Source organism: Oncorhynchus mykiss, chromosome 30, assembly GCF_057628025.1.
Source record: "Oncorhynchus mykiss isolate SJ-2025 chromosome 30, ASM5762802v1, whole genome shotgun sequence".
Lineage (NCBI taxonomy): Eukaryota > Metazoa > Chordata > Actinopteri > Salmoniformes > Salmonidae > Oncorhynchus > Oncorhynchus mykiss.
The window spans coordinates 37,326,432-37,398,520 of NC_143051.1; the positions used below are offsets into that span (position 1 = coordinate 37,326,432).

Genomic DNA, 72,089 nt, shown 5'->3' on the forward strand with positions numbered 1-72,089 from the left:
TTTCTAGTCCCGTTATTACAGCGCCAGCATTTCTGTTTATCTTTTTGCACCGTCTCAAGAGCGTCTAAGGCCTATATCATGTGTATTTTCTTTTTTTCCCATGTAGATAATGCAAGAGCCGAACCGCAACATGAAACATTAAAACACATCTCTATACTCCACGTCCCATTGATTGCTTATAGATATTACACAAACTGGTTGAGTGCACATGTATCCCCAGATAGACACAGAGAGCAGAGGAGGCTGGTGGGGGGAGCTATAGGAGGACGGGCTCATTCCAATGGCTGGGATGGAATCAATTCTACGGTATCAAACACACATATGGAAACCGTTACCGTTATTCCGTTCTAGTCATTACACTGAGCCCGTCCTCCTATGGCTCCTCCCACCAGCCTCCTCTGACACAGAGACAGAGAGAAGAGAGGGAGGTGGTGGGACTAGGCCAGACTGTGTCTGCAAGATCACAGATGGTCATTTAGCCTCCCAAATAGTGACCCAGCGTCTGTGCGATCGTTTAACTTGGACTGTCGCTACATGCATCTCTGTACCGCTACACCTCTCTGCCTCCCCTGAGCGTTGTGTCTCTCCCTGTGTGTGTTTGTGTCATCATGCCAAGTACCGGATACTTATGAGCCAATCACCTCAGCAGTTGTGTCAAGGCTGATTAATAACCATGGATTAATGAATGAAACTGTGTGCCACATGCACCTCCTGTGTAGCCGTGCATCCGGCCAAGAACAATGATTCACGTTGACCCCCTGAGCTTCATACTTAATCTCTGCATCATTGAATCTGTCCTCTCCTGCCCTCCTCGCTCTCTTTTTTTTTTTATCTCTCCGCAAAATCCCTTCATAATTTGCCCTGTTTATCTAAATGCACTCCCAAAATATATTGTAGCATGTACCTTATCAAAATAAAGGAATATACTTGTTTACTAAAGGACACAACTCATAAAGATGATATATTTAATGCAATTTTTTTGACACAGAAGTGGGTTTCAAATCGCGATTGTTACATGATCAGTGCAAATATTATCCTGTCCTACAATAACATATTATTTCAAGTGTAATGAATAAGCTTCTCTGTGTCCCTGTCTTATAATCGTAGAACCTTGGTTTTGATATACTGACACAGACAAAGGGAGGCAGTGGTGCAGTGATTCCTCCTGGAGCGTAGGGGGCGGCGTGTGGAGTTTGGCAGCTTTTCAGACACTAACAGCTTGACAAACACCGCACCGTAGGTCAATAAAAGTTGGAGTGCTTTGGCCTGCAAAAAGAGATATGTTTGGATAGCATGAACAACAAAAGAGCCTTGATAATACTGCTATATGAACACACTCTAGTCTGTAGGTAGGCTATATCTTAGACAGTGGTGGCTGGAGCCCATCCTCCAGACTTCTCCCTCCACCAGCCTCCACTGATCTGGAATACCATTTGTTCAACATATTGCACGATAGAAAAATAATTTAGTGAGCAGTCCAAATTATAACATAAGAATACAAGTATTATTGAAAGCAGTTTCTCTAACTAACCTGAGCTGGTAATATTTGGTCCGGTACCAAACTGTAGTTAGCGGTGAGTTTGGTGTCCTCCCTCTGGCTGGTTGAGGTACTGTGTCCAGTCTCCTCATCGTTCATCAAGAGGGGCCTTTCCTCATCAGAACTTTCATTGACAGTTGACCCCTCCGCCACAGGATCAAAGGTCATGACCTCTGTCACCAGGACAAGGTGGGACATTCTCTTATTAAGTATTTTCTAGGGAGGGAGTGAAAAGTGAGGATAACCCATTAGATTGCATTGCCTGCTACTGCTACACAGAACCACTGAATGGTGGTCATTATTACACATCACAAGATTGCCTTACTAGACAATTGAAGGGCTATATACACCATCTAAAACCCTCCAATAGGCCTAAATCACAATCTATAATACTCAATTCTCCTGTTGTCAATTTCCAGTTTAATTTCAATTTACCTTATACAATTCCTTTTAACAGTACACAGAGATTTGTCAATATCAATCTACTGTAAAACTTCAAGTAAATGCAGTCTCAAATAGCCGACTGTCCCTTTTAATAGCCGGGAGACAGCAAACATTTCAGCAAATAAACGCCTGTTTCAAATAAACGCTGGGTGTAAATGTTTATTAGGTTACCATTAATTGTTTACGAGGTTTAATGTTCAATTAATTACATTAAATAATTCCGTAATGACTCGAAAAACAATGTCAATTGTAAGAAACTGCTAGCCATTGACTGCTAACAGCTGAGTACTGCTAGCTAACTGGTAAGCACAAAAACAGTCAACAATTTTGGGAGTACAGGGCCCGGTTGCATAAAATATCTTAAGCATTTTCCTTAAGGGTTTACATTAAGGAATCATTTTCCCTTACATAATGGAATTGTTTAAGGGCATTGCTTAGATCTCACCAAATATTTCCTTAGGTATGGGCATACTTAAGGGGTTTTACAGTAGTTTGAAGGCACATATGGCAGAAAGAGTATCTGATTACCATGGAGATTACCTGATTCACTGACTAAGCTTCTCATGAAAGAAATCGCTTTCATTTTGTGAGATAGAAAAATAGAACTTCAAGACAGAATACCCTAATTGTTTCAAAAGATAATAAACCAAGTTTCTCGGAGTTACTGTTTTCTTAACTTGTTTATACTACTTTCTAGTAGGTCAAGCTAGCTTACAGAGTAGCTATAGCTAACTAGCCAGCTAGCTTTGTAGAGATGGATTGTGCATTGTGCATCTTCCATTGTTTAGTTAAGTAGCTAACATTGGCTGGTTGATGTTTTCCATTTGTAACCACAGCAGACGAAAGCAACAAATCAAATCAAATGATCAGCTGATATCTCAAAGTGCTGTACAGAAACCCAGCCTAAAACCCCAAACAGCAAGCAATGCAGGTGGAGAAACATTCACCTCCACAAATGCTGTTTACATTGACATCCATACTGAATGAAGAAGTTAATAAGGGACCTCATGTGTACTCTTAACTTTTTCACTTAAAATGTTTTGTGCAACTGACTTAAAGTTAAGGAAACTTTAAGGAAAACTTAAGTTGTCTTATGCAACCGGGCCCAGACCCTTAGAAATCGTCAGAGCGCCCTCTAGTGATGAAATAACTGACGAAAATGCACAGTCAGGAGAGAAATCTGTCAAGGAAGCATTTTTTTTGAGGGGAGGGGATAGAGGCATACTAAGACAAAATAAACTTGACACAGTGTGCAAATGCTAACACATTCGTGCAGGTAATGAAGAAATTGATTACAATGCTGGAATTAAACAATTATCTATGCAAATGAGCAAAAGCTGTGTGCTTCGAATAGAATCTTGTCTCTAATAAGCGCTTGTTGTGTTCAGTCATTTAAGCAAATAAACGGAAGGGTTATTAATCAAAGTTTTACGCTATGCATATTATATCCCATTGCCTTCCCGAAACAGCATGGACAGAAAAGCCTTGCCAAAGAGAACGCAGACACAAATCAATAGAGTCATAGACCGAACATGGTGACATCATGATGTACCTACCTGGGCCTCGTCTCTGACAAAGCACATCTCCTCTAGAGTTTCAGTCAGTGCCCTCAAGCAGTGGGCCGTATCCCAGTACACAATGAACAGCTGAGAGGGTAAGAGAGAGAGAGACAGACAGATAAAGAATGACAGAGAGAGACAAAAAGATACACAAAGACAGTAAGATGGACAGACAGAGAATGTAATGGGGACATTTTAAATGACTGAAGTTGGGATCAACACAATGTTTAGCATATTTGGAGTTATTGTAATACATAATTTCCAGGGTTCCATATGTGACACTCAAGGTGCAGGTTGATGGTCACTAGACTTGTTATGGATTATTCTCATATCTGTTGATAGTGATTGATGCCAGACCTCCCGTACAAGGACCGAGGACACTGATTATTCACTATTGTATTGGTGGCATTCTGTGGCCACTGTGATTCTGTAGCAGCTAGCAAAGTCGCTGCCTTTATCGTTTTGACTTTGTATGTGTCAGAACATTTGGTGCTGTCTGATTAGGATATAAAGGGCCTGTCCCAGAGGCCAGTTAGACATTTTCTCTGCTTCTGTGCTGGGTGGTGTCTCCCTGTTGCAACTTACAATGAACCAGATAGATTTTTGACCGACTTTGTCTGTGGCTGCTCTTTTGTTCCCCTGGAAATTCCTAATACAATGAAACCACACAATCGTATCAATACATCGACATATAACTTCATTAATTGATCGTTCGAGGGATCCGGTTACAGATTCATACCACAACAAACAGGCATTTAGAAGTAACCTCAATTGCCAGAAAGGGAGAGTGATAAAAAGGCTTGACACAAAATGCCCTCTCGGATTGAGCTGCCTTTCTGTGCAGGTTCACGCTGCCTACCTGTAGACTCCCAGTACAGTTCTGCACCCAGTCAGCCACGCCTACAAGCAGCTTATGCCGGCTCAGCCTCTCATTCACCTGGATGAGTCGCACGTCAATGTTCATGTTTATCTGTAGGACGACCATTAAACATTACAGGTACATCTAAAAATCGTTTCAGGGTCTTACAACTGGTTGCAGGCTATAGCCCAATATTTCCATATAATTCAGACATGGAAATCATGGTGTTTAATAACGAACCATATTGGTTTCAAAGTGTCTGTGAATGTTTTGCTTCAATCCTCTTGAGTGTGACATAGCTACATAGTCTATTTATTTGCTTCCACAAGCACAGATGCATTCCTATTAATATCTATGCATCATTTATGTTGCTACCGCAGCTCCCTAATAGCACTGCGATTAAAGATTGGATTGCATTTATAAGTGAGCAAACCATTAAGGTTCCTAAGCTCTCTCAGACTGAAAAACAGATGGAACACCCACCTCCTTGTTACTATAGTGGAGGATGACAATGATGGCTGTGGTGAGGAAGATGGAGGCCAGACTGACAGACAGGCAGAGGACCCAGTAGTCAGTGACTGAGAGATAGAGGTGAAGAGTGGAGAACACAGCACACCATATCACCACATATAGAATCTGGAGGGGAGATAAAAAAAAAAATGATACACAGTATAAACTAAACATACAAAGAACAAGCACTAACTCTGAATAGATACCGGACACATTAGTAAAAGATCTCCTGATAGCGTATGAGATTAACTGATACTGGACACTATAGTGTGAATAATGTAAAAGATGCAAATATAACAGATACAATGGACCCTTGAGTTATGAACCAATACTATGAGGGACCCTACCGGTGCCATGATGAAGTGGAAGAGAGAAGAGTTAAAGAACAGGTATCTCCTGACTGAGGGCACATCCAGTGCTATTTCCAGAGGTGTCTCAAAGTCTGCTACAGGAATCTACATTGGAGAAATCAACACATGGCAATAATGTATTCTAAATGTAATTTTCCATGCAATGGCTTTCATACTATACCAAAACACATTCCACATAAACAAGATAAGGGGAAAAAGATAAGATGGGGGGGGTGGGGGAAAGAGTGCTTTGATCTGGGTGGTCAAAAGGTTGTAAAAGTGTGTGTGTCTGTGAGTTTGTGTCACGCTGGTATAAAGGATTTGGAGACAGGTGGCAGGAATACACAATAGAGGTTTTTAATACACCCAAAACAAACACGTATACAAAAACACTGGGCTGTACCCAAACAAAAAAGCGGGGGTAAACCTCGTTGAACGACATGGGACGATACCCGTAATACACAATATATAAAGCACGCAGTATAACCGCTGCATCACACGGCCAACGGACATGGGAACAATAACAGACAGAGGGAACAGAGGGCACATATATAACATAGTAATCAGGTGAAATGGGAACCAGGTGTGTGTAGTCAGACAAGACAGTCCGGGGTTGATGATAATGAATCCCGTCAGTAGACTTCCTGAACTGGTGAATAGAATGAGCAGCAGTACTGGGGGGGGGGATCCGTGACAGTGGGTGGATGTGGAAGTGTATGCATGTGTGAGTATGATCTCTAACATAAAAACCACTCACTGTGTCTGTGTAAATAAGCTGTGCTCCAAAGGCAGCAGCACTACATACCCATTGTGTGTGGGTATTGCCACGTAACAATGTGTTTCTATCGTGATTCCTGTGTCAAATTTTGTGTGCCACAGAGCTTCTTGACAGAATTAAAAGACAGCTGATGTAAGCACACAAACCTTTTGTAGTTATATGTACAATCCATAAACAATGATTTAAGCATTGTTGTAAGGTGTTAAGGTGTTCATTTAATATTGGGGGGGAAAGGTTTCTTCTCTCCTAGGACAGCCAGGGACAGCACCTCCATCTTGACGGACGACTGACTAGCAGAGACGCTCAGCGCAGACAAAGGCATAACCCTCGCTGCATTCATTATCAATCCACAGCATTTGATAGTTTGTATTTACACAGTTTTGAGCCTTTCCACCATCAGGGTCTGATTTAAACCAGTCGGTAAAGTCCACCTTGGACCCGTCAGTCCACATCCACCTCCCCTCCTTAACAACGTCAGACAACCCGATCCAGGTGTAGAACTCTAAAGGGTCGAACGTCTTGATTAGGGTTTTGATTAACTGGTGTTCAGCCTCACTGTGCACAGAGGCCAAGTTCGCTCCCTGAGTCCCACAGTAGGACACAGCGTCTGCCCAGTCCAGTCCTGTGGCAACATACTTATAGCAGCGTCCATAAAGTCACTCCTGGTCAGGAGTGTCGTGTTCAGCATCCAAAGCAAGACTGAGGAGAGAGACAACACAGAAGAACACAAACATGGTTCTAGTTGGGCTGGTAGGCAGGTAGGTATGCTGGGCTGAAGTGGGTCCTGTCCTTTTATCGGATTTACATAGGGAAGGTGTGGCTGGTAGGCATCATGTCAAAGGTGGATCATGTACAGACGTGGCACATTCACCATCTCAGAGTAAATATTAGCCATATAAAAATAAACCTCAACCTTTACTGAAGCTGTTTAATCGGTAGAACAAAAAACTAACTCTAAATAAAAGAAGAAACGAAATAAGGAAATCAAAGAGTTTAAGAATGTTATTTCTCACTTCCCTCATTAAGGTCTGTGTGAATGAGCTGTCCAAAAGCTCTGATGCTACACGACCGAAGGTAATCGCCTTGTTCCGCCCCAGTCCCACCCCTGCTGACACCTTCCCTTCTCCATTCATCATTGAGCGTTGGTTGTTTAGCTATCGGGAAGAGGTGTCCAGAGAATTTGGCAACATAGCCACTCCACTCCAAATGCATCACTACAGCCATTCTAGATAAGGGGGTATTGCCACATAACCCAGTGGTCATATCAACTCTGCAGCTGTGTTCTTCTCAGAATTTCTGTTCCAAGTTTTGGTACAGGGCTTTTTGACACAAACATAACACACCCTGGATGTGATGTTTTAGACATCAACTTAGACTTTTAAGGTAACATTTTCAACATTAACTGCTGTTCAGTTGTAATTCCAATGAATGAAATATACTGATTTTTAAAGAACACGACTTAGAAATACCTCATGAGCTTAGTACACTGGTCTTACCCTATCATAACCCAAAATACAGTGCCTTGAAAAGTATTCATCCCTCTTTGCATTTTTCCTATTGTGTTGCATTACAACCTGTAATTTAAATGGCAGGTTTCAAAAAATTATTTAAAAAAAAACGGAAAAGTGGTGCGTGCATATCTATTCACCCCCTTTGCTATGATGCCCCTAAATAAGATCTGGTGCAACCAATTAACTTCAGAAGTCACATCATTTGTTAAATAAAGTCCACCTGTGTGCAATCTAAGTGTCCCCTGTTCTGAAAGGCCCCAGAGTCTGCAACACCACTAAGCAAGGGGCACCACCAAGCAAGCGGCACCATGAAGACCAAGGAGCTCTTCAAACAGGTCAGGGACAAAGTTGTGGAGAAGTACAGATCAGGGTTGGATTATAAAAAAATATCTGAAACTTTGAACATCCCACATCCCACCATTAAATCCATTATTTAAAAAATGAAAGAATATGGCACCACAACAAACCTGCCAAGTGAGGGCCGCCCACCAAAACTCACGGACCAGGCAAAGAGGGCATTAATCAGGGAGGCAACAAAGAGACCAAAGATAACCCTGAAGGAGCTGCAAAGCTCCACAGCAGAGATTGGAGTATCTGTCCATAGGACCACTTTAAGCCGTACACTCCACATAGCTGGGTTTTATGGAAGAGTGGCCAGAAAAAGCCATTGCTTAAAGAAAAAATAAGCATACACGTTTGCTGCTTGCCAAAAGGCATATGGGAGACTCCCCAAACATATGGAAGAAGGTACTCTGGTCAGATGAGACAAAAATTTAGCTTTTTGGCCATTACGGAAAACGCTATGTCTGGCACAAACCTAACACCTCTCATCACCCCGAGAACACCATCCTCACAGTGAAGCATGGTGGTGGCAGCATCATGCTGTGGGGATGTTTTTCATCATCAGGGACTGGGAAACTGGTCAGAATAGAAGGAATGATGGATGGCTCTAAATATATGGAAATTCTTGAGGGAAACCTGTTTCAGACTTCCAGAGATATGAGACTGGGATGGAGGTTCACCTTCCAGCAGGACAATTACCCTAAGCATACTGCTAAAGAAACACTTGAGTGGTTTAAGGGGAAACATTTAAATGTCTTGGAATGATCTAGTCAAAGCCCAGATCTCAATCCAACTGTGGTATGGCTTAAAGATTGCTGTACACCAGCGAAACCCATTCAACTTGAAGGAGCTGGAGTAGTTTTGCCTTGAAGAATGGGCAAAAATCCCAGTGGCTAGATGTGCCAAGCTTATAGAGACATACCCCAAGAGACTTGCATCTGTAATTGCTGCAAAAGGAGGCTCTACAAAGTATTGACTTTAGGGGGTGAATAGTTTTGCACGCTCAAGTTTTCTGTTTTTTTTTGTCGTATTTCTTGTTTGTTTCACAATAAAAAATATTTTGTATCTTCAAAGTGGTTGGCATGTGTAAATCAAATGATACAAACCCCCAAAACATCTATTTTAATTCCAGGTTGTAAGGCAACTGTCACGACTTCCGCCGAAGCTGGTGCCTCTAATTGTTCGGGCGGCGTTCGGCGGTCATCATCACCGGCTTTCTAGCTGCCACCGATCCACATTTATTTTTCCATTTGTTATGTCTTGATTGTACACACCTGGTTCCCATTACATTATTATTATTTTCCTATTTACCCCTCTGGTTCTCATTATGTTTTGTGCTTGATTGTTCCTGTTTGTGTTAGTCTTGTGTGTTAGGGATTGTTATCCCCACATGGATTTATTGTACTGTTTATTTTTCCCGAGTAAAGTACGTTATTTTTACTCAGTTCTGTTTCCTGCGCTTGACTCCGTCCTCACCTATACACCACTGACGCTGTTAGCAACAAAATAGGAAAAATACCAAAGGGGGGTGAATACTTTCGCAAGCCACTGTGTAAGGATAGGCCGGGATGTGAATACGGAAACATTGCCTTTGCCAGTGCCAGCAGTATACCACCCTGCATCCCACTGCTAGCTTGGCTCTGAAGCTAAGCAGGGTTGGTCCTAGATGGAAGACCAGATGCTGCTGGAAATTGTGTTGGAAGTGCAGTAGGAGGCACTCTTTCCTCTAGTCTGAATAATATACCCCAGGGCAGTGATTGGGGACATTGTCCTGTGTAAGGTGCAGTCATTTGGATGGAATGCTAAACGGGTGTCCTAACACTCTATGGCACATATGTCAGAGTCAAGGCCCGCGGGCCACATCCGGCCCGCAAGAAGGTTTTTTACGGCCCCTGGGATGATCTTGATTTATTATTAGAACCGGCCCGCAGCAAGCCGGCAGCCCGCAGATCTTTTACACGCACCAATACTACATTTCCCACAATGCAAAGGTGACGCACCGAGCAGTAGGCTGCTTCATTTCAATATTTATTGGCACAGCAGTCGTCAGCATCACAGTAAAATTAACTTTCAGATACCCATCAAAAATGGCAAAACGGAAGGTGGATACTGAGAACCGGGGGTTTCAAACAAGGTGGGAGTCGGAGTATATGTTCACGAAGGTAGCTGGAAAACCTGTGTGTCTTCTGTGTGGAGAAAGTGTGGCGGTACTGAAAGAGTATAATCTGAGACGACATTATGAAACGAAACACGCGGACAAAAACAAGAATATGGACATGGAACAAAGGCTACAAAAGGCAGAGGAATTAAAACGAGGCCTCAAATCTCGACAGGCTCTGTTCAAAAAAGGCAAATCACAAGGCCAGGCTGCTGTCAAGGCCAGTTTTATTTTGGCAGAAGAGATCGCTAAATCAGCCCGGCCATTTACGGAGGGGGATTTCATCAAAAACTGCATGATTAAAGTTTGTGACGAAGTTTGCCCAGAAAAAAGGCAACTCTTTTTAAATGTGAGTCTGAGCAGAAACACCATTGCCGAGAGAGTAGACCAGTTGTCCATCAATCTAAAAGAGCAGCTTGTGAAAAAGGGAAAAGATTTTATTGCATATTCCTTGGCTGTGGATGAGAGCACCGACATTTCTGACATTGCCCAGTTGTCAATTTTCATCCGCGGAGTGGACTCCAACCTAAGCGTGACAGAGGAGTTTTTGGCTTTACGTCCTATGCATGGCACAACTACGGGGCATGATTTGTATGAAGAGGTGTCAAGATGTGTAAATGAGATGGAGCTGCCTTGGGAAAAACTCGTGGGTTTGACAACCGACGGAGCACCTGCGATGTGTGGACACAGGAGCGGACTGGTGGCGAAGATACGGGAAAAGATGCAAGAGGAAAACGCGACAGGTGAGCTGACAGCTTATCATTGTATCATACACCAGGAAGCGTTGTGCGGTAAAGCCTTGAAAATGGAGCATGTAATGAGCATCATCACGCGCACAGTTAACTTTATCAGAGCCAAAGGTTTGAATCACCGCCAGTTCAAGGCATTTCTGACGGAGTTAGAAACGGAGCATGGTGATTTGCCTTATCACACAGAGGTGCGATGGCTAAGCCAGGGAAAGGTGCTTCAAAGATGTTTCGAGCTTCGTGAGGAGATTTGTCTGTTCTTGGACAGCAAAGGGAAAGACACAACACAACTCCGAGACGAAATGTTTCTGTGTGAAATGGCTTTTCTGTGTGACATTACGAGTCATCTGAATGCAATAAACTTGCAGCTGCAGGGTCGGGATCGTGTCATCTCTGATATGTACAGTACAGTGAAGGCATTTAAAACCAAACTGACTCTGTGGGAGACGCAGATGCGGAAAGAAAATTTGAGCCACTTTCCCAGCTGCCAGACCATGAAAGAGAAGCTCTCTACCAGTGCGTTCCCGAGCACACAGTTGGCTGATAAAATAGGTATGCTTGCCGCTGACTTTCGACGCCGATTTGCTGACTTTGAAGCACAAAAAAGCAGGTTGGAACTGCTCGGTAACCCATTTGCTGTTGACGTGGAAAGCTCACCACCAAACCTCCAAATGGAGTTGATTGACCTCCAATGCAATGATGCACTGAGGGCAAAATATGCAGCAGTGGGTGCTGCGGAGTTCGCCCGTTTCCTCCCCGGCACAATGCCCCAGCTGCGCATCCAGGCTGCTCAAACGTTGTCTATGTTTGGCAGCACATACCTGTGTGAACAACTGTTTTCTTTGATGAACCTGAACAAAACATCACACAGAAGTCGACTTACTGCTGAACACCTCCACTCAATTCTGAGGATTTCTTCAGCTCAGAGCCTTACCCCGAACATTGATGAACTTGTGGAAAAGATGGGACACCACCAAGTATCACCCTCAACCTCAAACAAGTGAACATTACTGTGCAATCACATATTTAGAGTTTTTACTCAGTTCAAGTTTAAAAGTTAAAATGTAATATTTGTTTTCACTGCATGTTACTTCTCCTTAAACAAAGTGTTGTTTTTGATTAATAGATTTTTGCACTTTATTTTTTTGTATTTCAATCCAATTATATTTTAAAAATATTTCAGTTGAGTGGATGATAGAAAATTGCTATTATTGTTTTTTCTTTGAAGTAAATTTAGCCCACTTTTGCTAAAATAGAAAATATAGTCTACTGATGGTGCCTTGAATACCGGTTTCTTTCATTTAATGTTCATGTTATGGGGATATTTATATAAAGGAAATTTGTCTTTTGTGTCTGTTGAAAATTAAAGATTACTGACAGAGCCATAAGAAAATATTGCTTTATTTATCTGATCATATTGTAATATATTTGTTAGGTTTTCAGTAGGTTCAATTAGGTTCACTAGACTATATGCGTCATTTAAAAATTTTTCAATGAACATTCGAACAGTCCGGCCCTCGTCTTGTAGCTGATTTTTTTATTTGGCCCTCCGTCCATTTGACTTTGACACCCCTGCTCTATGGTCATCAAAAATCCCACCTAATGGCCACCTAATCATCCCCAGCTTTAAATTGGCTCATTCATCCCCTTTAGCTCTTCCCCAGGTCATTGCTGGAAATGAGAATGTGTTTTCAGTCAAATTACCTGGTAAAATAAATCAAATAAAAGGTGCATAGCTGAAAAGGAACGATCGGGTTGAATCCCGTCCTCACTCATGGTTTATGTTTTGCTGTCATTTAAGACCTATAGCTTCAAAATATCTTTAACTATCATGTTGATCTCATGGAATGGCAGTCGTTGCATGCAAAGCTTTATCTATGAATATGAGCCCTTGCATTTCTCCAGGCCTATTCCTCAGCTTAGCAAAATATAAGTGTTTGGGGTACAATTTGCTGTCTCATAATTTCAGGATTGTGGCATTAGCACGGGTCATGTTTTTCTTCATGAAAGCTTTTTAAATTGATGACATAACAGTAGGCCTATATTTTGATGAGACATAAGACAGTCTGAGAGAGGAAGTGAGATAGCGAGCTATTCTAGTTTAACCTCCCCCACACAAATGGACAGGCTGCTTGACATAGCGAGGCTCAACGGATGAGAATAAAGAGTGCCAGTGGGCGCCCAGAGAGAGAGATGGAGAGAGAAAGCAAGAGTTTGTGTGTGTGTGTGTGTGTGTGTGTGTGTGTGTGTGTGTGTGTGTGTGTGTGTGTGTGTGTGTGTGTGTGTGTGTGTGTGTGTGTGTGTGTGTGTGTGTGTGTGTGTGTGTGTGTGCACTGACCTGGAAGCCTTCCCTCTCCAGCAGAGACCTGCAGAATGACAGATCAAACCTGGGGTTCAGCAGGGAGGAGGTGGGTACTGCCAGCACACACTGACCTGGAGGAGAGAGAGAGAGAGAGAGAGAGAGAGAGAGAGGGGGGGGTGAGAGATAGATAGATCGATAGATCGATAGATAGATAGATCGATGAAGAGAGGGGAGAGTGTGTTAAGGTTGACAGTAACACATTCTGACAGAGATTGTAACAGTGATAACAAAGGAGAGTGATTGAGAGAGTCAAAACATAGAGAGAGAATCAAAAAGGTAGAGAGGAAAAAGACCCTGGATAAAAGCGGGACATTGTGAAAAGTGTTAGGTTATCCCGAAAAACTTGCCAAGAGGCAAAACAAAGAACAAGGAAGAGAAACAAAAACGATTTTGACAAACAGGATATGCCGCATGATAAGACTTTTACCCATAGTACAGTTTGATAACTTTGTTACCACGCACCATTCCTCCATCTAGATGTTCTTCTGTTTTCTGTCTGGATCTTGGATGATCGTCTTAGGTCAACTTCAACATCGCTCTCGTCTGAAGGCACAGAAGTCTTGTCCTCCATCTCATCCATGATGACGAGACCCTGAACGAGCAAAAACACTGTGATACAGTTTAATCAAAATCCCCAACCATAATTCAGACGAAGTGAGTAAGAGTGTAGTGAATGGCCAGTGTGATGACTGCCAGTGTGATATACAATGCAGCAACACAGTTCCATTAGCCTGGTCTCAGATCTGTTTATGCTCTCTTGTCAACTCCTACAATGACTAGAGGAGACAGCACAAAAATATCTGGGTCCAGGCTACAGCTTTTTTGCTCAAGCAGAGAGATGCGTTGGCATGATTATGACACCACTTCCTAGTTCTCATGTATCGTAGACTGTCAGATACAGTATGTGTGTGATGTATACACAGTATTATGAAGTGAGTACTAACACTACAGCTTGCAAGAAGCACAAGCAGCACATTCCAGTGGCATGCAAAACAAACCAAGACATTGAAATTGAGAAAAATTTGACCAAATATTCCCTCAGTAGATACTGTTTTCCTAAGGCATAGCTTAAACTGTAATCTCAGGTATAGCAGAACTAAAATATTGTGTAATGTTGTCGCGTGCGCAGAATCTGTTCACAAGAGATGAATTATACCGTGACTCTACTGGAGAAAAAATGTCAAAGGGCTGAAGCAGAAGCTCCCTTCGAGAGCCCCCCTCTGAGACTATAACTTTATCTAGCAATGGCATCAAATGCCAAAGTATAACTTCGGAGAAGTCAGTGTCCTATGTGTCCTATGTTTCGAAAGCAACCAGAAATCACATCACTACTCCTTTTTAGAACGGATTACATTGCTCTGCTATGTTATTTCAGCATCTTGGAGAAACCAACAGAATAATTCAACTGTGCTGCCAAGGATTTCAGATTCAGCACTTTCAACACAAGTTTAAACAATAGTTTAAGTCGTAGACTGAGTAGACTGTTTTACTGTCATTGTACTTTCCTTTACTATCCAAGTATACTGAACTTAGGTGTAGCGAAAGGCAACTGCACTTGTCTTTCAAATGTGAACTTTTCTCTTTTCTCAGGCTACACTCTTCACAGGTTAAACTGTACCACGGTTATAAGATAGACATACTGCACCTCAAGAGGCACTGTCTTCAACGCACCATACACAGCCAAATTATCGCTTTCCTTTCAGCAGCTACAAAATCTGTGAAAGAGAAATAATGAAAATAGAGAAGAGACTGAGAGAGCAGCTATATCTTTGTTATTTCTCTCCCTCTCCCATCCTCCCTCTCTCCTTCTGCCGCTTTGTCTCTCTCGTTTGCTTGTTAGAGAGGGAGACAAATGTTTTTCACAAATGCTGTCGGCGAGGTTGATTTCAAGTTGTCTCCTTATCCCTACCGTAGTTCTCTCTCCCCCTCTCCCTCATTCTATCTCTCTCCCCCTTCTCTCTCTCATTCTAATTCTCTCCCCCTTCTCTCTCGCTCTCTCTCTTTCACTCTCAGGCACACACTCTCTTACTCTCACTTCCTCCCTGCTGTCAGTGAGTTGCGACATCTTGCCAACTTTGAAACAGTTTGACTCTATATGTTTCTGTGCACGTGTTGTAAAGAAAAGTGCATGTCTACAATGTTATGCAAATGAGTGTATGTAGCTGTGTATAACCATGTGATCTATGTGTGTGTGTGTGTGTGTGTGTGTGTGTGTGTGTGTGTGTGTGTGTGTGTGTGTGTGTGTGTGTGTGTGTGTGTGTGTGTGTGTGTGTGTGTATCCGTGTATGCAGGTTTAATGACAGAGAATAACAAAATATTTTAAGCAAGAACCATCGCTTTCGCTTGGCTGAGTACTCCCCTCGTGTTTTCTCTTGATCTAGTTCCTTCCGAACTCTAGGTATGGTTCTTAAAGATGCAAACAATTTCAGAGAATCATAAAGTTTAGCAGTGACAGTGAGGTGCTGAACGTAAAGGAAGACACATGACTAATAGGAGAACTCACCAGAGACTATTTAATGTAGAGTCTATTACATGATCAAGAGCTTCCTACCCACCCGCATTCAACGTAATACAGTTACAGTATTACAGTGTGACCCTCTTCCCTTCCAACTACACTGCAATGCCTCTGGAATCAGATTCCCTGTATTTCCCTGTATTCTTTCATTTACTACCCACTTTAAGCCCCCCCCCCCCCCTTCCCCCCACACAATCTCTAACTCTCTCTCTCTCAAGTCAATTTCAGTTTAAGGGGTTTATTGGCATGGGAACCTCTCTCTCCCAGCTTTGTGACTTAGATCAGCCGGACCACATGACTGGTGGAATGCAGCCTATGCTTCTCAGCCCAGCAAAGAGAATAGAGTGAGTGAGAAAGTGAATGAGAAAATGAGTCCAAATTGGGTATTGTCTGCATGCATAACCATATCTGTGTAGGGTCCCGTGTTAATGACATAGCAATGTATCAAAACACAATGACAACAAGCTTTCTTTAACAAATGGATATAAGCTGGCAGAGTAGGATCCTACTTGAACTATATGAGGCATCAATGCGCGCACGCGCGCACACACACACACACACACACACACACACAAACAAACTCATACACACTATTCCTTACCTACCTTAGATTGTTGTTGTTATCCTAGCCAGTGTGGGTGTGGATCTGGATTCCTGGGAGAACAGCAGCTGTTCTCCAGGCTGTCATGACTCTGGTCTGGTGGTCTGCTGCTGGGGGCTGGGACTGTCACACATTAACACATGCCCCAGAGCCCAGAGGGGCACAGTGAGAGGTCACACACAGGCATGCATGCACACACAGGATCATATACGGTCTCTGGGACAAATGTGCACAGGTGCATGCACGCACGCGCGCACGCGCAGACACACATACACAGACACACACACTTACACAGGCACACACACGTACACTTGGGCGGATCACATACGGTCGGATACGTACACACTGACAAATGAGAACAGGCAGAGGGATGTATGCTATTGATTGTAACTTGGTACCATGGAAATCTGTATAATTTTGTGAGACTAACCAGTTGACCTGAAAGAAGATTATCTAGAAACCACAATCTGATGACTCGTGATAAAAGTGTGAACAATGTTGACTTGGTGTTTCAATGTTTTTTTACTCTGGACAGACTACAATAAACTACAATAAACCTTGTGACTGGGACATGGCACAACACAGGCATGGTGGCCAGTCTTTCACTTCACTGAAGGGCTCAGGCTAGTACGCCATCTTGTGTGAAGGAGTGAATAAAAACGGAATACTTAGTTGTGCGTAGCACTAGTCATCATCATTGATGTCAAGAGTGATTAACACAATGTTTAGCATATTTCTATATTTTCCCACTATGTAATTCCCATGATTCCCAGTGTTCTGTTTGTAATGGTCACTAGACTAGATGCTGTATGTTATGGATGAAACTCATATCTCTTGAAAGTGATTGATACCAGACTGGAGGTACAAGGACCGAGGACAGACTGATTATTATTGTAGTCTGGGATACACTGTGTGATTATGTAGCAGCTGATAAAGTTACTGCTTTTTGTTTGACTTCCTACACGCCTCTCGGGCTGGTGTTTACAGAACATTTAGTGCTGTCTGATTAGAATATAACGGATGTGTCTCCAAGAGGCCATATAGACATTCTCTCTGCTTGTATGCTGGTTGTTGTCTCCCTATTGCAACTTGTATTAAACTGTATTGATTTAGGATTGACTTTATCTGTGATTTCTCTTCTCTTTTGTTCACCTGGAAATTCCTATTACACTCATCATCATCATCCTCATTACCATCATGTGCAATAGGCCTATATATAAAAATATAACCAAGGACAACACTCCTGAAAAAAAACAGCATAGACCAGAGCCATATGCATGGAGAGTTCGGCCAGGTTATAGAACGGCTGCTATGTTAGTGCCTTTATTCTTGAAATGTTGATGATGTAACAATTTGAGAGCGCCTCTGACAATTCACTATGAAATGACCCACTGTAAACAAGCAAAACAGAGCAGCGAATTTAACAGACATTTTTATGTTTTAGTATTCGGGATAATGTGTTTCCAAGTCTGTGCTGTGTTGTGGTGTCAACAAATGTCATTTCTGCTTTCACGGGACATCTTCATAGGTTTTGAAAACTATCAGAAGTAAAAGTCAACTTAGAGCACAGCACGGAAGCATCAGTTATCACTTAGAAAAGGCTATGGAGGAGAAAGTGGTGCTTTCGGGAACGTTCTGACAGAAACCATGTTGGCCCAACTCTCTCTATATATGGCTCTGGCCAAGACCAGCATATACAGTGCCTTGCAAAAGTATTCATCCCCCTTGGCCTTTTTCCTCTTTTGTTGCATTACAACCTGTAATTTAAATCGATTTTTATTTGGATTTCATGTAATGGACATACACAAAATAGTCCAAATTGGTGAAGTGACAGCTTGGTCTAGCTGTTCTGACCAGCATGGTTAGCTGGATATTCTGGCTGACCAGCATGGTCTAGCTGGTTAGAATTGCTGACTAGCTGGTCATGCTGGTGATGCTGGTATGCAGGTGACCAGTTTATGCTGGTACGCTGGTGACTATGCTGGTCCATGCTGGTCTATGCTGGTCCAGCATAATTCACACATAAAACGGACAACCGAATCGTTTCTAGTCATCTCTCCTCCTTCCAGGCTTTTTCATCGTTGAACTTATATGGTGATCAGCATCTAAACTTTCATAGTATTACCACGACTACAGGCAAAACATTTCGCCTTTCACCTACGTGGGCATAACCAATGAGGAGATGGTACATGGTACCTGCTTCTATAAACCAATGAGGAGATGGGAGAGGCAGGACTTTCAGTGCGATCTGCGTCAGAAAAAGAAAGGAGTACTATTTTAGCCCTTGGCAAGGCAGACGCTCGTTGTTGCAATAGTTGAATAACATGGATTTCTACATTTATTTTGCGACGCTCGGGCACGCGACGTGTCACTACAGACCCTGGATTGTTCCCAGCAGTGATGCCAATTTAGCAATTTTGTTGCTAGATTTAGCAACTTTTCAGACTACCCTGGCAACTTCTTTTCCTAACAGCACCTAGCAACAAATTTAGCTACTTTCAAAAATGTATTTGGAACTTTTAGCAACTTTTGAAAAGTGACTCAAACGCTAAAATGTGCGCATTTTCCCTCTAAATGACACACAAAAAATATTTTCTCTGTCACACACTCAGTCACAACACACGTGCCTGGCTGCAAAAGTGCATTATGAGTGATGTCAGCAGCAGGCGCTCAGCTCGTGCACAAGCGGCAGCACCCCAGCACCAATTTCAGCAAATTGCAAATCATTGTTAGCTGACTCCAGCAGCAGTAGTATGCGTTCAACGAGACAAACCCAATGAATATAGTTGGTCACGAATGTTTGATCTTGAACGGAACTTACAACATCAATTAACATGTCTCAATCAAAATTGTACAGTCAGAAGTTCTGAAAAGAGTGGGAGTCTGTACCTGAATTTAAATTGTGGCTGAAGCCAGTAATTGGGGATGATTGACGGGCATACTGTGCATACAAATCAGATATGCTTGCAAAAGTGTATGACATCAAAAAACATGCTGTATGCTACAGCAAAAGAAAATAAATAAATCAAAACCGTACAACCCCGCAACGCAGTCTACATTACCACCGTTGGTTAAGAAAGTGGATAACTGCATAAGCTAATATGGCAATGGCCATTGCTGAGCATTGTTCGCTGCTAGCATGCAGCCATTTAGGTACGGCTAGCAAAGCTGCCTTTTCAGATTCTGGGGCAGCAACAAACTTCCAAATGCACCGCACCAAGTGCATAGAAATCATTAGGGGAGTACTGGCTCCTTATTTTCTCAAAAGGGTAACATCAGATGTGGGGGATGAGAAGTTCAGTCTCCTTTTGGATGAGTCCATTGATGGCAGTGTCTCGAAATACCTGGGTGTGGTGATTCGGTATTTCAGTGCTAAAAAAAATATCCGTTGTGTCCACATTTCTCGGGCTGGTTGAATTGGAGCGGGGCAATGCCAGATCAATAGCAAAGGCGGTAGTTGAGTTTCTTGAAAAGTGTAACCTTAAAAAGAGAATCTTCAGGGTGTTGGCACTGATAATGCATCCGTGATGACTGGGGTGCACAACGGGGTGCACAAGATTTTAAAGGAAGAATGTGCATTGTCCAATTTGGTACTCATCCGCTGTGTGCCATTCTTTACAATTGGCTGTCAGTGCAGCATCCAAAGAAACCATCCCTAGGAGCATTAAGTACTTAATCAGGAAAACCTACAACTGGTTTTCGATTTCCCCAAAACGGTGCGAGGTGTACAAAGCCGTGTATGCCACCATTAATTGTGGCCAGAAACTCCTGCGGATCACCAAAGTGTGTGCCACATGTTGGCTATCGATTAAACCTGCGGCAACTCGTATATTGAGCCAGTGGGATGAACTGAAGCTCCACTTTGAGTTGACAAAGGACAGTGAGCATTGAGACATGGCGGATGTGCTCCACGCCATGTACATGGACAAGACCAACTATGTCTACCTGACATTCTTGAAATCAATCCTGTCTGACGTACAAGTTGCAGTGAAGTCATTTGAGGGAGAGCAAACAGATCCTGTCAAGCTTTTGGACAATCTGGTACACCTCTTAACATCAATTTGCCGCAGAGTAGTCAATGGCAAAAATGTATGTCCTGAAGGTTGCCAGTGATGGACATCGCAGTCCATCACCATACCTTGGGTACTTTTTCGAGAGCACGGTGTACCAACTCAGTCTTGCGCCAGAGGACGAAAAGGTAATTCGGAGCCAGTGCATCAACTACGTTGTTGCTTTAAGCAAGGAGCTGCAAGCAAGGCTCCCAGACAACCTAGAAGCCTTGAGAAACAAGGCCTTGTTCAGTGTTAAGGAAACACTAAAGCACAATAAAGGCACCACTGAAATTATCAAAGTAGCTGAGCTACTGGGGTATAAGCACCAAACAATTGATAAAATTGTTTCCCAATGGAGAAACATCCATCTGAGCTTTGGAGTGAAGTGAATGGCTACACGGACTCTTCCGGGTCAAATCCATTTGAAGAACTGTGCAAAGCTGCACTCGCTGCCCTCTCCTTGCCACACTCAAATGTGGAGGTTGAACGGCTGTTCAGCCAAATGATTGTGGTCAAGTCAAAGTTAAGAAATAGAATGTCACTGCACACTCTCAACTCCATACTCCTGGTGCGGTATGGACTGAAGCTCGCTGGTGATACCTGTTACCAGCATAAACTACCAAATGAAGTTCTGCAGCAGTTTGTCACCACAGCAGCATACAGCTTTAAGGCCGCTCCATCCTCTTCTGCTGGTTCCGGCTCCGTGACAATGCAGTTGGAGAGTGAAGATGAAGAGGATTTCCTTGCCAATCTATGATGCTTCATATTTACAGTACGTATGCAAGGAGTGGACTTTCTGGAACTTGTGGACACACACAGGATGGTGACAGTGTGCACTGCAATGTGAACGAGAACTGTGGCAATATCTGGAGGAAACCCTTGAGCAGCTAGCCAGCCAAGCAGCATAACAACCTGGAGAGAGCTGGAGAGAGATGCCTAGCGCACATCATTATTTGGGCTAAGTTGCTTGTTCAATAAGATAGCATATATACCTTGTTATTAGCTTGTACCAATAATTGTTGATCAGTTAGGTAGCATGTTAACTAACTACCAATACACTGCTTCAAACTATAATTGTTCAGAATGTGTAGGTTTACTAGTTAAAGAGAAAATAAATTAAATGTAATTGTTCAATAATGTGTCATGTGTAAATGTTCAATGATTCAATTTAAAAAAGAAAAAAAAAATATTTCACCTTTATTTAACCAGGTAGGCAAGTTGAGAACAAGTTCTCATTTACAATTGCAACCTGGCCAAGATAAAGCAAAGCAGTTCGACACATACAACGACACAGAGTTACACATGGAGTAAAACAAACATACAGTCAATAATACAGTATAAACAAGTCTATATACGATGTGAGCAAATGAGGTGAAATAAGGGAGGTAAAGGCAAAAAAAGGCCATGGTGGCAAAGTAAATACAATATAGCAAGTAAAACACTGGAATGGTAGATTTGCAATGGAAGAATGTGCAAAGTAGAAATAAAAATAATGGGGTGCAAAGGAGCAAAATAAATAAATTAATTAAATACAGTAGGGAAAGAGGTAGTTGTGTTGTGTTTAAAAAAAAAATCTGATCATATAAAATGTGTTGTGTTTATATTACTTTTACAAATAAAAATATGTGATAATAAACAAACAAATCTAAACTAACAAATGTCAAATCATATTTTTCGCCAAGATGGCCAGTCAATTTGAGTAACATTGTTGTGTATTCTACGTAATGACGCGGTTTTACGTTATTATGTAATGACGTCATCACGCAATGACATCACGATGTAATTTAGCTACTTTTAGCAACAAATCGACCTGCCCCTAGCAACTTCCCCTGAAAATTAGGTGGCAACACTGGTACCCAGGCTGTTTCACAACCGGTTGTAAGGCGGCGCTCAATTGTCCTGGTTAGGGGAGGGTTTGGCCGGAGGGTAGGCCGTCATTGTAAATAAGAATTTGTTCTTAACTCACTCGCCTACTTAAATAAAAAATTAAAAAAAATGTCCAGTTGGTGGCGGCAATGCAGCTTTTTGGGTTGTAGTCCGCCATAAAACCCACAGAAGACGAAGAAGTAGAAGGATAAGTTAGTCATGTCACCGCCCACTTCAGTCATATGACCGCGGTGTTTAGGGTTTCGGTGAGGAGGAAGTGATTGTTGTTTATTGCGCTACAGTTTTGCTCTGATGCCATAGTATCATAGCTTTCTTCGTCAAAAGAACGGCGGAGAGAATACTGAACAGCATGGTCACAAGGGCTGGTTTGATGGGAGTACGAAGCTGGATCGCATTACTTTTCTCAGTTCTATCGCCAAGTCTATGCACCTCTTTTGGCCAGGTACTTGTCAGGTATTTTGACCGGTTTTTCAGTCATGGGTTGTAATTCCTGAGTGTTTACCAGCATTTTTAGCTTGAGTCTGATAATTATCTTGTCAAAACCGGTAATCTGATAAAACTTGAGTATAAAAATACTTTCCTGATAAGTTTTACAGTTTATTGGAATACTTTGCAAATGTAACTTATTTCTCAGTGTGACCTGAAATGGTTTATTCATTCCCTTTCCATTTTAGTAGATGCTCTCCAGAGCAACTTACAGTAAGTAGTGAGTGCATACAGTTTCATACAGGTCCCCCGTGGCAATCAAACCCACACCCCTCGCATTGCAAGCACCATGCTCTACCAACTGAGCCACATCACCACAAACCACTTGATGTCTCAATGTACTCAATTACTGTATTGTGCTTGTTTTGTTTTTTCATGGTGATAGAAAGTCTGCAGGTACAAACCTAGATGACCAGCCTATGTACAATACAGTAATGTAGATTTAGATAAAGTTGTTTGTAAGGATGATACATTTAAAACTGCACAAAAAGTGATTGTTTTCCCTGTTATTTGATCCCCCAAAAAAATATTTAATTTTATGATTGATTGAGTGAGTGTCTTTTGTTGTTGATTTTTGTTGTTGATTTGTGTCTTTGCCCATCATTTTGCGCCTTTTGACATAAATGTTTGAGGACAGGGTTTTGTTCTTTTTGGATTCCATTAGAATGACAATTGCAGAGAGAGGGACAGGGCAACAACAATTACATCCAACTATTGACTCCTGTTAGTTACTGTTCTTAGTTCTATAACTACCTTTTTTTGGGAAACCAGTGATTGTTAAAAAAACAACAAATGCTGTGCCTGCGCTACAGATGTCTATCGGTCCACTAATACTAGTAAAGGCCCAGTGCATTACTTTGTATGAATGTTTTTATTATTATTCTGAATTCTCAAGGGGTGCCTTATCACCCTCAGCATCCCTACTTCCTGTGGCTTTGCTGTGTAGGCTTGAGTGTGACGTCTCCTATACAGTGCAGAATTCTACACAGCTTTGCAAGATGTAGCCAATCCATTTTGTAGATTGTTTACTGCAAGAAAACATAGCAGTATAATGACTTTGGGTGTGAGAAAGTTGTGGTGCAAGAGCTGTTATCAACACTGCAATAGACTTGCGCTGTAAGTTTGCACTAGCAGGCCATTGCAAAGCTCAGCGACCAAAACAATCCAACAACCTCTTGCACCTCTACATTTAGTAATCCATCCTGTGTTTTTAATAGCAGATGAGTTCACTTGCTGAATTGGTGGCACACGGTATGTGAACAAGAGTAACACTTGTTCTGAAGGATCATGGCACTTGACATTACAGGGGTGTGGGTTTACATTAGTGAACTTGGATGGCACAGAGAATGATTTTATGGACACATCCTGTTGATCTTGTTCTGTCACTGTCTCATGCTGTCTTTTTTTATAATGGTCTCTCTCCGCAGTTCTTGTTGACTAAAATCCAAGCTTCTTCCAAGAGGGAACTTGGAGGTTCGCTTTCTGCCCACTCAGTTTCACCTGGCCTAACTTGGCAAGTGGCTACATCTGCCAAGCAGTGAGGCAAATTAAGTCTCTCTTTCTCTCTCCCAGATTGACCCCCTGGTCTATGATGAGCAGTTGCTGTGGGTGAGGGGCGGGGCAGGAGAGGTGGACACTTACCGGATCCCACTGCTCTCCTTCACCCCCAAGGGCAGTCTGCTGGCCTTCGCTGAGGCCCGGAAGAAGTCCGCCAGTGACGTGGGGGCCAAGTTCCTTGCCATGCGACGGTCCACAGACAGAGGTAGGCAGGCAGAGAGAGCAGACAGACAGACACAGTGCAATGCAGGGATGGGCAACATTGAACTCCTCGTGAGGGGCCACAGTGGCTCGCATGTCTGCGTACCCACATCCATTCCCACACATGCAGTCAGCAAGGATTTTGACAGCAAAACAAATCCTGCAATTCTACACATTTTGCCATTGGGTGTGGAGAGATTGTTGCAGTTTTAAAGCAAGTTTGCTGCAATTCTACACATTTTGCCATGAGGTGGAGAGAATTTAGCAAAATTATAACTAATTTCATGTAATTCTACTAATTTTGTTATGGGGCGGAGAGAAAAATGTGCAGTTTTACAGATAATTTCCTGCAACTGTACACATTTTGCCATAGGGAGGAGAGAACTTGCAGTTCTTAATATGCTATCTGATGGTCAATGGTGCCCCCCCATTTGGTAATTCAACCATGGTTACTACAAGTTTAGATAACTTACCAATCAAAACATTTTTTGCTGACATGGGCTAATTGATTTACTGACATAACAATGATGAGAACCTGCGATGTGGGGAATTGTAATTGGCTCGTTTCAGCTAGTTTTATCTTGTTCTTGATACCATGTCTTGTTTTGAGGTGTTTTTACCTATTTTCATGTAAGCAACGACTGTAACGATGCATGTGACAGACACCAAGTGCACATTGTGCAAATTTTATTTGTTTTCAAAAAACATTGGAGACTAAATATATGTTGTCAACAATCTATGCCAACCCGGCCTGTTCTGCCCAATAGTTGCTCACGTTGGAAAACAGTGAGGGGTTTGGTTGTGGTCCACAATTCACTGCTGCCCTTACTCTGTTACTGCTTACAAATTGGATCATAACTCTAAAAGTATCAGAGATCCCACTCTGGAACTTTGATATGTCCGTAGAGTATATTACGTTCAACAACATATGAAACATTTTGCAAAATCAAACACTTTATTTTTTCAATATTCATGTTTATATTTTTCAATTTTCATAAATGAATGTTTCAAAAACATTTTAGAATCAAAATAGCACTCATAATACAGAGCAAACGGTAAAGCGTTATATGACACCACTGTATGCTTTGTAGCACCTACAGAGTAAACACTATGGAGTGGGTTAAAGGAGGCCTGGGTACGGTCAATATGACATAAATATGCCAACTTTGAGTCATTATTGGTCAATTATGCTTTTAGATATATGTCAACAATCCTTCCTCAAAATGAATATTCTATGAATTACATTTTGTGAAAATCCCCCAAATCATGGTATTTTATTTGTCTGGATTTTGTGAGGAATAATTCTAATAGGAAATTCCAGGTGAACAAAAAGGAGAGCAGTTGCAGATAAAATGAATAAAACTTGTTTATTACAAGCTGCAACAGGAAGACTCTTCTAGCACAGAGCAGAGAAAATGTCTAACTGGCCTTCTCTGATCAGGCTCTTCTGTCTTAAATACCCATTGTAGATAAACTTGATTTTCCTGTTTTATATATATTTCCACACTGATGTTAGAATAATTATGATAATACCCTTTCAATGTAAGAGCTGTTTTGATATTGAGATTTAAAAAAAAAGAACTTACATTGGACCTTTTTTTTAATCAAAGCTGCAAATCTTCTCTTAAAGGCAAAGTGGATCTGTTTTTATCTGGTTATCAAATCATTTCTTGGTAACAATTGAAGTACCTTACTGTGATTGTTTTCAATTAAAATGGTCAAAAAGCTAGCTTCTAAGCAAAAAGCCATTTCTCATGCAAGAACTGCTTGGACTGTCTTGGACTGCAGTTTTTGAGGGGATTTGATTTATCTGGCCCAGGTGCCCGGATAGGCGTATTTTGCACAGAGTAAAAGTTGATTGCATTCGTTTTGGAACCCGGCGGCCTCCAGTCTGGCATCAACCACTATCAACAGATATGAGAATAATCCATAACAAGTCTAGTGACCATCAGCCTGCACCTTGAGTGTCAAAAATGGAACCCTGGAAATTATGTATTACAATAACTCCAAATATGCTAAACATTGTGTTCACTCTAAATTAAATATGAACTTTTGTTATGTTAAATATTCCCATTTCAGACAGACAGAGACAGGACAGAGAAACACAGACACTCATACACATATTTGAATTGACATGGCTTTTTATCAGTGAATCTTCACTCCTGTGCATTTTTTTTATTTACAGCACTCTACTTATGACTGATACTTTCCTCCTCCCTCTGTCTCTCTCTCTCCCTCCTCTATACCTCCCCTCCACCCTAGGTGCCACGTGGTCTCCCACCACCTTCATAGTAAACGATGGCGTCCTGGCTGACGGACTGAACCTCGGTTCAGTGGTGGTGGATGAGGAGACTGGGTCTGTGCTACTGATCTACTCTCTGTGCTTCCACCAGTACCAGTGTGACCCCGCCAGTATAATGCTGGTGGAGAGCATGGACGACGGACTCAGCTGGAGCCCACCAAGGAACCTCTCGGTCCAGCTGGGGGTCAAGAACTTCGTCCCTGGGCCCGGCTTCGGCATTCAGGTGGGTCACCATCATCCAAGGTTTTCAGACTTCTCTTCATCTCCCCTTCTTCCTCTCGCTCTTAGAGTCAATTTATATAGTTAATTTAATTAATACATATACACTGAACAAAAATATAAACACAACATATAAAGTGTTGGTCCCATGTTTCATAAGTTGAAATAAAAGGACCCAGAAATGTTCTGTACGCACAAAAAGCGTATTTCCCCTTTGCCAAGATAAATCGTCCACCTGTCTGGTGTGGCATATCAATAAGCTGATAAACAGCATGATCAGTACACGTGCCCCTTGTGCTGGGGACAATAAAAGACCACTCTAAAATGTGCAGTTTTGTCACACAACACAATGCCACAGATGCCCAAGTGTAATTGGCATGCTGACTGCAGGGATGTCCACCAGAACTGTTTCAAGAGAATGGAATGTTAATCACATCGTTTTAGAGAATTTGGCAGTACGTCCAACTGGCCTTACAACCGCAGATCACGTGTGACTACGCCAGCCCAGGACCTCCACATCCGTCTTCTTTAACGGCAGGATCGTCTGAGACCGGCCACCCGGACAGCTGATGAAACTGTAGGTTTGCACAACCAAATAGTTTCTGCACAAACTGTCAGAAAGCTCATCGGCATGCTCGTTGTCCTCACCAGAGTTTTGACCTGACTGCAGTTTGGTGTTGTAACTGACTGTACCGGGCAGATGGCAGACATTGTGTATGGTGTCATGTGGGCGAGCGGTTTGCTGATCTCAACATTGTGAACAGAGTGCCCCATGGTGGGGTTATGGTATAGGCAGGCATAAGCTATGGACAACAAACACAATTGCGACGAGATCCTGAGGCCCATTGTCGTGCCATTCAACCGCCACCATCACATCATGTTTCAGCATGATAATGCACGGCTCCATGTCTCAAGGATCTTCTGTACACAAGTCCTGGAAGCTAAAAATGGCTCAGTTCTCCCATGGGCTGTATAGTGATCTACTCTCTGTGCTTCCACCAGTACCAGTGTGACCCCGCCAGTATAATGCTGGTGGAGAGCATGGACGACGGACTCAGCTGGAGCCCACCAAGGAACCTCTCGGTCCAGCTGGGGGTCAAGAACTTCGTCCCTGGGCCGTACAATGTCACCAGACAATGTCCCCCGTTGAGCATGTTCGGGATGCTCTGGACCGACGTATACGACAGCATGTCCCAGTTCCTCCCAATATCCAGAAACTTCGCACAGCCATTAAAAAGCACTGGGACAACATTCCACAAGCTACAATCAACAGCCTGATCAACTCTATTTGGAGGAGAGGCAAAGGGTGGTCACAACAGACTGGTTATCTGATCCAAGCACCTACCTCTTAATTTTTTAAAATTATTATTATTTTTTTAAAGGTGTCTGTGACAAACTGATGCATATCCTTTTTTTTTCTTCAGTCATTTGAAATTCATAGATTAGGGCCTAATGGATTTATTTCAATTAACTGAATGTCCTTATATGAACTGTAACTCAGTGAAATCATAGAAATGGTTGCATGTTGCTATTTTTATATTTTAATTAATTGTAGTTTCCCCCTCTTTATTTGCCTTCTCTACCGACCTATGACGAGAGCTCTTTTATATTTCATTCCTTGTGATCACATTGCTGACTTTTGTAGCCTACTTTTGTGTTGTCAATTATGAGGCCAATTTCTATCATCATAACACTAACCCTTATATTGCGTATAATAATAAACCTTGGTGCATTGACCCCAATATTTATTACTAAGGTCAGTCGTTTTGATTGAACTGTTGTGCTTTGACAGAGTACACTATTTTGACTGTCTCTCCATGTCTCTGCTCACAGAAGCACTACCCTCCTGCTAAGGGGCGTCTGGTGGTGTGTGGACATGGCACCCTGGAGGGTGACGGGGTCTTCTGCATTCTGAGTGACGATCACGGACGAAACTGGAGGAATGGCGCCGCGCTAAAGAGCATCCCCTACAACCAGCCCAAACAAGCCCTGGACTTCAACCCAGATGAGTGCCAGGTAAAGCTAACCAGGGAGGGAGTGAGCAGGAAGGAATGGATGGCACACAGTACAATAGCCGTGTAGTTATTAGGCTGGTGGGAGGAGCTATAGGAGGACGGGCTCATTGTAATGGCTGAAATGGAATTAATGGAACGGTATCAAACTTATGGAAACTACGTTTGACTATGTTCCATTAACTCCATTCCAGCCATTACAATGAGCCTGTCCTCCTATAGATCCTCCCACCAGCCTCTTCTGCCATTAGGCAACCCTCTAGTTTTACTAGTCTGTTTCATACTTATTTTATTTCACCTTTTATTTAACTAGGCAAGTCCTTTAATAACAAATATATACATCAATGATGTTTCTCTTGCGGCTGGTGATTCTCTGATCCACCTCTACGCAGACGACACCATTCTGTATACTTCTGGCCCTTCTTTGGACACTGTGTTAACTAACCTCCAGACGAGTTTCAATGCCATAAAACTCTCCTTCCGTGGCCTCCAACTGCTCTTAAATGAAAGTAAAACTAAATGCATGCTCTTCAACTGATCGCTGCCCACACCTGCCTGCCCGCCCGCCTAGGATCTCTACTCTGGACGGTTCTGATTTAGAATATGTGGAAGAGAGAATACAGTAGACGGCATCTGTCAAACGAGTGATTTATGACCTATTTTATGGGTCACGTGGTTACGCCCATATATATGTACATCCTGTCCTTCCGTTCTCACGCTCTCGAGTGAGTGTTTATTTAACCAGATAGTGCATCTGTTTATGTTAAAGCTTAAAGCTGTCATGATGATTGATGTGAAGTGACCTCGTTGAACTGTGGAATGTGTTTGAACACATTGGCCACCCCTGTTGTAAGGAACTGTTGTATATGAAAACCGTGATGTCGTAATGTATTGGACAGTCGCAGTATAAGTAAGAGCTGTGAACACTACAAGCGACCTTGATAAACCCCAGAACACTAAACATTTTAATTAAAATAAACCCAGGACACTAAAGAGGAAATAAACTTCTCTAGCGTAGGGGGCAGCATTTGGAATTTTGGATGAAAAGCATGCCCAAATTAAACGTCCTGCTACTCGGGCCCACAAGATATGATATGCATATATCATATATAGTTTTTTGGGGGGGTTTGTAGTTTTCTATTCAATGTCATTACAGTATCCATTGACTTAGGACTCAAATTGCAGTTCCTATGCCTTCCACTAGATGTCAACAGTCTTTAGAAAAATGTTCAGGCTTGTGTTCTGATAAATGAGGGAGTAAGAGTAGTCTGAATGAGTGGACCCTGACGTGTCACAGAGCTTTTACATGCGCAATCCCGAGAGAGTGCCTTTCTTGTTTACCTTTTATATTGACAACGTTATTGTCCGGTTTAAATATTATAGATCATTTAGGCTAAAAACAACCTGAGGATTGAATATAAACATCGTTTGACATGTTTCTATGAACTTTACGGATACAATTTTTTTTTTTTTGTCTGCCTGTTTTGACTGCGTTTGAGCCTGTGGATTACTGAAGAAAACGCATGAACAAAACTGAGGTTTTTGGATATAAAGAGACTTTATCGAACAAAAGGAACATTTTTTGAGTAAATGAATGTCTTCTGAGTGCCATCATATGAAGATCATCTAAGGTAAGGGATTCATTTTATCTCTATTTCTGACTTGTGTAACTCTACTTGGCTGGTTACTGTTTGTAATGATTTGTCTGCTGGGCTATGTTCTCAAATAATTGTAAGGTATGCCCTTCACCATAAAGCATTTTTGAAATCTGACAAAGTGGTTGGATTCACAAGAAGTTAATCTTTAAAACTATGTTTAATAGTTGTATCTTTTCTTAATTTTATAATGAGTATTTCTGTATTTGAATTTGGCGCTCTGCAGTCTCACTGGATGTTGGCCAGGTGGGACGCTAGCATACCTTAGAGAGGTTAAACATGTCTCCTAGACAAATTGTAGGTGTACTGTGTTCCTCGTGTCAAGAACACAATGACAAAACCACCGAAGACATTCTTTGGGAAGACCCTGATTGTTTTAATGGAGTGCTGGATATGAGTGACGGTGAAGATTTTCACAAACAGCGGCCACAGCACCCTTTTTCAAACAAACGCAGGGAGTTTTTCTCCTGCGCTGCGGATGAGAGAATGGCTTAAGATACGGCTGGGGCTATGCCAGATCGAACAGGCCCTGAGTGGGACAACCCTGCCTGGGTACGCACTGGAAGAGGAAGTCTGCTGGCGCGATGATTTGAAAGCCATAAGAATCTCTTCATTGGCGTATAGTCCAGACTCCAAAGTGACAATTTTAGTTTGTGCCCAATTCGATAGTTCCAATGCAACCAAATCAGTTAGGTTGTATGCATTTTCAAAAGCCTGAACAGAGGTCAACTATTTTGTGCCAGTCTTTAGCTTTACGTGGGGCAATTATCACATTGTCACATTATCACATGATGAAACAGCTGGAAAATCTTTTCCAACATCGTGAACAATTACGCTGCTGGGTGCTTCTATCCCTAAGACAGACCCAGGGCCTAAAGGCAAGACGTTTTGATCTATCCAGGGAAAGAAAACTGTCTGAACCGGTCAGACCCCAAAAACGGGGATTTAGAGACTGATGGATGTGATGGTTGAACATAGAGCCTCCCCTTTTTCTGTAAGAAAGAAATAGTAAACTTGTTTAACTAATTATAACATGTTTAAAAGGTTTGTACTAAAGATTTAGAATTAAATAAAGGGTTTTAAAATTGTATCTCACCTTTAACGAAAGTAATCTTAGTTTTTTTCTCTCTTTCGGTCTCAGAAAGGCTTCTGGGAAAGAGGTGTGTGTGTATGTGTCTTTCTCTGCAGTTGTGTGTTGAAACAATGTTTTTTTCTTAACATTGTTTTAAACACTAGGGCTCATTTGCACATAGGTTCTCCAAAAACAAAAGGTGTTTTTTCCGAGGATGGAGGAATCAACAGTCAACCACACCTAGAGAATCTTCCAAATAATCAAAAGGCCTTATTTTATATGAATACAGTCTTTCCTACAACAGACAGTTATAAATCTAAGCATTTAAAGGGTATTAAAATGTGGTACTGTGCGGTAATACTATATCTGTTGTATAACATTTTTTTGTGTATAAAAACTTTCTGGCATGGTTAAATATTGCCTAGTAAAATTGTTTAACTAATTATAACATGTTTAAAAGGCTTCTGGGAAAGAGGTGTGTTTCAAAACAATGTTGTTTTTTTTCGGTGTGTGTGTGTGTCTCTGCAATTGTGTATGAAACAATTCAACATTATGGGGTCCTTTGCACACAGGGTGTCTCCAAAAACAGCATTTGTTATTTCCCAAGGATGGAGGGAGCAACAGTCAAACCCCACAACCACAATAGAATAGGCCTAGACACCCCCTAAGGTTTAAAAACAATGTTTTTTTTCTGAACAATATCAACACTAGGGGGTTATTTGCACATAGGTTGTCTCCAGAAAAAAACAGGTGTTCTTTCCCCAGGATGGGTGAGGGACCAACAAACAATGCCCTGGTCTGTAAGTTCATTCCATACATTGGCTCAGTCAGGACACAGCCTTTACACATGGAGAATTTTGAAGGTGAGGATGTGGAAATAATAATATATTAGATTAGATTTTGTGTGCGTTAGGTAGTTTGTGGGAGATGTTTGATATTACCTGTTAGAAATTACTGCACTGTTTGGATCTCTCTCTCTCTCTCTAATAAGGTTTCCTCAAATATTAAACTGTTGTTTTATATATGGTTTTTACAGATATTCTAAAAGTGGAGGACATCGAATTTTCCGGTATGTTTTTATGTCAAATGTAAGTATTTTTTTAATGTTAAAATAGTGTATATTTATTTCGTATAAATATATTTTTATATTATTTAAAATTGTCTATAGGATACCTGACATTTACACAGCTGCTACCGGGAATAATTGATTTGGATCATCCAACATGATGACTAACTATCCATGATGAGGATTCAGAGGAACAAACGGGGGCCTGTTCTTCTTTACGCAGCCCTACGGCCTCAAGCTATTTTCGACGTAAGTCCAAAAAATAAAAAGGTGTAATAATCTTCATATATTAAGCATTAAACAAAAGTGTGTACACTATTTTAAAAAGCTAATCTTGTGTTTACAGGGGACAGAGACCTAAACAAGAATACCCAAGGAAATATGGACTCTACCTATGAACGACTTCGGGGGCGCTGAAACCGACGATATTCTACCGTTCTGTACGGCCGGCTTTCCCATAACTCCAAACACAGGAAGCACAGATTTAACACACAGATACACACCCCCAGAAAACTCCACCCAATCGCTATATAATCTAGCACCTAAGGCGCATCATGATACTTTGGCACAAGTGCACCGCGCAGAATCACCCCGGCCCGAGAAGGGCGACTGGTCTGAAAACGATTGGATTCAAGAGCACGCTCTCTATGGATACGTTATGACCCGTTATAATTTTTTACATTTTTTATTAGTTATACATTTTTTGATAGAATGTTTGTTTTTTAAAAGTCACTTTTTTTTCAGACTCCAATGATGGCTATACAAACCATACAGAATCTACAAAGCCAGAGGACATAGGGATAGGAACCCCATTATCGAGGATTCCTCAGAAAAGCAGGCGTCAAACAACCAGAGGTAATTTAACTAAACCCCAAGGCCTAACAGTGAGAACTGTGTTAATATATTAATATATCTGAAATGTATTTGAAATTGACATTTTTATATAATATAGATTTTATTTTTAATACACTATTTTGTATATATTTTTCTTTCAGACTCCTCCCAGGTGTATACCGACACAGAAGGCCCAATATGTCGAGAGGAAGAGGGCGCCCAGGACATACATAGTAAAACATCGAAACCTGATAATTTCAACACTGTCAATGACAAGGCTGAGGAAGACGATGTGTTGATGTATGAAGCGGCCAACAGTCAATTCTGAGGTAGAAACAATATTCATTGAAGATATTCTCAATGAGGACCCAGATCCTGAAATAGATCGTCAAGATAGGTTTCTCACAGCCTTTTACAGGGCTCTAAAAGCCAGAGAGGTTCAGCTACACAAACGTATGGTTGCTTTACTGAGGCGTCAATACAGTCAAGATCTATCCTTCTGGCATAGAACAACGCCCCGCTTGTTAAACAACAATCTGATTTTAAAAAACGCCCAAACAAGCGCTAATAACTGTATGTAACATGGCTACTTCTAGAATGCCAGAAGAACTCACATCCTTAATTAACCAAATTAATGCTTTAGGGCCAACCTCCCCATCAATAACCCAAACACATGAACACCTGTTATCACAGGTACCCCCTGAACTCATATCCTTAATTAACCAAATGAATGCGAGCACAACGTCTTCAACAACCCCCACACATCTTCAACCCCCTCCCCCCATACACACTAACTTCTTCGGAGTAGGGGGCAGTATTCGGAAGTTTGGATGACTGAGGTGCCCAAAGTAAACTGCCTGCTACTAGGATATGCATATAATTGGTAGTATTTGATAGAAAACACTCTGAATTTTCTAAAACTGTTTGAATGATGTCTGAGTATAACAAAACTTATTTGGCAGGCGAAACCCCGAGCACAGTCCATCCAGGGAATTTTTTTGTTGTTGAGGTCAATCTGTTTTCAATTAGTTTTATATGGGAAGCCCGTTTTACTAGAAATATGCTTGCAGTTCCTATCGCTTACACTGAATGTCAACAGTCTTTAGAAATTGGTTGATGTTTTTCCTTTGTGTAATGAAGAAGTAGCCCTGTTCAGAACGAAGGTAGAGTGAAGCGTGCTGTTTGTTAGAGGCGCTTGACCTGAAAGCACGCTCCACTTTGTTTTCCTCCGGAACTGAACGCAATTTATCCCGTCTTAAATTGTATCGATTATTTACGTAAAAAAAATACCTGAAGTTGTATTAGGAAAGTTGTTTGAAATGTTTGGACAAATATTACAGGTAACTTATTAGGTATTTTGTAGTCATGATGCGTGAGTTGGAACCGGTGTTTTTCTGGATCAAACGCGCCAAATAAATGGACATTTTGGATATATAACGACGGAATTAATCAAACAAAAGAACCATTTGTGATGTTTATGGGACATATTGGAGTGCCAACAAAAGAAGATTTTCAAAGGTAAGGCATGAATTATATCGTTATTTCTGACTTTTGTGTCGCGCCTGGCGGGATGAAATATGATTGTCTGTGTTTGTTTCAAGGGGTGCTGTCCTCAGATAATCGCATGGTTTGCTTTCACCATAAAGCCTTTTTGAAATCGTGTAATAAATCAGTGGCGATGGTATTGATAGAAGTGTTCATGTTGTGTACCGCAATAAATTCGGTAATACAGAGATTCGTCAGTTTTTAAAAATTTCACATGGATGAATCAGAACCTTGATTAATGCAGTTTTTTTAATGTGATGATTTTGAATACTCTCTGAGAACTTTTAGAAAGGGCTACAGATTATGCCGAACCTCGTGATGTCTGTTTTACAACTTGAAATATCTGGAGATAGTATGCAAAACACAGGGTCTCTTGTTTTACCCAATGGCGAAGCAGATCTTGAACAATTTATAGCCCTGCTGGAACGCCTTGTTCAATCTAATTCAGCCATCATAGCTGATAGGACCCTAGAAGTCTTTGTACAAATAGTACTCCAAACCCTAGGTGGAGGGGGTCAGAGAAGGAAACTTGATAGTCTCATGCAATCAGAAATCATAAACGATAAGAAGCAATACCTCATAAACGTTAACAATCATGGTAATCAGTTATGCCTATCACATTTACTCAACCCTGGATGTACTGATCTAGAGGCTTTACAAAAGGCTAGGGAGCTCCAAAATGCCGTCGGTTTAGGTATACAGGAGGCTGTGGGTTTCTCTGACGTAGTCGAATTAGAAAATTCTCTGAACATCAAGATTGGGGCGGCAGGGTAGCCTAGTGGTTAGAGTGTTGGACTAGTAACCGAAAGGTTGCAAGTTCAAATCCCCAACCTGACAAGGTCTGTCGTTCTGCCCCTGAACAGGCAGTTAACCCACTGTTCCTAGGCCGTCATTGAAAATAAGAATTTGTTAACTGACTTGCCTAGTTAAATAAAGGTAAAATATTTTTTTGTTGTGGTTTTGTACCACTCTTGTCGTTATAACTGTTCAGTATGTCAGGGTGAAAAACGTCCGATGCAACCCTTAAACCTAACACCCTGTGCGGATTGTCAACGCACATGTCGTTCGGCCTACTCTTACGAAAAACACAAAATTGAAACATAGCACCCCAAGGCATTAACAAGAAATGTCCAAAATGCCATTGCAATTACAACCTTAAAATAGACAACCCTAAACCTCTAGTGTGTGGGATCATACATTGCCCAATCTGTAATGGGCCTTTGAAAAGCAGAGACACTGGATTGTTTCAAGAAATGCCCCACGAGTGCTATATTCAGCCCTTGGCTGAAGATGAACATTCAGAGAAATGTGTTTTATGATTTTGAGACTAATCATCAATCTGCCTATTTGCCTATTTTTGTATCTACCATGACTTTCAAGGCTGAAAAGTGTTCGGCAGAGGGACCCGATTGTTCGGCAGAGGGACCCGATGCTTTCTAAAACACTTCAGAAAACCCCAGTACAGAAACTAGAGCCTACAACCCCAGTACAATCCTAGAGCCTATGATTCCTATCTTCTTTTGAACATCTTGATACAACAAGGCGTTGCACCCAGTGTCATAGCGCAAGGTAGTAAAATCTTGTTTTGTAGACCCCGCCTTCAACCAGAGATGCATTGCCAGCTTAAGTTTCTTACCCATGAGATTGGCTCAAATGCCTGAGGCCTTGGGTTTTGAAAACTCTGTGAAAGGTTGATTTCCTCATTTCGTCACATCTGAGGAGAATCTACATTATATTGGATCTTATCCCAGCCCCGAAATATACGGGTGTGATCAAATGTCTCCCAAAGAGAGAGAGATTCATGACTTGGTATGAGACAGTATGTCGTCATACCATTTGATTTCCGAGTCATTCTGTGACAATGATGTGGTTATACTGCGTGACGGATGCCTCAGATTCAGAGAAGAGGTCATCAAAGATGCCGGGATTGACCCCTGGAGTTGTACAACTATTGCATCGGCATGCATGAAAACCTATCGTACACACTTTTTACCTCCCAGCATCTATAGCTATTCCATCGCCTGACAACTACCGACGACAATTCAAGTCATACTCTAGCAGGTCCATTCAATGGTTGGAGTACTTGGCCCAGGATAAAAACATTTTTATTCAACATGCTTTGAATAGTGGGGGGAAGGCAATTGGCCTGTATCACGGAAATGGATACACAGAGATTGACGGTGTTGAGACATCGGTTGTTTCTTCCACGGTTGTAAATCTTGCTTTGTGCCCCAGGCCATGTGTGTCTTTACCCAAAATACTTTTGGGGATATGTACCAGGAGATCCAAGACAAATTGGAATTTTTACAGGCTACTTATGGGTTGAAAGTGAATGAGATGTGGGCGCACGAGTAGACATAACTCAAAGTCTGATCCTCATGTTCGAGCTTTCCTTTCCAGCTTTGACACACCAGAACTCTTGGAACCCCGGCAGGCCTTGTATGGAGGTCGTACCAATGCTTTGACATTACGGTATGTAGCGCAACCCTATGAGACAATGGGATATGTAGATTTTACACCCCTTATCCTCATGTAATGAGTTCCTCTTGTTATCCTATGGGTCATCCTGAAATTATTCACCGTGACGTTGACTTACTACAAAACTATTTTGGTCTGATTTAAAGCAACTTTTTACCCTCCCTGGGGGTTGTTTCTGCCAGTGTTGCCTTACAAGGGACCTCAAGGAAATTTTTGATTTCCCCTTTTGCACCTGCAGTGAAAACAACAACCAGGAAAAGCCTTGTGATAATTCAGATCAAGAAAGAGCCCTGACAGGTGTATGGGTCACCGTTGAATTCTCTAAAGCTCTAGAGAAGGGGTATCTTGTGGCCAAAATCTTTGAAGTGTGGAACTGTTCCTGGAAATCAGACACTCTTTTTAAGGAGTACATCAAGACATCCTTGAGATGCAAGAAAATGGCTTTGGGGTATCCTGCATCGGTCACTGATCAAGAGAGCAAAGACAAGTACATTCAGGACTATCACGACAGAGAAGGTATACGTCTTGACTCTGACAGAATAGAGGTCAACAAAACCAAAATAAATCTGTCAAAATTGTATTTAAACTCGCTTTGAGGCAAACTATCCCAGAGAAGCAATATGCTAACAACGTCGATCGTTAAGGGTCCCGAAGAATTTATGGAATTTGTTTTTTTCGGACCAATACGAAATTTCACGTTTTTCATTCTTGAGTCAAGACATTGCCCTGGTGAAATGGAGACGTAACAAGAAGTGTGTTCTACCCCAGGGTAATGCAAATGTGTTTCTTGCCGCATTTACCACGGCCTATGGTCGACTTGAACTGAACACACTCATGGAACAGTTGCAGAGGTGTGTTCTGATGGACTTGCTTAAGTACCACAGCAGCCCACAAGATTTCTGATGACAGAAGACCTCTTGGGTGGCATCAGTTTCTTAAAGCCCTGGCAATCCTCAACATTCCCCTTTCAGGTCTACCAAACTATAAGCTTCTTCAACAGATTCAAACTTTAAAACAAAACCCTTCGAAGAGCTACAGCACCCCTAAAGATGTTCTATCAACCCCTTCCCCCTTTGAAAGGGCTGATAACTCAATGATGGGTGAGTCCTCACCCCTGAACGTATGGGTGGTTAGACTTTTGAATTACTTTTGATTAAAATCAATACATTTTATTTGAAAAAAATATACAATTTAACATTTTGTGACATTCTTTAAACATTTGACGTGAGCATACACCTTGATTACAGGGTCTTAAAGGACACATACTTGAACACTTTTGATATTTTCTAACAAAACAATCTACGGCGCTATCATTAATTCTTAAATCATCATTTATAAAGAGACATAACATCTTCAAAAGAAACTCCACTGGCTCTTTGGCATAGGTAGAATACACAGTGTTGACCACATGTAGTGGAAATGTTATCTTGTACTTGTTTGATGCTGTAGTAGATCTTTGATCCAATTTTGGTCAAAAAACTGTTTAATAGATGTGGGGAAATGTGAAAATCTGGGGGGGAAAAGCCGTAGGAATCAAAAAGAGTTGAGATCTTTCTTCCTCCTTCATCTTCTAATGTCACAGCTAGCCAATGTTCACCCGGCATGTGTTTAGGATGGGTATTGACAATAGACATGGCCGGTCGCTCCTTCCATTTCTCAATAGGTAGTTCATCACAAGCCCATACTCCACAATTGTTTTCCAATCAAGCGGCTCATGAGACCTTCTAGCTCGTGGGTAGCTCGTGGGTAGACCTTCTAGCTCGTGGGTATTCATGTTTTTGCTCAACGATCCTTAACATCTTAATAATAATAATCCACTAAGACTTGTCTTCGGGCATTAACTTCCAAGATTGAATCAGAGGGTGCATAAACAATCATACGAACTGTACAAGCTAAAGGTGTACGGAAACGCATTTCCAGCCTGAGGTTACCTTGGGACACCACAGACAGATTTCCTGAGGTGTCATCATCAGGTGATAAATCGAACACATACAATGTGTAACCCTCTGCAAAATAATTTCTGTCAATAGGTAAAGAGAGATATTTTAGATACCTCCCGGTAGCCAGGAATAGATTGTAAAATTCTCACACCGATATGTTATTAATTTGTGGTTGGAAAGCCTTAACAAGGACCTGACGGCCGTCCTGACGCTACATACTCTGCATTGAAATGTTGAGAATTAAAACGTATTTTTAATGTAAGCTGCCTATATTAGAGGCGTGATCAACCAAGCCTATAACCATGTAGCTAGCGGGCCTAGAAACAGGCCTAGAAACAGGTTTTCTTGACTACAGATTCTACTTCCCTCCAGTATGCTAAATGTTTTCATGGTAAATCTTTGGAGAGGGTAAAGGGCATTTCCTTTCATCAAAGCCTGTGAATGACCCAGATGAACGACCGGAGATAGACACTTTTTTTTAAATAAAAAGGGTAGCCCCAAACACTTTTAAACTAAAGTTATCATCTTGGGCAGACATCAGACAAAACTCATCCTTGGCCCTGGTTAATTTTAGCCTTAAATCAACCGAGTTTAAGAGTAAACGTTCTTGAATAGGCCCTAGAAGATTAAACTCTCTCTCGAGATTCCACACAGTAGTGAGCACATGCCTCCAGTCCTTTGTTTTCACCTGTGCTGGGGTCTGTCTTCCATAGATGCTCCTGCAGTATCCTTGCTAAACAGCCCGGCGCTGAATTGTCTTCAGAGTGTCTTCGGAGTAGTTTAGTAAACATTCCAGGATAGCCCTATAAGGATAGGTGGCACTGCTTTGACTGATAAGGCGTTCACCCAAAGTCACATCCACTTGGGAGAAGATGGTGGCCAAGGGGTAATTAATGAGACTCACTTGGGCATCATTTGCAATATTAGTATCTCTTTTGGTCACTTTGAGGCCTAAATGCAATAAAAAGATTGAGCTCTGTCTTTATAGCTTCAGAGGACATGCAGTGTAAAAGAGACATGTTGCTTTTCTTTTAGAAAATACTTCTGAGTATTATTTTTGACGTTTTTGGTCCAGACCTCACTTAACGTCGTCTTTGACTTACTGAGTTTCTTTTAAAGGTTAACCTCCTCTTTTTAAGGCCCGGCCTGCGCCTTATACCCGGAGGTCTCTTTTTTGGTCTTCGAGACAACAGCATAAGACCCGAGCCGCCATAGCATTGGCTACAACCTCACAATATTTGTTGCCGCTGATTTTAAATGTGGTTTGGCTATGCTGAGACCTCTCTTCATAAACTGTTAAACCATCCTAGAGAGGTTAAGAAATATGCCTCCAATCACCGAACCATACATGGTAGGGGATCCATGATAACCGGGTAACCCATTACCCACTTGACCAACACATATCGGTTAGGGTCGAGATGGTGGTTGTGTACCATAACCATTTTAATGTATTTGTATTATGTTTATAAAAAAATATATATAATACTAATAATATAGTAGATATGTAGAGACGTTTTTGGAGGGTCTAAAGGGGAGTTTTACAATCGTTTTACCATAAGTAAATTCAATAATTTTTTTCTGATCCGTTTTAAGCTCAACCAGAATGTTTTCAATATATTTCTTGCTCACAGGTAAGAAATATAACTGTCGTAGTTAACAGTGACTACATCACCATCCTTTCCCTCTATATGAACTGTTCTCAGCAGGGGCACACAACTGTCTCCTACCTTTTTGATAGGATATGATGTCTGTGTACACAAAGATGTTGTAAAACCCTGCATGTATATCCGCAGGGAATGGGAATAATTTATCTTTCACATACGTCCATTTATTGTAACTCATCCCCAACATGTAGGCTAAATTACCGCTGGTCTTTATACCCCCATCAGCATTTTTAAGTTTTATAAGTGTTGGGTGTTCCCATATCCTTTTGAAATAAAAAAAATCACGGTCCTTATCCTTGATATTATACCAACTATGGGGGTATGTAATCTCGCTGAGACCTACTTCCCAGGCCTCTGATAACTCTATAGGCTTTGGAAAATTGGTTGTATAATTCGAACATTGTTATTCCCATATATATCTGCAAACGTGTTACTGGGGAGAGTCAGGTAAAATCCACGGTGCTCCATGAAGCACTCCTGTGTACACTCGAATGATGGTGTTTTTATCACGCATGAGGGTTTACGTTAACCCCCACTGCCTCCACCACCTCGTCCTCTAATACACAACTGTTGAACTTTTGGGGCCAGTTTTTTTCCCAATGGACCAACACCCATTTTTGACCCTTTTCTCTCTTTTGATCCAGAATCTCCTCCATGTGAAAGACTTTGTCTTTACCCAGCTGTACCCTCTGGAGTTCCTTCTCATAAAAGGAACCCTCTATAAGCTCCCCATCATAATCTTTTAACTTGTATACGTGATAGACATTTGGTAACTGAACAACTCATCACTGTAACCTTGCTCATATTTTTTTGTCAAACACCCCTCAACTTGGATATACGTACCTAGTCCCCCACTATGAATTTAAAATAAAATAAAATCTTATGGCGAAGGAACAAACCATACAGATTTTTAAAGACTTGAAAAGAGTTTTCAGAAGAGACCTCAGAGGGATTCATCCGTATACTCTTATGGTAGCTGTAGTTGTAACCCTTTACTAAATCTTGAACTATATCCACATATCTATGTGTGTTGTGAGCTGTAAAGTATTTCCACATCCTCTCCTTCAAAGTTCTGTTAAAGCGTTCAACAACTGAAGCTTTCAAATCCAAACCTGTAGCGAAATGTACAATATTATTATTAAATTATTTACCGCCGTCAGTCTGCACTTTCTTGGGTGTTCCTTCTTCCTTCAGGATAGAGTCAAAGGCCTGGGTCACCTCTTCCCCACTCTTATTTTTTTAAGACCCTTACAAGTACTATTTTAGAGAAAATATCTATAACCGTTAGCATGTATCAATTTCTGTCATATTTGTCTGCAAGGGCCTGCATGTCAAGTAAATCCGCCTGAAACTGGGACACGGGATGAGTAAACTCTATTTAGTGGAAATTGTTTTCGCACAGGTTTATGCAGAATGGAAGCATCCAGCTCCGCTAGCCAATCATTCACTTGAGCATCGCTTAACCTGCTACCTGTTTCTTCGGCTATAGCTCTCTGGAACCTCTCCTTCCCCCGAACGACCCTGGGTTAGAGGGGGTGGAATAAATGTTTTTCAACATCTGCTCCGCCATCCTTCTTGCCTCTCTGATGTACAATAACATTAATGAGCCCCTTTCAAATAACGAGAAAAATATTTGCAACAAAAAGTTTTCAAGTATTACGTATCCATACACTTCAGGATACGTACCAGGATATTAGTACCCATTTTCTCAATGACCCATGCATGCAACACCTTGTATACTTGGTTTACATTTACCGTCTTATAATGCTGAATTTTTAAAACGCATACATCCGTTATATAAACAACAAATATGATGCATGTTACAATTAAATAATGTTTCCAACAAATAAACTAAAATCTTAGACAAGGATGTTTCTAGTTCTTCAGAATCATCCACAAGACATGATACCAGTTGTGTCCATTGTAGAGTCTTCCCCGTATGTCTTACATGACTCATGATTTGCTCCATGTTTAGCACACGCTCTGCATAACGCCTGTATTGTGGGTTTTGTAGAGCGATACATCGTTCACTTTATTTTCAGTAATTTGCTGCATAACATTTGTAAATTCTCTCAAAAGAAAAAATGTATTTATTCTCTCTAACAACATTGATTTATATCTAAACCAAAGCTTCCTTGTATTTGTTGTCGTCCAACAGTGCATGTCTGGTTTCATGTATGTAGATCACCTCCTTCAGTTCATGTAGGAAAGCCTCGGTTACACCGTAAACCCTGGGAATAGATGGCACAAGACCCATAGACTCCAGGGCTCTGCCCATCGATGGTATAAAGTGGCTGGACCACAGTCTTTTCACCAGCTCCTCAAAGTGGTTGAAGAAGTACCGCGGTGGGTCGTATAAACACGGAGGTCCTCGTTGGCTGATTGATCTCACAACCATGGCATTTTTCTCTTATATACTCTCCAATCACCACGTCTAAAAGTGTGGCTACAGAGGCCTTGATGGTATCCACAAAAATAGTACTGACCACCCCATCAAACACATCCTCAGGCTGTGTACATGTCGGGGGGCTTGCCTGGCGGGAGTAGAAAGGAGGGCTGTGAGGCATAGAGTCCTTAGGGTCTGGTACCCATGATGTATCGGAGTCCTGATATGGTATATGAATATCCATGGTATATGCTGAAATGAAGAACCAGAGACTTTATGGCCACCCCTTTTATTGGTGAACCATTCCTTTGGTATCGGGGCGTGGTTAACGTAACAGCCACATACTTAGTTTTTTTTCAGGGGATGACCCTTCTAAGGATGACCCTTCTGGGGGTTCCTTTGAATCATAATCCTTAGAATGTGTATATATCATGCCATTCCTTAGTTGAACAATACTCTGCTGTTGTTGGCTCTGTACAAAAAGAGCATCCACTAACTCTAACATTTTCAATTCCATTAAATCCCAACTTTAAAAAATCCAAAGCCAACTCCTCCTTTGCCCGCCTTTCCTTCCAGTTCTCTGCTGCCAATGACTGGAAAGAATTGCAATAATCACTGAAGTTGGAGACATATCTCTCTCACTAACTTTATGCAGCAGCTGTCAGAGCAGCTTACCGATCACTACACCTGTACATAGCCCAACCAACTACCTCATCCCCATATTGTTATTTATTTTATTTATATTTGTTTTGCTCCTTTGCACCCCAGTGCACATGCATCACTCCAGTGTTTATTTGCGAAATTGTAATTATTTTGCCACTACAGCCTATTTCTTGCCTTCCCTAATCATACTTCAGTTGCACACACTGTATATAGACTTTTCTATTGTGTTATTGACTGTATGTTTGTTAATTCCATGTGTAACTCTGTGTTTGTGTCACACTGCTTTGCTTTATCTTGGCCAGGTCACAGTTGTTAAATAAAGGTAAAATAAAAAATCTTATTTAAAATGACGGCTTACCATTGCTTTTGTTCTGGTTTTATGCAGTAGTGCTGTATACTGATTACAATGCAGTTCCTCAACTTTTTTTTGTACCAGGGACTGGAAAGCTATAGTAGCAAGTCCCTGTAGGACAACTTAAATGAATTAATCTGAGTCACAACCATCAGTATCCCTTGATGAGAAGTGCTTGAGAAACACCGTATTAGCTTTTATCAGTTAAACGCCATGATCGGGCTCACCTCAGTTCCTCAATCAAACTCATCTCTGCCCCCCCCCCCCCCCCCCCCCCCCGTAGCCTGTAGAGATGGAGGACGGTAGCATCGTCATCAACGTGCGCAACCAGAACAACTACCACTGCCGCTGCCGCATGGTGGTGCGCAGCCTGGACGGGGGCGAGACGCTACCCTTGGAGCAGCTGTTGTTTGACTCCACCCTGATAGACCCTGTGGTAGCGGCAGGGGCGCTGCAGAAGGAAGGTGTGATGTACTTCACCAACCCAGCTGACAGTACTCACAGTAAGGACTATGGGGTTGGGTTGGGGCCCTCTGGTGGACAGAATGGGTGGGAAAGGGGAATAGTGGTGAGTTATTCTTTTTTACTTCCACCTTCAACCTTTCTGTCCCTCTCGCTTTCTTTCCCTTCCTCTCTGTCTCTCTCTTTCCTTTCTTCCAGGGGTCAACCTAACCCTGCGCTGGTCTCTAACCAATGGCACGTCGTGGGAGAAGAAGGCCGTCCAGATCTGGGCGGGGCCAAGCGGCTACTCCTGTATGACATCACTTACGAGCGGCGGCGCAAAGGACAGGAAGTTTATCTTCGTCATCTACGAGAAAGGCCACAAGGACTACTATGAGACCATCTCCTTTGCCAAGATCCACCTCTACGGTGGACTGTAGTAGAATAAGGCTGGGGGGGTGGGTACTTGGTAGAGTCTGCTTCTAATCACTAATCCATGGTCAGGGTCCGTATTCTCAAAGCCTCTCGGAATGCTGAACTAGGATACATTTGGACTTTTAGATCATAATGAATTAGATGACATAGACGGGTGACCTGATCCTAGATCAGCACTCCTACTCTGAGATGCTTTTTTAAAAAGTTTATATAATCCCAAATATTTTTATCCGCTTAATAATAGTTATGGTTAGGATGGGGATTGGTGAATTTCATCTGTGGTTAGGGTATTTCATCTGTGGTTAGGGGGAGGAAGGGGGACTCATTGGACTTTGCAACACAACTTTATTTTGATAGGTGAAGGGAGACATGGAGAAATACAAACTACTGCTGTTGTATGGCACCAAGAATGACAGTTTGTGCCATTTTACCTTTAGGTGGCTTTTAAATACATCATGATTTTATTAATTAGGGCAAAACGTAGCAAAACTCTTTGGCAACGGAAAATGGAAATTTGCTTTTCTTATTGGACAAGTTCAGGTAGCTCCTCCCTGTTTTAGTCTGTTTTCCTCAATTTGGTGCCTAATGTACATTTATTAGAATGGCCCAATCACAGGTACCCCGTCCTTTAATGAAGCTATGATAGTCTGTAATGATTGGTGGTATGTTGGTGTACTCTGGGCCTCCCATAGCTGAGAGTGGAAGAAATCCCTCACCCACATCTTTTATTTTGTGATGTGGGGAAGGAAAAAGGTATGCGTCTCCAAGCCATACAAATATTTGGACAGACTTACTAAGTGTTTGCAACTGTGCTATTTCCATAGGGCAAAAAAATTGAACAAAGAGTAAAAATATAGCTTTAGAGGAGGACATTTTAACGCCTAGTAAATCTAGCTCCCATGCATCACAGCCCATAACAGAATGGTTTCACTTTCAGAATGGATCTTGCCAACTTTTGACATGAGAGAAGACCGTATGGTGAGACAATAGTTTGAGGGAATTGGACCTGTAAATGATTGACTTGTCAGAATAGGACATGCACATTTTGAATCCATTATTATTATTATTTTCTTGAGCCAGGGATGTTATTGAGATCCCCCTTGTTGTGCTATCAGTTGAATGTTTATTAAATCTTTTGCGGCAGCGTAGCCTAGTGGTTAGAGCGTTGGACTAGTAACCGGAAGGTTGCAAGTTCAAACCCCGAGCTGACAAGGTACAAATCTGTCGTTCTGTCCCTGAACAGGCAGTTAACCCACTGTTCCTAGGCCGTCATTGAAAATAAGAATTTGTTCTTGACTGACTTGCCTAGTTAAACATTTTTTTTTTTTTTATGTGATTGTGTCACAAATGCCTCAACTCAGTGCCTGGCACTCCCCTTGTATGTGAAACAATGTGACAATTTACCTCCGGTTTCTATAGCATATTTGATCAGTCTCATCTAGCTAGCACACTTCTGTCCACAGCAGTTGTAGTTGTTTCTCTCAGCTCACCTTGCTGAACCTAGCTGTGAAGCCGACATACTGGTATGCAATAGATTCCTTGTTTAGTGGTAAGAGGCTGCACCTGGTTAAATGCACACAAGGATTTGGTTGGTAGTTCACTGAAAATGATTTTGATGAGAAACTCTTGCCTTGTATTGAAAAATCTGGACGCATGGCAACTCATTGTGTCAAGAAGTTTAACTGCCACATGTTATGGTCTTTAAGTCCACTTGATTTTGTATTTTATTTTGCATATATTCTTCTCTTATTGTAAGACTACATATCTTACGAAGTTTATTATCCTTCCTTTCCTGAAAGTGTGTAACTTCAATAGAATGCTTTCAATTCACGTTTTAAGCTAAGATTTGTGGTTTTAACATTTCCGATGTGTTTTTCTGATCAAGACATTTAATTCCAATATAAATAGCGATTAAGGGAGGTGTGATGTGTGTCTGAGTACAAATATGATATTCTGTATGTACGTTTGAATATTGTACTGATATTTTTCCAATTAGTGGTAATAGATCAGAACTGGGCTGCCTGTGTAAAAGCAGCCATTGAACTACAGTATGTGGAAACATATGTATCAGTTCATAAACCATGGAATGGGTACATCAAATCTTTTCCCAACTATTTTGCAGTCTATATGGCACAGATGTCAAGTTTTTGCTACTTAAATTAAACTGGTAGACTGTTTTTATTCATCACAATTTTCTTTAACCAATTTTGATCTTTAATGCAGGGCCATCTTTCACGTGCCTCTTCCATTTTTGCAATAATGCTGCAATTAGTTGGTTGTAATCTTGAGTAGAGCAGACATTTCCATATATTTTTGTTAGCTGCCTGTGTGACAACTCCACCGGTCCTATTTATGATATCATTTATGATAATCAATTATTATATTTGAGTTTAACCATAATATTTGTTCTGTCTTTTCTGGTGGATTAAACTGAAATTGCAACCAACTTTCTATGGCTTGTTTAAAAAATATTTAGGAGATAATCTCTTTTTCAAGTAACAGAAAGTGAGAGGTTGTAATCTGAATAAAGGGGAAAAGGCCATTCTTGAACACGGGTTGAGACATTCTTACTAATCTGCTAGAGAACCAGTTTGGATTTAAGTATAACTTTGGTATGACTGAAGCCTTTAGTGAGGTCTAATGCTTTAATATTTAATTATTTTTGCCCTCCGAATTCATTATAAACTCAGCAAAAAAAGAAACGTCCTCTCACTGCCAAATGCGTTTGTTTTCAGCAAACGTAACGTGTAAATATTTGCATGACCATAACAAGATTCAACACCTGAGACATAAACTGAACAAGTTCCACAGACATGTGACTAACATAAATTGAATGTTTTCCCTGAACAAAGAGGGAGGGGGGGGTCAAAATCAAAAGTAGTCATTTGTAGATCAATTCCAGTCCTACTTTATCAAAAGCCTTTTCAAAGTCAGCTATGAATGCCAGGCCTGGTTTCCCAGATTTTTCATCGTGTTCTATTGTGTCCAGTATTTGTCTTACATTATCTCCAATGTATCGTCCATGTAAAAAACCTGTCTGATTAGGATGAATAATATGCGACAATACCTTTTTTAATTCTATACATTTTGCTAGAATTTTTGCATCACAACACTGAAGTGTTTTTCAAATGGACTGGATCTTTATATTTACAACTTGGGTCCTGTTTCAGTAACAATTAAATCAGACCTTGTTGAGTATCTGATAATCTAGCATTTTTATAGGAGTGCTCTGAGTACATAAAAAAAGGTTTGGTATACCTCAACTGGTATGCGATCCAGCCCTGGAGTTTTCCCAGACTTAAATGCTTTAATTGCATCAAGCAGTTCCTCCTCTGTAATTTGGCCTTCACATGAGTCTTTCTGGACAGCTGTTCATTCTACATTTATTAATAGAAAACAAAATCCTTACAATTATCTTTGGTTGGTGGAAATAGAGGAGACTGAAACGGAAACATATGCTTGAAGTACTTTGCTTCCTCTTTCAAAATATTGTTTGGTTAATCATGGGTGACTGACATTTGTTACAAGTTTCAGTAAATTAGTAATTGGTAGCATTTCTAAGTTGAAGAAAAAATATTCCATTCATTTTGCTCTATTATTATAATAAATTACACTTGACTAAGTTAAGGGCCCCAATCGCCCCAAAGCTTGTGACAGTGCTTCAAAGAATCTGTACAGTTATTTTCTTCAACCATGAAAGGTTGTGGAGGTCTGCAGTGGTTGTTGTCTGTTGAGGAGGTATGGACTCTGAGAGAAATTTAAGGTTAAAATGTCTATACACAGCATTCGACGGAAACGTTTCTATTATTTTGCCCCCCACCCCCCTCAGGAATACTCACTTAAATGTTTCACCAAATTACAAACACATACTCACATAATTATCTCAGAGTTTGTTACAGTACCTCTCTCTTCCCATGGTCCATTGCAGTCTATGCTGACACACACAGGCCATCCTTTCCAGCTCGCTCCACTCTTACCCTGAGTCCCGTTCTTCAAACCAATCCAGGATTTTGTCTCGCTATCTAGAGTCTTTCACTACACCAGACTGACATTACTTACATCCTTCATTCCTATACATTTCAAAGCAATAATATGATAATCTTTATGCAACACTTAACTGCCACCTGTTATAATATATTTATGTATTTAATGATATATAATATTTATTTATAAATACAGTGCATTGGGAAAGTATTCAGACCCCTTGACTTTTTCCATATTTTGTTACGTTAAAGCCTTATTCTAAAATGGATTCATCTACACACAATACCGCATAATGACAAAGCAAAAACAGGTAAATGCTATTTGCAAATGTGTGTATGTATGTATGTATATATAATATATATATAGATATGTATATGTGTGTAAAAAATTACATCACATTTACATAAGTTTTCAAACCCTTTACTCAATACTTTGAAGAACTTTTGGCAGCAATTACAGCCTTGTCTTGGGTATGACGCTACAAGCTTATCACACCTGTATTTGGGGAGTTTCTTCCATTTTTCTCTGCAGGTCCTCTCAAGCTTTGAGGTTGGATGGGTAGCGTCGCTGCACAGCTATTTCAAATAGAATAAAATTGTATTTGGCACATTAATGAGGCTATATACAGGGGGTACCGGTACCGAGTCAATGTGCAGGAGGACATGTTAGTCAAGGTAATTTGTAAATGTAGGTAGGGGTAAAGTGACTACTCATAGGTAATAAACAGTGAGTAGCAGCAGGGTAAAAACAAAGGGGAGATGTCAATGCAAATAATCCGGGTGACCATTTGATTCATTGTTCAGCAGTTTTATGGCTTGGGGTAGAAGCTGTTAAGTAGCCTTTTGGACCTAGACTTGGCTCTCTGGTACCACTTGCTGTGCTGTAGCAGAGAGAACAGTCTATGACTTGGGTGACTGGAGTCTTTTGGCAATTTTTGGGGGTCTTTTTGGGGGTCTGACACCACCATACAGGTCCTTGATTGCAGGAAGCTTGGCCCCAGTGATGTACTGGGCACGAATGCACTACCCTCTGTAGCGTCTTACAGCAGTTGCCATACCAGGCGGTGATGCAACCGGTCAGGATGTTCTCAATGGTGCAGCTGTAGAACTATTTGAGAATCTGAGGACCTGTTGTCGTGCCCTCTTCACAACTTTCTTGGTGTGTTTGGACCATGGATAGTTTGTTGATGTGGACATCAAGGAACTCTCGACCCACTCCACTACAGTCCCGTTGATGTGAATGGGGGCATGTTCGGCCCCCCTTTTCCTGTAGTCCACAATCATGTCCTTTGTCTTGCTCACGCTGAGGGAGAGGTTGTTGTTCTAGCACCATACTGCCAGGTCTCTGGCCTCCTCCCTATAGGCTGTCTCATCATTGTCGGTGATCAGGCCTACCACCGTTGTGTCATCAGCAAACTTAATGATGGTGTTGGAGTCGTGCTTGGCCACGCAGTCGTGGGTGAACAGGCAGTACAGGACGGGACTAAGCACGCACCCCTGAGGGGCCCCTGTGTTGAGGATCAGCGTAGCAGATGTGTTGTTGCCTACCCTTACCACTTGGGGGCGGCCCGTCAGGAAGTCCAGGATCCAGTTGCAGAGGGAGGTGTTTAGTCCTAGGGTCCTTAGCTTAGCTTTGTGGGCACTATGGTGTTGAACGCTGAGCTGTAGTCAGCATTCAAAAAACAGAATTCTCACATAGGTGTTCCTTTTGTCCAGGAGGGAAAGGGCATTGTGGAGTGTGATTGCGTCATCTGTGGATCTGTTGGGGTGGTATTTGAATTGGAGTGGGTCTAGGGTTTCCAGGATGATGGTGTTGATGTGAGCCATGACTTCCTTAGATTTCGTGCACCAGCTGTTGTTTACAAATATACATAGACCCTTACCCCTTGTCTTATCAGAGGTTGCTGTTCTATCCTGCCGAAAAACCTTAAAACTCACAAGCTGTATGTTATTCCTGTCGTTGTTCAGCCATGACTCGGTGAAACAAAATATATTATGTTTTTTAATGTCCCTTTGGTAGGATATACGTGATTGTAGTTCGTCTATTTTATTATCGATTGATAGTGCGTTGGCTAATAGGACCGATGGTAAAGGTAGATTACACTCTCTGCGACAGATCCATACAAGGCACTTGGACCTTCGTCCCTGATAACTCCCTCTCTTTCTCCTGAGAATGACGAAGATGAGGGCTTTGTCGGGCATCTGAAGTAAATCCTTACCATCCAACTCGTTGAAGGAAAAGTAGTGCTCCAGTACGGGTTGAGTAGTCGCTGTCCTGATATCTAGAAGCTCTTTTCGGTCATAATCCAGTTCAGAATAAAAAAGATGTATTGTATTTTAACAGAAACAGTTCCAACCTAGACTTCCTTTCAACAATATTTCTACAGTAAGATGTACAGTAGACCTGATCATTTTTCATCTGTACTGTTAGTGCAACGCTAAGTATCAAAAAGCCTGTGTGTGTGTTCTGTTATTCAACTGTGTGACGTGATCAATTAGTTTATTACAGTTCAGAATGAAAATTGTATTTTAACAGCAACAGTTCCAACCTAGACAGATATGCAAGAGTGTTTTTAATGGGGGAAAATAAACATTAATATATATTTATATGGATATTTAATGTCATTGTTATTTGTTTTGTGTATATTGCATTTGTTTTAGGCATAAGGGCAATGTACCAATATTTATGTATAGTTGCATATTTTCCTAAGCTTGTGTAACGGACGTGAAACGGCTAGCTTAGTTAGCGGTTGTGCACGCTAAATAGCGTTTCAATCGGTGACGTCACTTGCTCTGAGACCTTGAAGTAGTAGTTCCCCTTGCTCTGCAAGGCTTTTGTGGAGCGATGGGTAACGATGCTTCGAGGGTGACTGTTGTTGATGTGTGCAGAGGGTCCCTGGTTCGCGCCCGGGTATGGGCGAGGGGACGGTCTAAAGTTATACTGTTACACTTGGGTCCCAGGAAAAACAGGTCCCAGGCTGAATAAGTTTAAGAACCCAAGCTATTAGATCAATAAACAATCATCTTATTAATCATTACCTCTTATCATATCATCATTCTGAACAGTCGTAACCATCTTGGATCTGCAAAAGCCCCAGCCTTACTCATGATTCAGTACTACACAAATTGGTTTAATTGTTTATTTACTAGCTAACTAAATGAGAAAACAGGATAACATACATACTTAATACACAACCCTAGTAAACTGTTTAAAATATGCCGACTTGTTACACAGAAAATTAATAAAGTAAGTAAGACTCGAGGAGTAAAACAAGGTAGGTTATGATGCCCTGATTTGCCGGTGAGGGGTGGAACCAGCCATGACGAAGCATTTTTAGGTCCACTATATAAGACCTCATCTTTTTCTGTATTGTCGGGCTCTCAAATAATCACCTATGGGTGGGTCGTTGACCAGCTCCATTATAATAATAATAATAAATAATTGATATCATATTAAAGTTTGATTGCTTCAAGAATTATCCAAGTCTCTACTAATTCTTACGAGCTTCCATGACAATTCTTAAATGGAAGAAGTTTGGAACCACCAAGAGCTAGAACTGGCCGTCCGGACAATCCGAGCAATCGGGGGAGAAGGGCCTTGGTCAAAGAGGTGACCAAGAACCCGATGGTCACTCTGACAGAGCTCCAGAGTTGCTCTGTGAAGCACTCCACCAATCAGGTCTTTATGGTAAAGTGGCCAGACGGAAGCCCCTCCTCAGTAAAAGGCACATGACAGCCAGCTTGGAGTTTGACAAAAGGCACCTAAAGGACTCTCAGACCATGAGAAACATGATTCTCTGGTCTGGGGAAACCAAGCTAGAACTCTTTGTCCTGAATGCCAAGCATCACGTCTGCAGGAAACCTGGCCCCCTCCCTAGAGTGAAGCATGGTGGTGGCAGCATCATGCTGTGGGGATGTTTTTCAACGGCAGGCACTGGGAAACTAGTTAGGATCGAGGGAAAGATGAACAGAGTAAAGTACAGAGAGATGCTTGATGAAAACCTGCTCCAGAGCATTCAGGAACTCAGACTGGAGTGAAGTTTTACCTTCCAACAGGACAACGACCCTAAGCACACAGCCAAGACAAAGCAGGAGTGGCTTTGGGACAAGTCACTAAATGTCCTTGAGTGGCCCAGCCAGAGCCCGGACTTGAACCCGATCAAACAGCAGAGGGAGCACCCTCCTATCCACATCGACGGGACCGCAGTGGAGAAGGTGGAAAGCTTCAAGTTTCTCTGGCGTACACATCACTGACAAACGGAAATGGTCCACCCGCAGTGTGGTGAAGAAGGTGCAACTGGAGGCTGAAGAAATTTGTCTTGGCACCTAAAACCCTCAAACTTTTACAGATGCACAATTGAGAGCATCCTGTCGGGCTGTATCACCACCTGGTACGACTCTCCAGAGGGTGGTTTGGTTTGCCCAACGCGTCACCGGGGGCAAACTACCTGTGCCCACAGGACACCGAGAGCACCTAATGTCACAGGAAGCCAAAAAGATCATCAAGGACAACAACCACCTGAGCCACTGCATGTTCAACCCGCTATCATCCAGAAGGCGAAGTCAGTACAGGTGCATCAAAGCTGGGACCAACAGACTGAAAAACAGCTTCTATCTCAAGGCTGTCAGACTAAATAGCCATCACTAGCACTTTAGAGGCTGCTTCCCTATATACATAGACTTGAAATCACTGGCCACTTTAATAATGTTTACATATTTTGCATTACTCATCTCATATGTATATACTGTTCTATTCTACTGTATTTTAGCCTATGCCGCTCCGACATTGCTCGTCCAAATATTTATATATTCTTAATTCCATTTCTTTAATTTAGATGTGTGTATTGTGTGTATTGTTGTGAAATGGTTAGATATTCCTTGTTTGATATTACTGCACTGTTGGAGCTAAATACACAAGCGTTTCACTACACAATTACATTTGCTAAACATGAGTATGTGACCAATAAAATTAGATTTTCAATACTTATGTAAATAAGGTATCCGTGTTTTTTTTAAAATATAAATTAGCATTTTCTAAAAAACAGTTTTTGCTTTGTCATTATGGGGTATTGTGTGTAGGTTCCTAAGGGAAAAAAATTATTAAATACATTTTAACAAAATATGGAAAAAGTGAAGGGTTCTGAATACTTTCCGAATTCACTGTATGCGTGTGTGTGTGCATGCGTGTGTGCAGGTTTGGGTAGGCTATTTTCTAAAAGTAATCCGTTACAGTTACCTGTCCAGTAACATAACTTTTGGATTACCCAAAATCAGTAACATAATCTGATGACATTTAGTTACTTTAAGATTACTTTCCCCTTGAGAGGCATTAGAAGAAGATAAAAAATGTATGTTACCAATTGAACGACATCTATTGCAGGATAAATCAATGTTAATGTGACCTGAGATATCTCTGTTTTCTTTATATTTTGGTTAGGTCAGGGTGTGACTAGGGTGGGTACGTTAGTTTTTGTATTGTCTTGGGTTTTTTGTATGTCTAGGGTTTTTGTAGGTCTAGGTGATTTGTATGTCTATGGTGGCCTGATATGGTTCCCAATCAGAGGCAGCTGTTTATCGTTGTCTCTAATTGGGGATCATATTTAGCCTCTTGGATTTAGTGGGCGCTATTTAAATTTTTGGATGAAAAACGTTCCCGTTTTAAACAAGATATTTTGTCATGAAAAGATGCTCGACTATGCATATAATTGACAGCTTTGGAAAGAAGACACTCTGACGTTTCCAAAACTGCAAAGATATTGTCTGTGAGTGCCACAGAACTGACGCTTCAGGCGAAACCCAGATAAAAATCCTACCAGGAAGTGCCGCAGTTTTTGAAACCGCCTCATGCCAATGACTCCTTATATGGCTGTGAATGAGTTACGAATGAGCTTACGTTTTCCACGTTTTCCCCAAGGTGTCTACAGCATTGTGACGTCTTTTTAGGCATTTCCATTGAAGAATGGCTGTAAGGGACCATATATGGCATGTGGTCACATGGTGTCTCCCGCAGAAAATCTCAAGTAAAATACTGAGGTAGCCATTTTTCCAATCGCTTCTTATGAGAAACCAACTGCCTCTACGGATATATTATCGAATATATTTGTTAAAAACACCTTGAGGATGGATCCTTGTTACGATCTACTAGGTGTGGTGGGTGGAATCAGGCGCAGAGAGCAGGGTTCAGTCGTTTTCCTCAGATTTATTCCCCAGCGCAACAAAAACAGTCACGCCAACACACAGGGCGTAAATACGTTGCTAGTCCAAAACAACAACAGGACTAAACAGTCCGGAGAATAAATACAATAATAAATCACACCAACAAAACACAGAGTAACAAAAACAAGCCCGCACAAATACCCAGCGGGCCTAGTGCCCTTAAATACCCTACAAACAAATCCTAATACAAAACAGGTGTACCCAATTAACCAATAACCCAAAACAAACGGAAAGGGAATCGATGGCAGCTAATAGGCCGGCGACGACGACCGCCGAGCACCGCCCGAACAGGAAGAGGCACCAACCTCGGCGAGGTTCGTGACAGTACCCCCCCCCTGACGCGCGGCTCCCGCAGCGCGCCGACCCCGGCCTCGAGGACGACCCGGAGGACGAGGCGCAGGGCGATCCGGGTGGAGGCGATGGAAATCCCTCAAGAGGGAAGGATCTAAAATGTCCCTCCCCGGTACCCAGCACCTCTCCTCCGGACCGTACCCCTCCCAGTCCACGAGGTACTGCAGGCCCCTCACCCGGCGTCTCGAGTCCAGAATAGCTCGTACTGTGTACGCCGGGGACCCCTCGATGTCCAGAGGGGGTGGAGGGACCTCCGGTACCTCACTGTCTTGTAGGGGACCAGCTACCACCGGCCTGAGGAGAGACACATGAAACGAGGGGTTAATACGATAATAAGAGGGAAGTTGCAATCTATAACACACCTCGTTTATCCTCCTCAGGACTTTAAATGGCCCCACACACTGTGGCCCCAGCTTCCGGCAGGGCAGGCGGAGGGACAGGTTTCGGGTCGAGAGCCAGACCCTGTCCCCTGGTGCGAACACCGGGGCCTCACTGCGGTGGCGGTCAGCGTCTCTCTTCTGCCGTTCACTGGCCTGCCTGAGAGAATCCTGGACTGCCCGCCAGGTCTCTCTAGAGCGCTGTACCCACTCCTCCACCGCAGGAGCCTCGGTCCGACTCTGATGCCACGGAGCCAGGACCGGCTGGTAACCCAGTACACATTCGAATGGCGACATATTCGTGGACGAATGCCGAAGAGAATTCTGGGCTAACTCTGCCCATGGGACGTACCTTGCCCATTCTCCTGGCCGGTCCTGGCAATACGACCTCAGAAACCTGCCCACTTCCTGGTTTACTCTCTCCACCTGCCCATTACTTTCGGGGTGATAACCAGAGGTAAGGCTGACCGAGATCCCCAGACGCTCCATAAACGCCTTCCAAACCCGAGATGTGAACTGGGGACCCCGATCGGAGACGATATCCTCTGGGACCCCATAGTGCCGGAAGACGTGGGTAAAAAGAGCCTCTGCAGTCTGTAGGGCCGTAGGGAGACCAGGCAATGGGAGGAGACGGCAGGACTTAGAGAACCGATCCACAACGACCAAAACGGTAGTGTTCCCCTGAGATGGGGGAAGATCAGTAAGGAAATCTACCGAGAGATGGGACCATGGCCGTTGTGGAATCGGGAGGGGCTGTAACTTCCCTCTAGGAAGGTGCCTAGGAGCCTTACTCTGGGCGCATACCGAACAGGAAGAGACATAGAGCCTCACGTCCCTAGCTAAGGTGGGCCACCAGTATTTCCCTCTAAGACCCCGCACTGTCCTATCGATCCCCGGATGACCCGCAGACGGTAGTGTGTGAGCCCACCGAATCAACTTATCACGAACACCAAGCGGTACGTAACTTCTGCCAGTCGGACACTGTGCAGGCGCAGGTTCAACCCTCAACGCCCGCTCGATGTCCGCGTCCACCTCCCATACCACTGGGGCCACCAGCCGAGAAGCAGGAAGGATGGGAGTGGGTTCGATAGACCGGTCCTCAGTGTCATAGAGACGGGACAGCGCGTCGGCCTTAGTGTTGAGGGAACCTGGTCTGTAAGAGATCGTAAATCTAAAACGTGTAAAGAACATGGCCCACCTAGCCTGGCGCGGATTCAGTCTCCTCGCTGCACGAATATACTCCAGATTACGGTGATCAGTCCAGATGAGAAAAGGGTGTTTAGCCCCCTCTAGCCAGTGTCTCCACACCTTCAGGGCCTTTACCATAGCTAGTAACTCCCGGTCCCCCACATCATAGTTCCGCTCTGCCGGACCCAGCTTCTTAGAAAAGAAAGCGCAGGGACGGAGCTTCGGTGGCGTACCCGAGCGCTGAGACAGCACGGCTCCAACCCCAGCCTCGGACGCATCCACCTCCACTATGAATGCTAACGAAGGGTCCGGATGCGCCAACACGGGAGCCCCAGTGAACAGTGCCTTCAACTGGTTGAAGGCTCCATCAGCCTCTGCTGACCACCGCAAACGCACCGGCCCTCCCTTCAGCAGTGAGGTAATGGGCGCCGCTACTTGGCCAAAACCCCGGATAAACCTCCGGTAGTAATTGGCAAACCCTAAAAACCGCTGCACCTCCTTTACCGTGGTCGGAGTCGGCCAATTACGCACGGCATTAACGCGGTCACACTCCATCATCATCCCCGAGCTGGAAATGCGATAACCCAGGAAGGAAACGGCTGGTTTGGAAAACACACATTTTTCAGCCTTGACGTATAGGTCATGCTCCAGCAGTCGCCCAAGAACCTTGCGCACCAGGGAAACATGCGCGGCGCGTGTGGCAGAATAAATCAAGATGTCATCAATATAGACTACCACACCCTGCCCGTGCAAGTCCCTGAGAATCTCATCTACAAAGGATTGAAAGACGGCTGGAGCATTTTTCAACCCATACGGCATGACGAGGTACTCATAGTGGCCTGATGTGGTACTAAACGCTGTTTTCCACTCGTCTCCTCCCCGAATACGCACCAGATTATACGCGCTCCTGAGGTCCAGTTTTGTGAAGAAACGCGCTCCGTGGAATGATTCCACCGCCGTAGCGATGAGAGGTAGCGGATAACTAAAACCCACTGTGATCGAATTGAGACCTCGATAATCAATGCACGGACGCAGACCTCCCTCCTTTTTCCTCACAAAAAAGAAACTCGAGGAGACGGGTGACATGGAGGGCCGAATGTACCCCTGTCTCAGAGCTTCCGTGACATATGTTTCCATAGCCAGCGTCTCCTCCTGTGACAGTGGGTACACATGACTCCGGGGAAGTGCAGCGTTCTCCAGGAGGTTTATCACGCAATCCCACCGTCGATGGGGTGGTAATTTGGTCGCTTTCCTCTTACTAAAAGCGATAGCCAAATCGGCATATTCTGGGGGAATGCGCACGGTGGAAACCTGGTCTGGACTCTCCACCGTCGTGGCACCGATGGAAACTCCTAAACACCTCTCTGAACACTCGTCTGACCACCCCTTAAGAGCCCCCTGTTTCCAGGAAATAAGGGGATTGTGAATAGCCAGCCAGGGAACCCCCAACACCACCGGAAACCCAGGTGAATCAATAAGGTAGAAACTGATCCTCTCCCTATGATTCCCCTGCGTTACCATGTCCAGCGGAATCGTGGCCTCCCTGACCAGCCCTGACCCTAGCGGTCGGCTATCTAAGGAGTGCACGGGGACAGGTGGGTCTATCTGCACTAACGGAATACCCAATTTACGGGCGAGTCCACGATCCATAAAGCTCACAGCTGCGCCTGAATCGACTAGCGCCTTATGCTGAAGAGAGGGGAAAAATGCAGGGAAAAAAATTAACAAAAACATGTGACCAACAGGGAGCTCTGGGTGAGTTTGGTGCTTACTCACCTGGGGTGGCCGAGGAGCGCTCAGCCGACCATCTCGACTCCCAGAGGGACTCCTCCAACACCGGTCCGAAGTGTGTCCTCTCCGTCCACAATAGGAGCAGGAGGAGCCCCCTCTGATCCCCCTAGATGCAGCTCCTCCCAACTCCATCGGAGTGGGAGTGGGAGAGCTGGACGGTGGAATTAACAGGACCCCTTCTGAACGCCCGCGGGCAGCTAGCAGGTTGTCCAATCGAATAGACATGTCTATTAGTTCATCCAGGGAGAGAGTTGTGTCCCTGCAAGCCAGCTCCCGGCGGACGTCCTCCCGGAGACTACACCGGTAATGGTCCATCAGGGCCCTGTCATTCCACCCAGCACCAGCAGCTAGGGTCCTAAACTCCAACGCGAAGTCCTGCGCGCTCCTCGTCTCCTGTCTGAGGTGGAACAGTCGCTCACCCGCCGCTTTACCCTCTGGTGGATGATCGAACACTGCTCGGAAACGGCGAGTGAACTCCAGGTAGTTGTCCCGAGCTGAGTCTGGACTGTTCCAGACTGCGTTAGCCCAGTCCAGGGCCCTGCCCGTTAAACAGGAGACGAGGAGGCTCACACTCTCCTCACCCGAGGGAGCCGGACGCACGGTAGCCAGGTAGAGCTCCAGCTGGAGCAAAAATCCCTGGCACCCAGCAGCCGCTCCATCGTACTCCCTCGGGGGGGAGAGACGTAGTGCGCCGGACCCAGAGGACGATGTAGGTGGAGTAGGTGGTGTCGGGAGTGGGGGAGCTGGGGTAGATGTCGGGAGACCACTCCGCTCCCATCGTTCCATCCTCTCCATCATCTGGTCCATCGCGGTACCAATCCGATGGAGGACAGCTGTATGGTGATGAACGCGCTCCTCCATAGTGGGGAGAGGAGTGGTCGCTGCTCCTGCTGACTCCATTTCAGGTGGTGCGGGCTTCTGTTACGATCTACTAGGTGTGGTGGGTGGAATCAGGCGCAGAGAGCAGGGTTCAGTCGTTTTCCTCAGATTTATTCCCCAGCGCAACAAAAACAGTCACGCCAACACACAGGGCGTAAATACGTTGCTAGTCCAAAACAACAACAGGACTAAACAGTCCGGAGAATAAATACAATAATAAATCACACCAACAAAACACAGAGTAACAAAACAAGCCCGCACAAATACCCAGCGGGCCTAGTGCCCTTAAATACCCTACAAACAAATCCTAATACAAAACAGGTGTACCCAATTAACCAATAACCCAAAACAAACGGAAAGGGAATCGATGGCAGCTAATAGGCCGGCGACGACGACCGCCGAGCACCGCCCGAACAGGAAGAGGCACCAACCTCGGCGAGGTTCGTGACAATCCTAAACAATGTTTGCCGTGTTTCTGTCGATATTATGAAGCAAACTTTGAAAAAAGTTTGGCGTTATAGTTGTAGCATTTTAGGGTCGATTTCTCAGCCATGCATGATGAAGAAACGGGAGCTATTTCGCCTACAAAAATAATATTTTTGGAAAAAAGGAACATTTGCAATCTAACTGAGTCTCCTGAGTGAAAGCATCTGAAGTTCTTCAAAGGTAAATCATATAATTTGGTTGCTTGTCTTATTTTCGTGAAAATGTTGCCTGCTGCCAGCAGAGCCTAGCATAGCATTATGCCATTATAAACTTACACAAATGCTTGTCTAGTGTTGGCTGTAACGCATATTTTGAAAATCTGAGATGACAGTGTTGTTAACAAAAGGCTAAGCTTGTGTTTGAATATATTTATTTAATTTCATTTGCGATTTTCATGAATAGGAAAAGTTTCTAGGGGTATTTATGTCCGTTGCGTTATGCTAATGCATTTGAGGCTATGATTACGCTCCCGGATACGGGTTTGCTCGTCGCAACTGGTTAATGAAAGTTAATGAATTTTATAGAAATGTATTTTAATTTGGCGCTCTGCATTTTCCCTGGCTATTGGCCATGTGGGACGCAAGCGTCCCGCCTACCCCAGAGAGGTTAGGTCGCCATTTCCCTTTGGTGTTGGTGGGATCTTGTCTATGTGTAGTTGCCTGTCAGCACTTGTTTGTATAGCGGTTCGTTTTGTTCAGTGTTCATTCTTTAAATAAATAAGAATGTACGCATACCACGCTGCGCCTTGGTCTGATCCTTATAATGAACGTGACAGTTAAAAATTTTACATAGCTGGCCATATATGGATGATACATTTGACTTTATGGGTTGGTTATGTAGGCTTCTTCTAACCCATTGCTTTCTACTACATATAATAATATGATTAAATGATATCTTTACATTAAAAAACAAAGTCTATCAGAATTCCAGTTATTCCAATAAATGTTATACAACTTGATCGTCAAAAATAGGACTTGGAAATATAGATTTGCCAAGTTGTTTTACCTGAGCATAACCTCAAAACTAAGGACTTATTAGCCAACCCTACTCTGTTTATGATTTTGTTGGCATGGAGGACTGATTGGGCTCATTGATTCGAGTTGAAAAATAAATGCTGCGCTCATAGAATGGCATGCTTTGAGCACTACTGAAAAGTGCTATTTACACGTGAAAAATGAATGCCATATGTTGCATTTGCTATAGGCCTATGGTTAAACGTTACCTCGCCTCATGTCTACTCCAGTTCCCCCTCTCCGGCGAACCACTGGTCCTCACAACCATCCTTACGCACACTTTGCACCCTCGTTACGGGGACCTGTGCCTCATTATGAGACACACCTGGACGTCATCACTTCACTGATTACCTCCCCTGTATTCTGTATATCCCTTAGTTTCATTCCCAGGCAGTATTGGTTGTGTTTCATGTCCAGACGCTACTCTTGGTTTGTATTGGGCCATGTTTATTGCATTATTAAACTCACCGCCTGCTTCTCGGCTCCCAGCGTCTCCGTTACACGCCTCTGTTTTGGTAAAAAGCTGAGGGATAGGCCTGGAGAAATGTAACCACGCTCAGATTAATAGACAGCGCTATGGATACAATGACTGACCATCCATGATTTAAAAAATATTGTTTTAATGACGCTATACAGTGTTTACATTTACAATGTTTTTGAACATTGGAGAAAAACAAGATTATATTTTGGGTTCTCATGGAGTGTGACAGTTGACATCAGCTCAAAATCAAATCAAATCAAATTCAATTTTATTTGTCACATACACATGGTTAGCAGATGTTAATGCGAGTGTAGCGAAATGCTTGTGCTTCTAGTTCTGACAATGCAGTAATAACCAACAAGTAATCTAGCTAACAATTCCAAACTACTACCTTATAGACACAAGTGTAAGGGGATAAAGAATATGTACATAAAGATATATGAATGAGTGATGGTACAGAGCGGCATAAGCAAAATACAGTAGATGGTATTGAGTGCAGTATATACATATGAGATGAGTATGTAAACAAAGTGGCATAGTTAAAGTGGCTAGTGATACATGTATTACATAAAGATGCAGTAGATGATATAGAGTACAGTATATACATATACATACGAGATGAATAATGTAGGGTATGTAAACATTATATTAGGTAGCATTGTTTAAAGTGGCTAGTGATATATTTTACATCATTTCCCATCAATTCCCAATATTAAAGTGGCTGGAGTTGAGTCAGTGTGTTGGCAGCAGCCACTCAATGTTAGTGGTGGCTGTTTAACAGTCTGATGGCCTTGAGATAGAAGCTGTTTTTCAGTCTCTCGGTCCCAGCTTTGATGCACCTGTACTGACCTCGCCTTCTGGATGATAGCGGGGTGAACAGGCAGTGGCTCGGGTGATTGTTGTCCTTGATGATCTTCATGGCCTTCCTGTGACATCCGGTGGTGTAGGTGTCCTGGAGGGCAGGTAGTTTGCCCCCGGTGATGTGTTGTGTAGACCTCACTACCCTCTGGAGAGCCTTACGGTTGTGGGCGGAGCAGTTGCCGTACCAGGCGGTGATACAGCCCGACAGGATGCTCTCGATTGTGCATCTGTAGAAGTTTGTGAGTGCTTTTGGTGACAAGCTGAATTTCTTCAGCCTCCTGAGGTTGAAGAGGCGCTGCTGCGCCTTCTTCACGATGCTGTCTGTGTGGGTGGACCAATTCAGTTTGTCTGTGATGTGTACGCCGAGGAACTTAAAACTTACTACCCTCTCCACTACTGTTCCATCGATGTGGATAGGGGGGTGTTCCCTCTGCTGTTTCCTGAAGTCCACAATCATCTCCTTAGTTTTGTTGACGTTGAGTGTGAGGTTATTTTCCTGACACCACACTCCGAGGGCCCTCAACTCCTCCCTGTAGGCCGTCTCGTCGTTGTTGGTAATCAAGCCTACCACTGTTGTGTCGTCCGCAAACTTGATGATTGAGTTGGAGGCGTGCGTGGCCACGCAGTCGTGGGTGAACAGGGAGTACAGGAGAGGGCTCAGAACGCACCCTTGTGGGGCCCCAGTGTTGAGGATCAGCGGGGTGGAAATGTTGTTGCCTACCCTCACCACCTGGGGGCGGCCCGTCAGGAAGTCCAGTACCCAGTTGCACAGGGCGGGGTCAAGACCCAGGGTCTCGAGCTTGATGACGAGCTTGGAGGGCACTATGGTGTTAAATGCCGAGCTGTAGTCGATGAACAGCATTCTCACATAGGTATTCCTCTTGTCCAGATGGGTTAGGGCAGTGTGCAGTGTGGTTGAGATTGCATCGTCTGTGGACCTATTTGGGCGGTAAGCAAATTGGAGTGGGTCTAGGGTGGGGCATTTATACATTTTATTCTTCAAGAATCTATGGATATGTATATAATTTATAAATCTGAAAATGGATGTAGCAAGTTTGAGCATGTGTCCATTAGGCCTATGGCTTTTTGGGGTTTATAATCATTAGATTGAGCAATAAAAGCCCCAGTTTTGTTCCATAGGCTGGGATCCGCACAAAGCAGCTGTTGCAAGAACGCATTTTTCACTGGCTGTCCACTGGTTTCAAAAACAATGATTGATAGGCAGCCTAAACTTCTAGAATTCAACCATTATTGGGTTCAAATACATTCAAACACATTTAGATTTGTGAACAGCCATCCGCAACAACCACAATATGTAAGGTGCAAATAGCTAAATGGGAGAGCAGCAGTGTGATTCACATCAATGCGCTATGTAGATAACAATAATAAGTGATATCCGTATCGCCATAGACTACACCACTGCTGTCATTCTTACCTCCAAGCGTTTATTCAGTTTGGATAATCGTTGGATACCCATTGGAAGACATAGCTTGGACTGTAGCCTACAAAAGCATATTCCTGCATGTAATCCGTTACTCCCCAACCCGTGTATGTATGTTTGTGTTGTTTTGGCATGCGTGTTTATATTTGTTTGTTTTGTGTTGGTGTGTACAAAACTATATTCCTGCTCTTTTCCCGCAATCCATCAAACACATTTGGTGTGTCATCAGAGTGGTCTCTGACTTGTGGTCAGACTCACTCAGGTGGAACACACCTAACTTTGCGCCTTTTGTCATTGCTAATTTGAATGTGATTGAGAAAACAGAGAAGTGTAAAATATTTTTTTCCGCAAACATCCTTTCTGAATTTAAAAGTAATCCTTGAGGTAATCATCTAGTTTGTGTGTGTGTGTGTGTGGTGTGTGTGTGTGTGTGTGTGTGTGTGTGTGTGTGTGTGTGTGTGTGTGTGTGTGTGTGTGTGTGTGTGTGTGTGTGTGTGTGTGTGTGTGTGTGTGTGTGTGTGTGTGTGTGTGTGTGTGTGTAGTGAACATGTTTAACTATTCTTGTGGGGACCAGAAGTCCTTCAAGTTCCTTGGTGTCCACATCACCAAAAAACTAACATTGTCCAAGCACAGTAGTGAAGAGGGCACGACAAAACCTACTCAGGAGACTGAAAAGATTTAGCATGGGTCCTCAGATCCTCAAAAGGTTCAATAAGCTGCACCATCGAGAGCATCCTGACTGGTATGGCAAATGCTCGGCCTCCGACCGCAGGGCACTACAGAGGGTAATGCGTACAGCCCAGTACATGGGGACAAGTTTCCTGCCATCCAGGACCTCTATACCAGGCAGGGTCAGAGGAAGGCCCTAAAAATTGCCAAAGATGCCAGCCACCCAAGTCATAGACTGTTCTCTCTGCTACAGCACGGCAAGCGGTACCGGAGCGCCAAGTCTAGGTCCAAGAGGCTTCTAAACAGCTTCTACCCCCAAGCCATAAGACTCCTGAACATCTAATCAAATGGCTGCCCAGACTATTTGCATTGCTCACCTCCTCTTTTATGCCACTGCTACTCTCTGTTATTATCTATGCAAAGTCACTTTAATAACTCTACTAAAATGTACATATTACCTCAATTACCTTGACTAACCGGTGCCCCCTGTCATGGAAATTTCCTCTATTTACCAAATCATGGGAGCAAACCACAACACAAGTCAGAGTTAGTTATCAAAGTCCATCTTTAATTATATGAGCTCTATCACAACCCTGTGACTCTCAGGCAATTCAGTGTCTATCAATGAATTCTCTGAGAGCCCCTTACACATTTGCAACTGAGATCCTTTAATAGCAAAGAACACACGTAGTCAGACAGCATAGACATAATAAATCGTTCAGCTTTGTCTCCATACTCAAACCCAGAAACATAAACCAATCCTCCATATCAACAGGCATATATCAAATTGTCATTTAGATACAACCAACTCTAAATACAACCAATCCTGGACAAGCTCACGGAGAGGATAGAATGATTCCAGACACTGCCATCCTCCTTTCCCCGATGGGAAAGGTAGGGAGTGACTGGTACACAGACACAGTGGAGCAAAAGATATGTTTACACATGATGACACTTTGACCTCTCCCCTCTCTGCGGCCCATGCAACTTAGTCTTGAAATAGAACAGATACTGCAACCCTGCCACAGTATTATACAAAAATAACATTCTTGATGAGAAGTAACTTACAAACATATGATGAATATAAAACATCTTACCTATGTTACCAACCAATTCTGATTATTCCTCATCACCCCGCACATTGACTCTGTACCGGCACCCCGTGTATATAGTCTTGCTATTGTTATTTTACTGCTGCTCTTTAATTACTTTTTCTTTTGATTTCTTATTCTTATTCATATTCATATGTTTTAAACTGCATTGTTGGTTAGGGGCTTGTCAGTAAGCATTTCACTGTAAGGTGAAATTGTATTCGGCGCATGTGACTAATAGAATTAGATTTTATTTGACTTGAGAATAGTAAACAAACTAAATTTGACCAACAGGGGAAATTTTGTTAGTCCCCGCAAGGTAAAATGCTGTTTCTAGGGGGTTAAGATTAGAATTAGTGTTAGGGTTAGAATTACGTTAAGGGTTAGGGTTAGGAGCTAGGGTTAGGGGTCAGATTATGTTTTTGGTTTAAGGTTAGGGTAAGAGTACGAGTTAGGGTTAGGGGTTAGGGAAAATAGGATTTTGAATGGGACTGAATTGTGTGTCCCCACAAGGTTAGCTGTACAAGACTGTATGTGAATGTGTGTGAGAGTGTCAGTGTAGTGTGTGTGTGTATATAATGTGTATATACTGTATAGTCTTGTGAGCGTGCATAGAGTCAGTGCAAGATAGGGTCAGTGCAGATAGTCCGGGTAACCATTTAATGAACTACTTTGCAGATGTATTTCTATTTAGCAGTCATATGGCTTGGGGGTAGCAGGTGTCTCGCAGCCTGTTGGTCCGAAAGCTGATGCTCCGGTGCTATTTGCTGGACGGTAGCAGAGTGAACTGACTATGGTTTCGGTGCCTGGAGTGTTTTGACATTTGGCCTTCCTCTGACCTTCCTCTGGGTGGCAGGGTAGCCTAGTGGTTAGAGCGTTGGACTAGTAACCGGAAGGTTGCCAGTTCAAACCCCCGAGCTGACAAGGTACAAATCTGTCGTTCTGCCCCTGAGCAGGCAGTAAACCCACTGTTGCTAGGCCGTTATTGAAAATAAGAATTTGTTCTTAACTGACTTGCCTAGTAAAATAGAGGTAAAAAAAATATATATAGTGGTCCTGGATGGCATGGATATTGGCTCCAGTGATGTAATAGCCTGTCTGCACCGCTCTTTGCAGTTGAGGGAGGTGCATTTGGCTTACCAAGCGGTGATGTAGCCAGTCAAGATGCTTTCGATGGTGTAGCTATATTAATAATAATAATATTTTGAGGAAACGAGGGCCCATGACCAATCTTTTCAGCCTCCTGTGGGGAACGAGGCATCGTCGTGCCCTCTTCATGACTGTGCAGATGTGTGTGAACCATGTTAAAACCCAAGAAACTTGAGGCTCTTGACCCGCTCCACCACAGCCCTGTCGATAATCGATGGGGGCACGCTCTCCTCTTTTTCTCCTGTAGTTCAAGATCAGCTCCTTGGTCTTACTGCCTTCCTTTCTGTAGGCTGTCTCATTGCCATCGTGTCAGCAAACTTGATGGGGGTGTTGGAGTCGTGCATGACCAAGCAGTCATGGGTGAACAGGGACTACAGGAGGGAACTAAGCACACACCCCTGAGGGGCCCCCGTGTTGATTATCAGCGTGGAGCTGGTGTTGTTGCCTACCCTCACCACCTGGGACTGACCCATCAGCAAGTCCATGATGCAGTTGCAGAGGGAGGTGTTCAGTCCCAGAGTCACATTGTTATTTCCACTTTGTACAGATGGGAGAGGGCAATGTGAAGTGCAATTGAGATTGCGTCATCTGTGGATCTGTTGGGGCGGTATTCAAATTGGGTCCAGGGTGTCTGGGATGATGACTTTCAAAGCACTTCATAATTACAGATGTGAGTGCTACAGGATTATAGTCATTTAGGCAGCTTACCTTGGAGTTCTTGGGAACAGGGACAATAGGGGTCATAATGATACATGTTGGGATTACAGACTGGGACAAGGAGAGATTGGAAATGTCCGTAAAGACACTTGCAAGCTGGTCTGCAAATGCTTTGAGAACGCACCCTGGTATTCCATCTGGCCCGGTGGCCTTGCGAGTGTTAACCTGTGTAAAGGTTTTACTCACATCGGCCATGGAGAGAGAAATCATAGAGTCATCCAGAACCATATGGGCTTTCATGCAGACTCAGTGTTGTATTCCTCGAAGCAAGCATAAAAGGCATTTTACTTGTTTGGGAGTTCTGCATCACTGTGCATCTCACGGCTGGACTTCTCTTTGTAATCTGTTATCGTCTGCAAGCCCTGCCACACACGACGGACATCGGAGACGGTGTAATAGGATTCCACCTTATGAATGAGTCCTTAGTCCTCCAAAAGAATTAATGGAATTCTACAGTATTTCAATGAAATGTTTCAAAGACAAAATTACATGTACTTAACGGCTAGGCGTCCCGCCAGTTGGACACCTGTCGACAACTTCCAGTGAAATTGGAGGGCGCGCAATTCAAATAAATAATCATAAAAATTATGGATATTAAACATTTAGGTACATACAAGTGTCTTATATCAGTTAAAAGCTTCAATTCTTGTTAATCTAACTGCACTGTTCGATTTACAATAGGCTTTACAGTGAAAGCATACCATGCGATTGTTTGAGGAAGGCGCCCTACATCAACATATTTTTCCACCGGTATAGGCTTCATAAAATCACAAATAGCGATGAAATATTCACATACTTTTTGAAAATCTTCCTCTGATTTGCAATTCAAAGAGACCCAGCTACAACAGGTAGTGTCATTTTGTTAGATATAATCCTTCTTTATATCCCAAAAAGTCAATTTAGTTGGCGCCATCGATTTGAGTAATCCACTCGTTCAACATGCAGAGAAAGGAATCCGAAAAACTACACCTACACTTTGGTTCAACAAGTCAAAATACATTTCTATCTATTCCGCAGGTACCCTAAAATGTAATTAAACTATTATATTTCATACGGAAAGAAGTCTCTTCAATAGGATGTCTCCTGACCAATTTTGCTATTTTGTGTGTTTTTTTTACGCTGATCTTAACTTTTTTTGTACATAATGTCTCCGCCATCATTTCCTATGAACGAAAACCTCTGGACATCAGAACAGTGATCACTAACCTCAATATGGATGAAGACTACATCAGCAAGCATCAAGACCGCCATTACCCTCTGTTTTGTTGGCGAATGTACAATCACTATAGAACAAACTGGACGAGCTCCGTTCGAAACTATCCTATCAATGGGACCCGGAGTACTGTAATATCCTGTGTTTCGTGGCTTAACAAGGACATGGATAATATACACCTCACTGGCTTTTCCTTGAGAGGAGGTGGGATGTGTCCCTTTGTTAATATCTGGTGCACAATCTCTAATCTTAAGGAAGTTTTACGTTTTTGCTCGCCTGAGTTAGAATATCAAATTTTCGAAGCTGTCTGTTTACCACCACAAACCGATGCTGGCACTAAGACCGCACTCAACGAGCTGTATAGGGCTGTAAGCAAACAAGAAAATGCACATCCAGAGGTGTGCTTCTCGTGGCTGGTGATTTGAATGCAGAGAAACTGAAATCCATTTTACATCGTTTTTACTAGCATGTCACCCGTGCAACTAGAAGCAACAAAGCTCTAGATCACATATGTCAGAGTCAAGGCCCGCGGGCCACATCCGGCCCGCAAGAAGGTTTTTTACGGCCCCTGGGATGATCTTGATTTATTATTAGAACCGGCCCGCAGCAAGCCGGCAGCCCGCAGATCTTTTACACGCACCAATACTACATTTCCCACAATGCAAAGGTGACGCACCGAGCAGTAGGCTGCTTCATTTCAATATTTATTGGCACAGCAGTCGTCAGCATCACAGTAAAATTAACTTTCAGATACCCATCAAAAATGGCAAAACGGAAGGTGGATACTGAGAACCGGGGGTTTCAAACAAGGTGGGAGTCGGAGTATATGTTCACGAAGGTAGCTGGAAAACCTGTGTGTCTTCTGTGTGGAGAAAGTGTGGCGGTACTGAAAGAGTATAATCTGAGACGACATTATGAAACGAAACACGCGGACAAAAACAAGAATATGGACATGGAACAAAGGCTACAAAAGGCAGAGGAATTAAAACGAGGCCTCAAATCTCGACAGGCTCTGTTCAAAAAAGCCAAATCACAAGGCCAGGCTGCTGTCAAGGCCAGTTTTATTTTGGCAGAAGAGATCGCTAAATCAGCCCGGCCATTTACGGAGGGGGATTTCATCAAAAACTGCATGATTAAAGTTTGTGACGAAGTTTGCCCAGAAAAAAGGCAACTCTTTTTAAATGTGAGTCTGAGCAGAAACACCATTGCCGAGAGAGTAGACCAGTTGTCTTGTGAAAAAGGGAAAAGATTTTATTGCATATTCCTTGGCTGTGGATGAGAGCACCGACATTTCTGACATTGCCCAGTTGTCAATTTTCATCCGCAGAGTGGACTCCAACCTAAGCGTGACAGAGGAGTTTTTGGCTTTACGTCCTATGCATGGCACAACTACGGGGCATGATTTGTATGAAGAGGTGTCAAGATGTGTAAATGAGATGGAGCTGCCTTGGGAAAAACTCGTGGGTTTGACAACCGACGGAGCACCTGCGATGTGTGGACACAGGAGCGGACTGGTGGCGAAGATACGGGAAAAGATGCAAGAGGAAAACGCGACAGGTGAGCTGACAGCTTATCATTGTATCATACACCAGGAAGCGTTGTGCGGTAAAGCCTTGAAAATGGAGCATGTAATGAGCATCATCACGCGCACAGTTAACTTTATCAGAGCCAAAGGTTTGAATCACCGCCAGTTCAAGGCATTTCTGACGGAGTTAGAAACGGAGCATGGTGATTTGCCTTATCACACAGAGGTGCGATGGCTAAGCCAGGGAAAGGTGCTTCAAAGATGTTTCGAGCTTCGTGAGGAGATTTGTCTGTTCTTGGACAGCAAAGGGAAAGACACAACACAACTCCGAGACGAAATGTTTCTGTGTGAAATGGCTTTTCTGTGTGACATTACGAGTCATCTGAATGCAATAAACTTGCAGCTGCAGGGTCGGGATCGTGTCATCTCTGATATGTACAGTACAGTGAAGGCATTTAAAACCAAACTGACTCTGTGGGAGACGCAGATGCGGAAAGAAAATTTGAGCCACTTTCCCAGCTGCCAGACCATGAAAGAGAAGCTCTCTACCAGTGCGTTCCCGAGCACACAGTTGGCTGATAAAATAGGTATGCTTGCCGCTGACTTTCGACGCCGATTTGCTGACTTTGAAGCACAAAAAAGCAGGTTGGAACTGCTCGGTAACCCATTTGCTGTTGACGTGGAAAGCTCACCACCAAACCTCCAAATGGAGTTGATTGACCTCCAATGCAATGATGCACTGAGGGCAAAATATGCGGCAGTGGGTGCTGCGGAGTTCGCCCGTTTCCTCCCCGGCACAATGCCCCAGCTGCGCATCCAGGCTGCTCAAACGTTGTCTATGTTTGGCAGCACATACCTGTGTGAACAACTGTTTTCTTTGATGAACCTGAACAAAACATCACACAGAAGTCGACTTACTGCTGAACACCTCCACTCAATTCTGAGGATTTCTTCAGCTCAGAGCCTTACCCCGAACATTGATGAACTTGTGGAAAAGATGGGACACCACCAAGTATCACCCTCAACCTCAAACAAGTGAACATTACTGTGCAATCACATATTTAGAGTTTTTACTCAGTTCAAGTTTAAAAGTTAAAATTTAATATTTGTTTTCACTGCATGTTACTTCTCCTTAAACA

General features: G+C 42.8%; 2 protein-coding genes across 28 annotated transcripts; one reads left to right on the forward strand and one right to left on the reverse strand.

Moving 5' to 3' along the window:
• Positions 1-945: 945 nt before the first annotated feature.
• Positions 946-16,490, reverse strand: LOC110488415 (transmembrane protein 268). 6 transcript variants are annotated; one of them, XM_036971755.2, is made up of 10 exons: positions 16,277-16,470; positions 14,802-14,871; positions 13,619-13,748; positions 13,133-13,227; positions 5,257-5,364; positions 4,883-5,035; positions 4,400-4,510; positions 3,538-3,627; positions 1,532-1,753; positions 946-1,266 (listed from the first exon to the last, which is right to left on the reverse strand). In XM_036971755.2, the coding sequence occupies exons 3-10, from the start codon at positions 13,734-13,736 to the stop codon at positions 1,096-1,098; spliced, it is 1,068 nt and encodes a 355-aa protein (XP_036827650.1). In that variant the 5' UTR covers positions 13,737-13,748; positions 14,802-14,871; positions 16,277-16,470; the 3' UTR covers positions 946-1,095. The 6 variants fall into 6 exon arrangements, with proteins under 6 accessions (XP_036827650.1, XP_036827651.1, XP_036827649.1 ...); XM_036971756.2 differs by having other exon boundaries at positions 13,619-13,765; XM_036971754.2 differs by having other exon boundaries at positions 14,828-14,871; positions 16,277-16,436.
• A 5,653-nt stretch (positions 16,491-22,143) lies between these two features.
• On the forward strand, positions 22,144-48,069 carry LOC110487640 (sialidase-1). 22 transcript variants are annotated; one of them, XR_016493656.1, is made up of 10 exons: positions 22,156-22,653; positions 24,270-24,459; positions 26,718-26,980; positions 28,810-28,992; positions 32,481-32,578; positions 32,752-32,784; positions 32,884-33,030; positions 33,128-33,221; positions 33,526-33,636; positions 33,777-33,812. XR_016493656.1 is itself a non-coding variant. In XM_036971763.2 (6 exons), the coding sequence occupies exons 1-6, from the start codon at positions 22,561-22,563 to the stop codon at positions 45,522-45,524; spliced, it is 1,170 nt and encodes a 389-aa protein (XP_036827658.1). In that variant the 5' UTR covers positions 22,144-22,560; the 3' UTR covers positions 45,525-47,965. The 22 variants fall into 22 exon arrangements, 4 of the variants coding, with proteins under 4 accessions (XP_036827658.1, XP_090084331.1, XP_036827659.1 ...); XR_016493649.1 differs by having other exon boundaries at positions 33,128-33,636; positions 33,777-33,944; XR_016493660.1 differs by having other exon boundaries at positions 22,173-22,664; positions 33,128-33,636.
• The last annotated feature ends 24,020 nt before the right edge of the window (positions 48,070-72,089 follow it).

Bases quoted from the DNA above. Each gene is read 5' to 3' on its own strand.
- LOC110488415 (XM_036971754.2), bottom strand. The intron at 13,228-13,618 runs GTGCGTGGTAAC...TCTCTCCTCCAG, and splicing joins AACATCTAGATGGAGGAATG to GTCAGTGTGTGCTGGCAGTA. The intron at 1,267-1,531 runs GTTAGTTAGAGA...CTCTTTTTGCAG, and splicing joins ACCAAATATTACCAGCTCAG to GCCAAAGCACTCCAACTTTT.
- LOC110487640 (XM_036971763.2), top strand. From the start codon at position 22,561: ATGGTCACAAGGGCTGGTTTGATGGGAGTACGAAGCTGGATCGCATTA. The intron at 22,654-24,269 runs GTACTTGTCAGG...TCTCTCTCCCAG, and splicing joins TATGCACCTCTTTTGGCCAG to ATTGACCCCCTGGTCTATGA. The intron at 28,993-44,926 runs GTAAAGCTAACC...CCCCCCCCGTAG, and splicing joins TCAACCCAGATGAGTGCCAG to CCTGTAGAGATGGAGGACGG.